The sequence below is a fragment of the Phodopus roborovskii genome, unplaced genomic scaffold (assembly GCF_943737965.1).
Source record: "Phodopus roborovskii unplaced genomic scaffold, PHOROB, whole genome shotgun sequence".
Lineage (NCBI taxonomy): Eukaryota > Metazoa > Chordata > Mammalia > Rodentia > Cricetidae > Phodopus > Phodopus roborovskii.
Window position 1 is genome coordinate 7,574,544 of NW_026126646.1, and position 67,833 is coordinate 7,642,376.

Consider the following 67,833-nt stretch of genomic DNA (forward strand, 5'->3'; position numbering starts at 1 on the left):
GAAAATGTCCTTCATATTGTTGGAGGTCCCTCAAATGCCATCTATTTGTGGCTTGGCTCTGAGACTGGCACGAGTCATGAGTGATCCCAGGGACAGGATTATTTTTGGCAGGAGGGGTGGAGCTTGCATTAAGAAGCCTAGCACCATGCTGCCCAGGGACAGACCTCTAGATGTATACCTCCACTGTCCAGCTGGCTGCTGAGAACCAGGTAGGATACACTTAGCCCCTTGCTTCTGTCTAGGGATCCTAATGGCAGGAAATCTTTGCCATGGCCTCTCCAGGGGCTAGAGGGGGGAGAAGGACTTGTAGTTAGGAAGCCCCCAGTGGCTTTTCTTGCTCAGGATTGTTTCAGTCATAGTGACCTCCTACTCTTCCTCATTCTAGACATAGCAGGCCAGAGTCTCAAGAGTAGCCCTTTTAGGGGACAGTGGCTGGCAGCCTTAGCTAGCTGGCTCTGGTTATCTTGGTTCGTTGAGGTAGGGCAAAATGGGGCCTTGGATATTTGGGTAGGACTAAATGGGCATACAGACCTTGGGAACAGCCAGAACAGATTGCTGGGGCTCAGAGGGGCTCATCTAAGTTCTGTGACCTTTGGCCTAGGCTCCTCTTACAAAGTTTTGAACAGTCTCTGCCCAGTACCAACATGACCTTGGTAAGCTCAGAAAACCTGTTCCAGCCAAGGCTGGTGGAAGGTCATCATCCAGAAGACTAGTCACCTATGTATACTATAGATCCTCTACTATGGTTAGCTGCCAGTAGTAATAGCTGGATAGGCCAGGGATGACTGTCAGAGGGAATTGATCTCTGATGGGTGGTCTTTGATTCAGACCACTGTATATAGAGGCTAAGAAGGGAAGTCAGTCTCATTGAAAGATCTCAGAGATGTGAGGGAACACTATTCAAATAGACTAACACTAGTCTTTAGTTTACTTCACTAATATGTAGTATATATAATTATAATATATAATAAAATCATATTTCATTTTAGGACTGACAGTGTGTCATGGTAAAGTTATTTGGAGTTCAATTGAAAGTAAGGGAAACTGAAGTAGATTTCAAATCAGAAGAATGAATTAGAAGAATCTGGAAAAAGCAGAGTCTGTCCTGTGGTTCCTCCAGATGGAAATGGACTACCAGGGAGAGGGCAGGTACTATGAGGTCAGGCAGGGTGATAGCAATGTGTACTGCTTAGTGCATGGAGCCTGGATTTGTGAAGACCCTGCTGGGCCCAAAGTCTTGCTGTCACTCCTGCACCTCTTCTGATGTGCAATGGACAACTTCCAGTATAGTGTCCAGCTCAGTGATCGAGAGTGGGCTGAGTTCTCAGCCACTGCTGATGAGTGTGGCCTCTTGCAGGCTGGCCTGGCCTCTGGTGACGAGCTCTTGTCCAGTGACCTTGGAAGTGACCTTGGAAGTGACAGTGGAAGCAGCCCCCCTAGGCCCCCACCCCTCTTCACGGGGCAGCTGGCTCTCCAGGGGAGGGGACAACAGGGCTGTGAGTTGGAGGACGTGGTTACTCAGCAGCTGGTCAGCAGGTCTCAGTGTGAGCCTGTCCTGGCTCTGGAAGCCAGTCATCAGGTAGCCAGCACGTCTACACAGTCAGAAGCTCTACCCTTCCTCGGCTCAGACAGTGTCTGTCCTGGCCAGGCCTTGTCCTTCCCAGGGTCAGCAACTCTCAGGGACAAGATGCAGAGGCTTTTGCAGGGCCCTGCTCCTAGCTCTCCTGGTGAGCCCTCTCATAACCCTGAACCTGGCCACAGTGCCATGCCTCAGAGTGCCCCTGACAACCTTGAAACTCCACCTCGGAACCCTGGTCGTAAGAAGAAGCGTGCTGTGGGCACCAAGGGGGGCAAGTGCTCTGGCTCTCTGGGATCTGCTGCTGTTCAGATGAGCTCCCCACAGCTTATGGAGACCAGGCCCAAGGAGGTTCTTGTGTCTGGGACATTAATGGTGGAAGACCAGCAGGATAAGACACAGTCAGACTCTGCAGGTGCTTCTGAACATGGCTCTAGTATCCCTGGACAGATGGCCAGACAAGAGTCAGGCTTGGATCTGTCTATACCTGTTATAATAACTGAAGAAGATACAGACAAGATCAGAAAGACACGCAGAGCTGTGCCACACATGATATCCAAACCTGTCCAGGAAGCTCATCCAGATTTCTCCATGGCCACACCAAATGTGTCTCTTTCTATGCATGCATCCAAGCCTCAACCCTACATGGCTTTGTCTAAGCCTGCCTCCAAGCCTCAGTCTGACACAGATTTGTCTACACATGTCTCCACATCTGACATGACTTTGTCCACACTTGCCTTCAAATGCCAACCCAATACAAATCAGCCTACACCTGCCTCCATGTCTCAATGGGACAAAGCTGATTGCACACCTGGACTGCAAGAGGATCTATCTTCGGCAGGCTCAGAGATCAAGCCAGAAGTTTATCCCTCTATGCCTGCCCCAGTGGTTATGCTTTGTACAGATCTGCCTCATTCTGTTTCAAAGACTGATTCTGAAGAGAGGGTGTCTATACCTGCTATGCCTTCCTTATCCCCTACTTCCCAGGCTGAAGCTGCCATGGTGGATACAGATGTGACTGTGCCTTCTAGGGGGTATTTTGAGAAGCCAGTAGGACAGCTCTCAACAGGGTCCTCAGGCTACTCCTCAGGGGAGCCTTGCCCAGGTCCTGTCCAAACCCCCAAGAAGAAGAAAGTACGATTCTCCATGGCTGTACCTAGCCATGAAGAATCAGGATCAGGTGAACCTACAGGCCAACCCTTCCTAACCCCAGACTGGCCTCCAGCTCCCAAGACAGCATCAGTGAGCCGCGGGGGGTCTGCAGCCTGGGATGCTATAGCTGTTGGGCACCGACTCCCCCAGCCTCGGATCCTCAAGCACCTGCCTCCTCCTACATCCTCTGTCTCAGCAGAGCCTGAGCCTGGAAGCTGCTATGCAGTGACTCTCCCTGAGGCCTATGAGTTCTTCTTCTGTGACACCATTGAGGAAGAAGATGAAGATGTAGAGGATGAGGCAGCAGCTAGCCAAGCCCTGGATGAAGTTCAGTGGCCTGACACATGCGAGTTCTTTTTTCGAGACAGCAGAGTCCAAAGGTCAAGTAGTCAGAGGGGACACTCCCTAGTCCTACACTCAAGAGCAGAGGCTGTGGCACCTGATTCCCCTGGAGATTTAGTGCCTATCTCAATCCCTGAGGTCTATGAACACTTTTTTACCGAAGAAGGATTTGGGAATAGACAGCCACCAGCCACCCATATTCAACTACAGACCTCAGAGCTCTTCAGGGAAGTAGGGTCTGAGGCATACTCTAAGCCTGTTCCAGCTACAGCAGAACATCTTAGCTTGGCAATCAGAGAGACAGGTAGGTATTGATCAGGTCCCAGCCCCATCCAGGTCCTGGGCATATACTGTCCATGGAGTTAGGCCAAGAGGATATGGGGGAGGATCAGAAATCATCCTGATCATCTGCCTGTATATTATGTGTTATTGCATGCTCTGGGATCTACATGAGGAAAGGGTAAATTCTTAAGATACCCCAGGACACAGTCAAGATGGGGACAGCTGAGGCCAGACACCAGGGTTTTGACTTTGACACTGACTACTGACCTAAATCTAGCCCTAGATGCCATCAGGAACTTTTCTCCAGCTTCTAGGAGGGCATGTACTAGGGGCACATTCCCACTCAGGCCATGCTGATTGAGGCATTGTGGAAAAATCTCTTCTCTCCCCTCTGGAAACTATTTCACAGACCAGAGAACAGAAGACCCTAAAGTCTAATCACCCAAATCGTTCTGACTCAACTATGACACATGTTATCCAGTGTCTTAAGGAAGAGAAGTCATATGGAAGATCTGACTCAACATATTTGTCTAGGACAGATGGTATTTTATGTTAGGCACATCTCAGAGAGGAGCATTTAATGTACTTTTCTTTCCTAGGAGAGCTACGAAGTCCCCTTACTTCATTTACATTCAGCCAGAATGACATGTGCCTGGTGTTTGTTGCCTTTGCCACTTGGGCTGTGAGAACCTCTGACCTACATGCCCCAGATGCTTGGAAAACAGGTTTGGAGGTCCTGGGGATAGAGGGTGTTATACTTAGAAGACCTAGGGTCTATAGTTGTTTACCATATCTGCTGGGCCAGCAGGGATGAAGGGTACACTGGAGGTTCAGACTCTCTTTGACCTTGCTTTTATCATTGCTAACCTACTTCCAACGTACTGTTATTTGAAGGCTGGGTTACGTAGGCAGAAGGTAGTGCACTCAGAATACCTTGTGTCTCTCTTACAGTCTTGCTGGCCAACATTGGCACAATCTCTGCTATCCGCTACTTCCGCCGTCAGATTGGGAGAGGGCATAATGGCAGACCAAGACCCAGTTCCGACTCAAGCCCAAGCTGCTAAGAGCCAGGCTGGCCTGGTGAAGCACAGGACATGGGGATTAACCCAGGTGACAAGGACAAGATGTTGCTCTTCTCTCCATCTTTTGATCCCTGTCTTCTGAGGCATCTAGGAAGGAGCCAGGTCCTTGGTGCTGACTTACTTGAACTCAACCTAAGAGTCCAGCCAGTGGCTAAAGCCAAGTCCATTTTCTATACCTGAGAGGGTTGAGATTCATGCTGTGGGTGAGTGTGCCCTGAGCCAGGATCTGGGTAATAGGGTATCAGATTTGCAAGTAAAAAATAGCTGTATTTGAATTTACATGAAGTTCTTGAGATGTACTTGTATGAAGAAAGTCTTTGTTGTTATCTGAAATCCAACTTAATTGGGCACCCTGCATTTTGTCCAATCATAAATAAAGGATGAGCAACAGAAGAGGACTCTACAACAAGTCTAGGCCAAGAGGCTACTAAGTGCCTTCGTAGCTAGAGGGGGACAGTTCAAGAATTTTGCCCTATTGAAAGGCAGGCTTGGCTGACAGGGGTCTCCAAGGCCCTGACCCCTGAGGCACTATAGCCACAGCTTCCCTAGGCCTGGCCTGAGTCAATGAATAGGTTCTAGAATAGTGGTTCTCAACCTTCCTAATGTTGCAACCCTTTAATACAGTTCCTCATGTTGTAGTGACCCCCAACCATAAAGTTATTTTTATTGACTTCATAACTGTAATTTTGCTACTATTATGAATCATAATGGAAATTTTTTTTGGAGCTAGAGGTTTGCCTAGGGGGTAGCACCCCACAGCTTGAGAACCACTGTTATAGGGGATACCTCTGGGGGTGGTTTCTGAGGCCCTTGCAGTATGGGATCTGTGGGGCAGGGTTGGATCTTCTCCAAGAGCTCTGGACAGGATATACATAGAATTTGATAGCATCCTATGGAAGGATTGTCTCCTGATACTATAGGGGGCTTGAATGAAGCCAAGGCTGAGAGAAGTTGTAGAGTGGTAAGGTAGGTGAGGGGACTGAGGTGGCATGGTGAAGACAGTACACAAAGGTCCTTAGGATGGTGGGGTACTCTGGCTGCTCAGAGGGGAACACAGGGACACGGCAGCAATAAAAGCTCTTTCTTGTTTATGGTGTTGGTCTTTCTGGTCAGCCTTATTCTATGCACCCAACAATACTGGATCTTCCTGTACTTCTCTCTTCTTGTGACAGCTCTCATCCTGTTGGCCTCTGACCCTCATGTCTTCTATTTCACATACTGAGTTTGACAACCTGACTTTTTCAGTACTCTGCTTTTCACTCTCATGCTGTTCCCCACTTCTAATTAAAGGCCTGCTCTAGTACTTCCATTCTTTCTTCCCTAGATGTATAACTCCTGGGGATATCCAGGATCTCACAGATTTCCCTCACTGGTTTGTTCCTAGGAAGAGTTAACTCCTCTTAGTTGTGCTAGCTGCTAAAGCTAAGGAGCTAGAGCCTGGTGAGAGGTACTTCTATTCTCAGAGTTCTAGAGATACCCTTAACCTGCTGGAGTTAGGCCCTTGTGGATTTAATGTAGGTTAAAGGACTGGTATGGCTACATAGTCTTATCCAGGTTGGTGCTAGCTGGTTGTGTTTCTGAGAAGCAGCCGCCCACCTGGGGCTCATTAGATCCACTGGATGAGTCCCATCTCCACTGGAGTTTTCCTGAGCTGTGGCCACTTCTGGTGGGAGGGAGAGGAAGTCTTGTTCCAGACAGGAGCCTCCTCATCTAGTAGGGATGTCAGAAACAAGTCAGGCATCAGCCTTTAGGAAGTAGCACCCCTTCCCCGAAGGAGAGAAGACCGTCACTCACCTGGGAGAGGTGGCAGGGAACTGGGTGTACTTTCTCTGGCAGAGGTGACCTGGGAGTCCCAAAACACAAGTCTTAAAGCCAGCACAGATCAGCCCCCAGCTTTCTGTCTGACTGCACTGTCTCTGTCCCTGATTTCTCCCTGCCCCATATTCTGCTTTTCTCCTTGGAGTCCTAGAACCCTTTACTCAGCATCCCCTGATCCTGAGGCCTCCACACCAGAGTGGAGGATGTGACTTACAGGCTGAGGGAGGTCTGAAGGCTGTGGCTCCCTGTTCTTGATGGAACCTCTGTGTCTCTGGGAAGCTCTGGACTGCAGGGCACCTTTCTTGGAGAGCAAGTGGGAGCCCAGAGGCCTAGGGGAGCTGGAGATTCCAGAGCTGGAGTCAGAGACAGGCACAGACACGGAGACTGAGGGGAACGGGCTTGATAGCTCAGGTCCAGGTGATGTCTGCATCGCACAGAGGAACTGCTGGGAAAATGTGGGTTACCTGAAGCCCTGGTCTGGGACCACTGTGAAGCCTAAGGATCCCTTGCCCAGAAACACTCTCCCTTCATAGTTGTCAGGCTTCTGACATCTCTTGATCTCACTGTGGCATATCCACCTAGTAGGGCACTGACCTCATCTAGGCCTTGGAGGTCTGTAATCTTGCGGTGGGATGTAGCTGGTGGTGTGTAAGGGTCAGCATAGAGCGGGGAGTGTGGAACATCCAAAGAGTGGTCCTGAGCCTCTGGGCCACTGTCTAGGTCCAGTACACTCATCTACAAGAAGGAGATTCATAGGTTCCCTCAGTTAGATGCAGCAAGGACCTCCTGACCTCAGAATATATGGTCTCTGTGTGTTCCAACTAGACAAACAAGAAAGTAGAAGCAGAAGGGATAGTGGCCTGGGGTCATGGTATATGGTGGGCTCACCTTGGTTAGGTCCAGGTGCAGGGGCAGTGGGACAGCTGAGCCAGATACTTCCCTTCGAGCTTTGCCCCTGGGAGACTGGCTACTGCCACTCTGCCTCAGCTCTATCTTCTTCCGGCCAGTGCTGGCACAGTTAGAGTTGGTCTGTTTCTGTGGACACCAAGAACCACCCAGAAAGATCTCTAGGGCTTCTTCCCACACACTCTTCTACGAGGCTGTATGAAGGCTCCTTCAGTTCAACTGCCCTTCCTGGCAAACTACGGTCCAGGGTCACTGTGGGACAGTGAGACCTAGGCTCCACAGCAGACAGAAGTCCTGTGTTTTCTTAACCCATCCCATGTCATTCCTTTAGGTACTTACAGGTACAGGTTGGGCAGAGAAGCCTATGGTGGTTGGCACTGAGGATTCAGGGAGGGATTGGCTGGTGGGGAGCACAGGACACTCTAATTTCCAGCTGGTTCGTCCATTGGAAGAGAGTGAACCTCGGCCTCTAACCACAACCTAAGCAATAGAGGTAAAGTGAGTGGCTGGATCTGTCTCCTTATCTATCCCTGCTTGAACCTACCCTTCTGCTACCTAGTCTGTACCACCTGAGTTATAGGGGCCTCATTGACCCCCTCACCTGTGTGGGTCCATGTAGTCCTGGGACATTCTCTGGGCCAGGCAGCAGGTGGGCCCCATCCCTATGACAGACAGTCCGGAGGCACAGCAGCCATTGACTGTAATCCTCATAACTGGCACATACCACACGGATGGTGTTGATGAGGCGTCCTAGCACACAGACATGTGAGCTAAGGTCTGGCAGGACAGGTACATCCCCTGCCCCACAGATACCCCAGCAAAGAGTTGGAGCATCTATCATACTTAACCCTACTAGAAGTCCAGTCAAAGAGTAGGTAGATTCTGGGTAGGACCCTACCTTCAATGAGAAAGGAGCGGATCTCCTTTTCCTTCTCTTCTAGGTTGATATGGATGGCACTTAGTGGAAGTTCTCCCTGTAGAGTGGGTACGAGGTATTTATCTGTCTCCTCTCAGCTTCTTCCTGGACCTATCCTCCTATCCTGCCCCTCAGAGCTGGGCTGGACACTCAGGCCACCTCGCACTAAGGATGACACTCTGAGAAAGGCTAGGGAGCTTTGTTCTGGGACAACTCCACATTACCTCCTGTTGGTTCTTCACCAGCTGATGCCAGTTGGGATGCTTAGAGGGATCAGTCCCTGTCAGGGAAGCCCCCTTGGTGTGTTTTTAAGTGACTGTGAATACACACCAGTATCATGCTTTGGGTACACACACACACACACACACACACACACACACACACACACACACACACACAGTATGCATGGGAGGTGCTCAGAGACAAGGGAAAGAATGCATTGGGGATTACAAGAAGTAGCCTGTTCCATCCCACCCACTCCAGGATTAGTGGCCTCCATCTAGGATGAGAGGGTACAGAGGGTGGTGACTCCTCTGTGCCAGAGCAGAGACCAGATTGACCAGGGCAGTGGGGCCAGATGGGTGGAGCCCTGTGCTCTGTCCCAACAAGCCCTGAAATACAGGTTTCTGAGTCTTTACTCCCACCCCACAAAGGGCACCTTTAAGGGCAGGTATATGTGAAGAGGGCCAACCTTAAAGCTAAGCCCATCTGACTCCTCAGAGAAGATGGCTAGGGATGCTGGGTATAGTACCAGAATCCGGTCCCACTGCTCCTGTAAGGGGTCAAAGGATAGAGTCAGACTGGGCACCTAGAGTACAGCCTTACCTGCTAGTCCTTCCCTACCGTATTGCACCTCACGTCTTTTCCCACCTACCTGAGAGGGCAGATGCTGCAGCTTGACCCGTGAGGCACAGATTGCACTGCCCATGGAATCACATCCGGATGCTCTCCATAGTCGTGTCCAGGGGAGTTCATCCCCCAGAGGACCCTGGGGAGAAGGAAGGAGTAGGTCAAAGGCAGGCCAGAGAGTCTGGATTGGGGAAGGGCTTACAGGTTCCTGCTACTGACCTGAGGGGGTGCTGAGTGGCAGCGTTGCAGACCCCCCAAGAGAGCCATTTGCTTCTCCAGGTGATAAAGCCAGTGGCTGAGCTCAGCTTCACTATGGCAGAGAACAAGGAGCGGGGCAGGCAGTGGGCCTGGGGGCATAAGAGTCAAGTGGGCTAGGAGCAAAGCTTAGAGCTCCCAGAAGCCCACAGGAAAGTTTCCTCTCCAAGGGTTCCAAGTAGACCTCCAAGGCCAGGTCCAGGGGCCCTGGTCCAGTGGTGGCCAGGCCAGCTCTCTCCACACACCTGTAATCTGGAAGGCATGCTCTCTGGACCCATCAATCGTGCAGATGCTCAATTCTGTCAGTGGTAGCAGCCCCTGCCACAGGACAGTATAGGAGGGGCTGCAGGGATTCCTAAAGAACATAGCTACTCCCTCCCTCTGTCTATACTACTCACCTGGAATGTAAGTCCTTCAGAACCATGGGCTTGGAAGTACAGGTGGGAGGGGAATAGCTCTAGGTAGCAGTCACTGATGTCCTAGGGAAGAGTGGAGCCACTAGTCTCAGAGGCTGAGGAGGACAGTCCCAGGGTAGCATAGATGTTGGTCTTCAAGCTTCCCCAAACTGTTTTGGCTCCTACCTGGCTGTGCTTGAATCGCAGCTGGACCTTGGAATAATGCACAACCTTGCCTAGGTTCCTCACAGGTGTCCTCCGCCACCCCTTTTTGAATACACTCAGGAATGGCTGTTCCAGATTTTCTGGCTGATTTTCCATTCCCGGGATATCCTGGAGGAGCAGGGCTCAAGAGAGGGACCAGATGGGGCCAGATCCCCAGGCATATACACACAGCTGCTGCATACAGTTCTGATCTGTCCATGCATGGTCACAGAACACATTCATACCTCACACACACCTAAGCCTCTTCATATGAAAAGTGGAATAAGTATACACCATACAAATACATGAGCCTCCCCACAGTCAGAGCTGTCTACTCTGTGGTACAGACTAAGGTTGATACATAGTAGGTTCAATGCTTATCTTCATTATTTCCATGACTTTGATCATTCAACATTCCAAGATTGTCTAAGAATTCTGGGTATATTATGAGGATGAGATAATGCTTGTGTGCAGTGGCATCTGGCAATGTTCTTTTTACCTGGTTCTATGAAAAATAAACAGTCCTAGTTTGTAATATTTGCTAATTTCTTTGGTGTAAATATTCCCAACACTGCCCAAATTGAGTCACCAACATGATGTCTGTGACCTTGAGACTGAAAAGAGATACAAGTCAGCTTTGTGAGTCTATGTTAGTGTCCCAGCTTACCATGTACATAGGGGCCTATCTTAAAGTAGAAGGTAAAGTACTGACAATGGCCTGAGGAGTTCTTATGACTGAACTTGGGGCCATGTGTAATTCTCTGTTGTAAACACTCAGCCTTAACTCCTCATTTTGCCCCCTTCCTTTCAAGGCTTTACTCAGATTTTACCTTCTTTCTGGATGTCCTAAAATTTTAGTCTTTGATTTTCATTTGGTACTGAGTTAGTCTGACTTATTCTATCTCCCCTTGTTTGTCTTGACTTTGGCATAGGGATGGGAGGTGAAATTTTATTTACTGCTGATTCCACATAGCCTAGGGCATGACCTGGGATGTGCTGAGAGACAGGGAGAGAGGTAGACTGAACATCTACACCAACTCTCAGCCAGTCTTGGAAGATTCCTCTATACCATAATAGAGATCAGGTAGGTATGGACAATGATAGCCTGGAGTAAGCTCTGAGCCACAAGCTTAGGAGAGGGGTTATGTTGCCTTTGGGAGCTTCCCAGGACCACCTGCATGGGCTATTGTGCACTGGCCAAGTTGAGCTACCTCTAGTGCAGGCCTAGGAATGTGAACAGACAAAAACATCTTCCATCCTCACTGGCTCTGGGTGGGGCCTCCTGCACCCACACCCACTGTAGAAACTGATTTGGATGACACTGAAAAATAGGCCATGAATGGGAAGGGCTATGAAGCTAATCCTGGTGCCTAAACAGCCTTGAAGTTCTGTCCCCATGAGGGCTTAGCTTGGAGCCATGGCAAGGCCAGTTCCAGCTCAGGTGCAGAATCTACCTAGAGTCCATAGCTCTAGGTACAGTGCATAGGAGGACTGGTTCCAGGCCTGGCTAGGGCCTCTCCCTCTTACCCTACTTCCCAAGAGTCATGTCTTGCCCTTTCCAGTTATTGTATTTCATCAACTACCCAAGAGCTTTGGGACTCCCTCACTCACAGAGTTATGCCCTGGGCCTGACTAGAGGGAGTCAGGGTCTGAGATGTGGCCATAGGGGGGGATGACACCCTTGGTCACCTCAGGCCCCATCTTCCTCTCTATCTCTTTGAGGCAGCAAGGTTTCTGAAGGTTAACACCTGCTTGCCGAGAGCTCTGGGACCTCAGAGACCAGGAAGGGCTGTGATACAATTTTCCTAGCTTCCTAGGAGCTGGTAAGAAAGGTGTAATTTGGGAGTTTATATCAGCTGCAGCACCCAAGAATACAGGATGGGAGCCTTGCCCCAACCCTGGTAGAGGCTGCACATATAACAGAGCCCGGCCCACTGGGGTGGGTGTGGTTCTCCAAGAGCAGCACAGTAGGAGGTGTTCCAGTCAGACCTGCAGCCCAGGCTCCTCCCAAGTATTTCCAGAGAGTTGGGAAAAAGGGAGGGTAAAGGTGTCTTTTCTCTCAGCTAGCCATTAGGCCCACAGAATGGTTAGCCCTCCGATATCTCATGACAGTTCTATAGATAACTCTGAGCTGGCTCCTTGCTGTATGGGAATGGGTGCCGGCCTATATGGCAGCATGGTAGCTATGCGCTGCAGATAACTAGAAAGAGCCAAGGGTGGGTACGCTTGGGTACTGAGGCCTGCAGTATGCTATTTACCAGGTGCTCCCCCACACTGTTGTTGGGCCCACCAAGACTTCAGTCGGGGTAGTGGAGGTTGAGGGTGGCCACTGTCCCCGTGGATGTGCAACGCACCAAGCAGGCTCTACCTGCTCACCACTGACTCAGAGCTGGTCTTGGTTTCACTCTCAGCCTAGACTTCAGGGTGAGCTCCCCAGGGAGGGGCAGTGTCAACTTCCTCATCTTGTCTTGTATTTGAAACCCTTCATGCTGCCCAGGAATGACCCTGAGTTGCTGGAAGATGCGATGCCCACTTTATCACTCACACTTTGGCACACGCAATCATACAGGAAAAGCACAAAATTATTCTCAGACTCCAGGCCCAGTGCCATACCGTTCCAGACAGACACGCCCCTCCGCTCACCGTCCCGGGGATGTAGTGGAAGATCTTGTTAGCCGTGGTGTCCCCATCAGGCCTAGCCTCGGTGCCGAACAGGCCAGCCAGCTTCCTGGCGCTGTCCTCTCTGGGAACAAGGGAAACCGGAGGCTCAAGGCCTGGCACAGGTAGCAGGTCCAGGGAGATCCTGTTCCCTTGGGGCCAGGTCACACCTCCTCACCTGTTTCCCTTAAGCGAGGGCTTTCTGGAAAAGGAGGCCCTTAGCCTCCTGGGGGTCTGAGGGACGCAGTGGCTGTTCCCCATGGATGGCAGCTGCTAGCTTGGGCTGGGCAGGTCGACAGGTCTGGGTCCTCAGGGCTGTCTGCTAACACCTCCTGCCAGTGGGCGTGACCATAATACGTCCTGCCCCTACCCTGGGGCTGGAGGAGTTCTCTCTGGGCCAGGATTGGCCCCTTTCTGAGGGAAACCTTCCAGTGCAGGGGCCCAGGTGTTCTAGGCCCCAGGCTGGCAGATTGGGGTAAAGCAGACATTTCTTGATTGGACCAGAATCCTAACCTCAGCAGTCTGTATAGGCCTGGCCAGGAGACTCTGGTTTATATACAAGCTATCTGTCTACTTGTGTTCAGACTGGAAGTGCCTGGATGATGAAATTTTATGAGCACAGAGATTCTTCCTCCCAGTTGCCCCTCCCCTGTCAGGGCACACACATCCTGTTTCCACATGAATCCCAGCTGGTCTGAGTCATTGGTGACTATAGGGCTAGTGTGATCATTCTCAGCTGCTCAAGAAGCGCAACACTATAAAGGGAGGCCAGAACTCTCCCCCAGATTTTCTCCTGCCTGGACCAACCCCCACCCAGATGCAAGTCAGGGTTCCCAAGGCTTAACCAAATGCAGGAAGGAGTCCATATGCCTCCCAGGTTTCTAAGACAGTAATGATAAAGTATGTGGGGGGGGGGTGCTATCTTTCTCATGTACCCTATAGCCCCCGGGCATAGGATCCTCAGGACCAGGGTAACACCCAGTCCATGTTGGTCAACAGATACACCAGTCTCTGCTCCATCTGGATGCAAAAGTGCTGTTATGCAGCCCCAGACATTAATGTGGCTTCTGAGTCTGGCTGCACACTTGCCTAAAGACCTTTGCCTTGTTGTCCAAACAGGAGCCAAAGTATGCCATAGGCCCGCAAGCAGAGGGGGCCAGAGATGGACATTTAGCTTCAGGCCCATGGAGCCCAAGAAACACATTTATTGTTCAAGTTGGCTCATATTGCTGTGTAGGATCTAAGTGCATGTTGTGTGCCCAGCTCCACAGAAGATCCAGAAAAGACATTACACTGTATACATAAGACATAGGAAAGAAGTCTGCTTCAGGGACAGTGCCTGGTAGAGACAGATAAGTGCTATGTGCAAAGCGCTGGCTAGGGGCTACATCTTCTTAGAAAGCTTTTGCCTCTTCTCCTGCTGTTGCTCTGCCCTCTGTTTACAGAGCCCAGCTGTGTTGTTCATCCTCCTTCAGTGAGTATCCACCCCCAGCATTCCCTGATGCTCCATGAAGGGAGCCAGGGAAGAGGACACTCTGAAGGGCTCCTTGGTCCCCTACATGCAGGAGAGATGACACTTGACAGCAAATGTGTGAACTGGTAGCTGCAGCACTTCTCATCCATCAATAAATAGGTAGTTGATAAATAAGTGAGTAAACAAATAGTACACAAATAAACGAACAAGGATGAATGAATACGGAGATCAAGACAGAAGAAACAGGAAATCCCTGGTGGGGTATGTGATCTGCCCTAGCATGTGGTAAAGGAGACAGAGGTGGGAGGGGCCACCCCATAAGGTTTAAGGCATGTGGGAGGCTGAAGGGCCTCTGTGCAGTCTGACTTGTGTCAGAGGCTGGTAGAGGACACGGAGAGCGTGGGTGAGGAAGGTGGTGGGAAGTTGAGTAGCTCCAGCACTGCCACACCCACACTGCTACGTCTTGTGAACATACAGGATGCTGCCACCCACTTGTTGGTCCTTGGGTTGTACTTCTCTATGGAGTTGAGGCTGGAGCTGCCATCATTGCCCCCCACAGCGTAGAGCCAGCCGTCCATGGCCACCAGGTCATGTGTGCTCCTGGGGGTTGGGTAGGCAAGAGTAAGCCCAAGGTTCAAGTCAAGAGACAAGCCAAATGAGTGGGGCATAGAAGGAGAAACCGTAGGGACAGGACTAGGAAAGGAGCCCCGGGTGCCTGGGAGGAACCCAAGGACCTGCTGCACTGCTGAGGTGCTGTGTACACAACCCTCGGAGCAAGGATCCTGGGGTAAACCAGATGTAGTGGCAGAACCACTCACCACCCACCCCTGGCCTTATACACCTGCGGATATTCATGGGTGCCACAGTCTCCCAGGCACCAGCCTTGGTGCTATATCTCTCCACTGAGTTGAGGCAGCTTGTGCCATCGTTGCCCCCTGCCACATACAGGGCACCCTCCAGCACTGCTACTCCTGCTGAGCTGCGCCTGCTCAGCATGGAGGCCACAGGCGTCCATGAATTCACCTGTTGAGACAAGGGAACAGGCTGGGGGAAGACCCAACAAAGTACCCACTCCTGCCACAACATAGACTCTACCCTTAGCTGAGTATCTAAGGGTCAGGGTTGGGATACAGAAAGCAGACCCCTTGGGTGGCAGGTGGCCAGAAGATGGGATCATGCCCCACCCAGCAATTGAGAGGAGAAAATTGTGATAGGGGTGCATTATGCACCTGGGGCTCATACTTCTCCACGGTGGCCAGGTGTGATGAGCTGTCATAACCACCCACGGCGTACAGGTTCCCATCTGTGGGAAGGCAATATACCCACGGAGCTCCTGCAGGGTGTAGGGGTTTTGGGGGTGGGTGGGAAGGGGTTAGGCAGGAAAGCAGGTATCACAGAAGCAGGTCCTGTCACCCACCAAGTGTGGCCACACGCACATATCGTCTCCGGGTGCTCATGGCAGCAATGGATGTCCACGTTCCTGTCAGTGGGTCATATCGTTCAGCACTGTGGGCACCAGAATGATGCTGATGTTCAACTACAATAGTCAAGAGACCCTTTCCCAGGACTTGTGTCCCCATTCTCCCCCCTCTCCGCCCCAAGGCTGTGGTTGAAATCCCGTGCTGGTCATCACAGACTATGAATAGACAGAAAGGTGTGGTGGGTGGGCACATGCTACTAGCTGCTTGGACTGGAGGGAGGGTCCCAGAGAAAAGGAGCAGAATGATGCCAAGGCCCCATCGACGTTGTGGCCTGAGATGAAGAGGCCTTGGAGACCCGGTAGTCTGGATTAGGCAGGACCTCATACTCTTGGCCAGATGTGACTTCACAGTGAAGTCAGCCTCATCTGCTGCTGCTGAGGCAACCTTGCAAGGCCACTGAGGCCCTAACCCAAACTACTACCTGTTGAGGCAGGAAGCCCCATCATAGCCGCCAGCTGCATACAGAAGCCCATGCAGGGCAGCTACACCCAGGCAGCTTCGCCTTGTGCCCATGGACACCTCGGGCTGCCATGTATTTGTCACAGGGTCATATGACTCCACCGTTGCCAGGTCTGAGGTTCCATCATAGCTAGGAGAAGAGTCCACTACTGACCAAGGATGGCCTGGTAGGTATGTGACAAATCCTTGACCCATGTCCAGCTTCTACACTTACCCGCCCACAGCATACAGTCGGTTCCCAATAGCAGCAACTCCTACACGGGCCCGGCGTGTGGACATGGAGGCCACTACATGCCAGCGGTCAGTTCGAGTGTCATACGCTTCACAGTCTCCATGGATGGCAAATAGGCTCCCACCACCTGGAAGGTGGGTGACAAAGTAAGTAAAGAGGCTCTGAAAGGCAGGGTAGGGGGCTCTAGTGCAACCCAAGCATAAAGACATGAAGGCTTCAGGGGTGTGAAGAGACAGGGGCTGGGTCACACTGGTGTGCCCCATAAAATAAGGTCATACGTATAGTACTTTGTATTCTGAGTTGGGGTAGACGGTCTAGGGCAAGAATGGGAAGGAGAAAGAGTTCAGCATACCAACAGCAAAGAGCACAGGACCAGCACCCTCACAGCGACGGGGTCTTGTGCGGCTGGTACCCAGAACACCCCTCTGTTCAGGCAGCAGGTGGAACTTAAGAGCCTCAATGAGCAGATCCTTGCAGTCAGGATGATGCCTCACAAGGCTTTCAGCATCGACATGGCCCAGTAGGAAGTCTCGGCTCAGCAGAGGCAGCCGTACACACTTCATCAGCTATGGCAGGAGGTGCCAGGTAAGGTAAGACCCTATGGCATACTTGTCCCAGGGCTAAGATCCACTCAGGTGCCTATAGCACTTGAATGATTAGTTCTTGAGATGGGTGCCTATATCACCCAAAAGGAGTCCCTGAATAGAAGATGCTAAGGACTCCAAGAAGTATGATTACATCTTACCCACCTACATTCCCTCCTAGACACCATGGGAGCTCCAGGGCCTGGCCTCACCCTTGGTACATGCTGCCTCCGAGTGTCTACATCATGTTTGACCCAGCTCAGCACTGCACGATAGACATCTTCCTCTGAGGGCACGTTCAGGCTATCACTAGAGACCAATTCCAGTACCTGCGGGTGAGAGGTCCTCAGACCTAACATCTGGTTAGGGGAGGGCCCAGAAAACCATGAAGGTGTGAGAGGATCAGACAGAGAGCATGTGCATGTGCACGCACAAACACACACTAAAGTTTTTAGAGCAAAGGACAAAGCACAGTCAAGATTCACAGATTTTTGGTTCTAGTGGTGGTAGCGATGGGTAGGAGGGGTGTCCTAGGCCCTGAGTAGTTTTACATACATAGAATCAGAGACTGGGGAATCACAGTCCTGGAATATGGTAAAGACAGGAATCTAAGGCAAATGATTGGGTGGAGTCAGAAGATGGGATGGGGTTGGCGGCAGATGGGCAGGGAATGGATCACAGGGTGAAACTTGCACCAGGAACTTGAGAATGAAGATTGCAGAACACTGGCACTTAGGGGCTAGGCTGGGCAATGTAGGGCATGGGCTGGGCCCAAACTGGCATGTTACCTGCTTCAGTGGTTACCTGCTTCAGTGGCAACAGCATGAACTCCTCAGTCTTGGCCACATCCACGAAGTGCTGCAGCACGTACCTGTGTGCTGCCTTGAGCAGGTCACTGCATGAGTGTGTGTCTGCAAATCCTCGGATGCCCAGGCAGTTGGAAGGGTCAAGCTGGCTCAGGAGAAACTTGCAGCAGGCGTCTCGGACACCATTCAACTGTAGAAGGCTGGCAGCTGGGAGTAGAGTCTGGGGCACCAAGATGGGTGAGGCAGGAGGGGCCCAGAGGAGCACAGAGTAACTGGCAATCGAGGAGAGGCATGGGGAGACCAGGCTACACAGATCTAGGGCTGGAGACCACAGAGATATATGGGTGTGGGAATGGCATGCCTCACCTGTACATTGCCCTCGCCCACCACGATCTCAGCCGTGTATGCAAACTGCACCAGTTGGTCTAAGGCCTGCGGGTCAATGTCATGCAGCGTCACATGTGTCTGGCGGCTCTCACTCATCTCATCTGTGAGGACAGTGGGTCAGGCAGCCTGCCCTGAGAGATGTGCAGAGAGCCCCCTAGGGCTGCCCAGACTGAGGTATGTGGTACTTGCTTGTGAACATAGCGTGGAAGTAGGGACTGCAGGAGGCCAACACCACCTTATGAGCACGGATCTCCTTGGCTGCCACATGCAGGACGATGTCACACAGGAGGCCACGCTGCCGCATGCGGCTCATAGCCACAAAAGCGTCATGGTAGTGCCGCTTCGAGTTGTGTGCCACACTGTGGCCCTCTCGGCTCAGCAACTGCATCGCACCTTCCATGGGGGCTGCAGGCCGGGCCTGCCTTGGCCGAGCTCGCTCTGCCTCAGGGCTGCAGGCCGCAGGGCTAGGTCAGTGTTTATACACTGTAGGGAGACACTCACCCACCCTTGAGAACTCTGGGCACAGCCATGGCAGCTGCAGTCTATCCCCAGCAGTTCAGTCACCAGGGACCAACCTGTCACTCACTGCCACTTTCCAGAGCTCAAGTTTTCTCTCCTGTCAAGGAACCTCCTTAGAGCCAGAGCAGATTCTTTCCTAAACCTAAGCCCGATCCCAACTGGTGCTTGCCCCTCTTCCTCTGCTCACTCTCTTCTCTCCTAGGACTCCATGCTCCTTCTAGTACCCCAGGAGAAGCAGGCATTTCTCAGGGAGCTGTGTCCTCAGCACTCATGAGTGCAGTAGGTGCTGGAGAGTAGTTGGCCAACGTTGTCCCTCTGAAGTGAATCCCCGGATCCCACTCACCAGGTTGACCTCACCCGGCCCTGGAAGCAGCCCCTTTCTGCCCCATTCTGTAGATCTGTTCAGTAGCAAAGGGGTGAGACCCTGCACCACCGCTTGCTATCCCTCCCTCCATCCCTCCACCCCACTCACGCCTGCGGCTGGGGCGGCGGGGGCGCCTCAGGCCCGGGCCCCGGGCTGCTGTGCTCTGGACTCTGCGTCCTGCCAGCAGGCCGCTCCCCACGGGGCTGCATAACTTCAGCAGCCAAACCCGCTGCGGACCGTGGAACGCAGTGTGGCTGATTTGGACCGCAGGAAGACTGCTTGGCCGCAGCGTCCACTCTGGCGCCGGCCCGTCTCCGCAGGCCCTGTTTCTCGGCGCCGCCCGCCCTGCTTCAAGCAAGGTTGCAGGACCTGCCACCCCCCCCCCATCCACCCTCCACCCCCCCTGCGCTGCGAGCGTAGTTGTCAGCTTTGCACAGCCAACCTCCCTCTACTAGGGATTCCCAAGGAGCTCCAGCCTGGGTTAGCTTCAAGTTCCGGTATCCCAGAGCTCACCTGCTAGATATTGCTGTGACTGACAACGTTCCATCGCCCTGGGGTCGCGCTGTGTGCAAGCCCTTGAGTCTTATCCTCAGGCTTCCCTTTCACAAGCGAATGGAAAGGTAACCTCCCTCCTGGTTTAGCGTTCCAACACGGACATGTTTGAGCACTAGATGGATGGGGCTGTTAGGGTCTGCCAGGTGTTGTTATCCATCAAGATGGAGACAACATTGTTTCTTGTCAGGCTCGCCAAGAAATTAGGTGTCCTCTGACTTTAAAATATTAAAAATTAATTTATTTTATTTTATGTGTATGGGTGTTTGTATATTACATAAACTATGTACATGCAGTGCCTGTGGAGACCAGAAGAGAGCATCAGATCTGGGACTTCAGACAGTTGTGAACCACCCTGTGGATGCAGGTCCTCTGAAAGGGCTGAGTCACTTCTCCAGCCCCTAGGTTTCTTGCTTGCTTGCTTATTTATTTATGTATTCAATTGAGACAAAGTCTCTCTGTGTAGCCCCACCTGACCTAGAACTCGCTCTGTAGACCAGGTCTGCCTCTGTTTCCCAAGTGCTTAGATTAAAGGCATGAGGCACCATTGCCCAGCAAGCCCCTGGTTCAAAACAAAACAAAACAAAATATAACAAACAAACAAAAAAAAAAAAAACAGAGAAAACCTGTTTAGAAAGCAAAACACACACACACACACACACACACACACACACAGAGATTGTGACTTTTTTTGTTTTTCCAAGACAGGGTTTCTCTGTGTAGCTTTGGAGCCTATCCTGGCACTCACTCTGTAGCCCAGGCTGGCCTCAAACTCACAAAGATCTGCCTGCCTCTGCCTCCCTGAGTGCTATGATCAAAGGCCTGCACCACCATGGCCTGGCTGATTGTGACTTTTAAGCGCATCATTCCTATGCAGTACTCATGGAGGCCAGAAGAGGACATTAGATCTCCTTAAACTGGAGTTACAGGTGGTTGTGAGCCACCATAGGGGTGCTGGAATTGAACCTGGTTCTCTGCGAAAGTAGCAAGTGCTCTTAACTGCTTGGCCATCTCTCCAGCCCCTTCTGATTTTTGCTGAACTGTCTGTGTCTGTGTTGCTTTTTATGCCCTCCTTTATTTTCCCCCCTCACGAGTCACTTCTAGTGAGAAGTGGTATTAATGTATTGATTTGTAAGCACTGTTTGTATAGTAGGCCCTGCTGTCACGGGCACACACTGCACTGCACACACAGTATAGATGAACTGAAGGCAGGGCTGTCCGGGTTTCCAGTCTTGTGTTCCCGGGTGGGAACCGTTGTCATTGCATTTTATGGAAGACATTGAGCTGTGAGCGCCATACAGCTTGCACTCTGAATTCGTGCAGAAGTCGCTGTTTAGCACACTTGCTCCGCCAAGAGGACGAAGGCACCCTCCCGCCTGTGAACTCCAGCAGTACCGCACGAGAACCCTGAAGACACCAGCATGGTAGGAGGGGCGGGGCTCGCGAGAGGAAGTGTGACGGCGCGCGGCATTCTGGGCCCGGAAGTGGAGCGCACGCTGCTTTGAACACCATGGCTGTGTCTCGCGCTTCCAGGAGGTGGGTTGAGTAGGTGGGCTGCCTGAGGCCCGGCAGGCGCTCGCTCCCAGGGTTCTAAGTGAGGGTAGGGGGCTGGCAGAAGTCCTGACCTGGTGTAACCCGCAGGCGACTTGCAGAGCTGACAGTAGACGAGTTCTTGGCCTCCGGCTTTGAGTCCGAGTCCGAGTCGGAGCTGGAGGACGTCATGGAGGCTGCGGCGCGGGAGAAAAAAAGGCGAAGAGCCTTCCCTAGCCGGGAGCAGCGGGATACGACCCCCTCACCCAGGTGAGAGCCTGTCCCCAACCCCCGGCCTCCCCGCGCGGCTTTGGTTCCCGCGCTGATACACAGATCCGTGGGTCCGCTGTCTTTGCGCCGACGTCAGCGTAGGAGACTTTTGACAGTTTTCTCTGTGCAAGTCTTGGTTGTTCTGGAACTAGCTCTGTAGACCAGGCCTTGAACTCTCAGAGATCCGCCTGCCTCTGCCTCCCAAGTGCTGGGGTTAAAGGCTTGTGCCACCACCGCCCGGCGACTTTTTTTAAATCAAGAAAAGCACTTGGTTCTGGATAACCAATGGTTAGCACGTGTTGGAGGAAACGTGCAATGGGCGGAAAGGAAAACCGAATATCAGAGGACGTGTTTGCAGTAGATAATATCTCTTGGTGGGATGCACAGGTGGGGGCGGGGTCTGATATTAAATGATGACAGCTTGAGCCGGGACTGCAAAGGACTTAAAGTGGATAGACTTTTAGGAATTAGAGTGTGGATGTAGCAGAACAGACCCAGCAAAGTAGCAAGCGATGAGTTCAGAGTGACATCAAGGGGGTCTGATTCTGTAAGATCTCTTGGTAAAATGGGAAGATATCTCAGGGTTGAGCAGTGAAATGACACATACAATGGGGGGGGGTCTCAAATTGTTTTGATTGGAAGAGTTGTGAGTTTCAAGGTTGGAACTGGAGAGTTTTTAGGGAAACCTCACATTTGGAGGGGTTACTATAGGAGAGCTAATGACAATTGACAACAATGGATTGAGCATGGTGGGTGCACACCTGGTCAGGGAAAGCCCTGATTTTATGCTAAATTTAAAATGATTGTGTTGAAACAACATCAGAGGTGTTGTAGGTGTTGTGTGTGTTAGTATGGAAGACAGATGAGCCTGATGATTTATCTTTGAAAAACCCCTGTTTGGTCATTGATACCTACTGTGAAGGGGACATACTAATATCATGGCCTCGTTGAGGCAACAAGCAAGCTGGCTCCTTCCCTTTTGGTTTTTCACTGGCCTTAGTGACACCACTTTCTCAGCCCACATAAGGGGTGTGCTTCTGAGCACAAAGACCAGCTGTCTCGGCTGAAGGACAGAGACCCCGAGTTCTACAAATTCCTCCAGGAGAATGACCAGAGCCTACTGGACTTCAATGAATCAGACAGCTCTGAAGAGGAAGAAGAGCAATTCCATTCCCTGCCAGACATGCTGGAGGTGAAACCTGGCAGACTTGGGCAGTGGGGTACCTATGACTTTTATACCCTGCCTCAAATTTGTACTCTTGTATCTGGTATAGGAAGCAAGTGAGACTGAGGAGGATGGAGGAGAAGATGGTGATACAGTCCCGAGAGGATCGCAAAGGAAGAAGAATGAGCCTGTACCGGTGACCCTTGCCATGATGGAGAGATGGAAGCAGGGGGCCATGGTGAGAGGCAAGATAAGCTGGGTGGCTGGATCTCCTCAGACGGGAGTCTCTGTCCTCGCCTCATGTGAGGTGTCACTGTGTGGGTGAAAAGAGCCTGTTTCTGGGAAGTATATAATAAGGGTCTCTCTGAGTGCCAGGGTTCTCTGGATGCATTTCCTTAGTTACAGTGCATAGTTCTTCTTCTCAGTTTCTCTCTTAGGGTCCTGTATTGTGGGATGAGTATAGAGGTTGTTTGTTTGTTTGTCTTGTTTTTTGGTTTTTCAAGACAGGGTTTCTCTGTGACTTTGGAAGCTGTCCTGGAACTCGCTCTTGTAGACCAGGCTGGCCTTGAACTCACAGAGATCTGCCTGCCTCTCCCTCCCAAGTGCTGGGATCAAAGGCGTGCGCCACCACCACCCAGCAAGGGATGGGTATAGAATTTGTTTTATTTAATTTTCTGTTGCTGTAATGGGATACTACATACTGGGCAATTTTTGTTGTTGTTTTAATTTTTATTTACTTATGTGTATTTCATTTGCATATGTGTTGATGTATCACAAACATAGTTAACAGATGGTTGAGTACTACCATGTGGGTGCTGGAAATTGAACCTGGGTCATCTGGAAGAATAGTCAGTACTCTTAACTGCCAAGCCATCTCTCCAGTTAAGGAAACTTAATTGGCTCACATTGTTGGAGGTTGACAGGTTTAAGAATATGGTGATGGTCTTTCATAAGGGCCTTGTGTTGTGATTCTTGTTCAGTTCTCTCTTTTGGGTTGTTAGATACCAGGTCTAGGAAGTTGTACATTCTAGGCAAGTGCACTATCCTGAGCCATATGTCTGGTTGGTTGGTTGTTTGTTTTTGTTTTTAGAGACAAGGTTTCTCTGTAATAGCCCTGGCTGTCCTGGAACTCACTTTGTAGATGAGGCTAGCCTTGAACTCCCAAGAGATCCACCTGCCTCTGCTTCCCAAGTGCTGGGATTAAAAGTGTGAGCCACCACTCCAGGCTCCTATCTTTTTTGTGTTGTTTTGGTTTTTGAGACAGAGTCCCTTTATGTATGTAGTTCTGGCTGTCCTGGAGCTCTATGTGCCTGTCTCTGCCTCTTGAGTGCTGGGATTAAAGGTGTGCACCACTACACTTGTCCCTTATGTCTGTCTTAAAAGTCTACTAATGCCATCATGGGGTTCTGAACCTTATTATTTAAAATAATCTTGATTACCTTCTCAAGATTATATTTCTAAATACCACCATATAAATTTGTATATTAAATTTCTACTATGTGAGCTTTTGTGGACATACTCAGACTTTTAGCATTATTTGTTCACTGAGGAGTAGGAAATAAAGTCAGTGTCTTTTCAATAATTTCACATTTAATTTAGAGCTTTGGGGGAATTTTTGCAACAGGATATTACCATGTAACTCTATTGGCTGACCTTGAGCTCTATGTAGAGCAGTTTGGCCTTAGACTTGCAGCAGTCTTCTTGCCTTTACTTTTCCAATGCTGGTATAGACATTAGCTATCATGCTTAGCCTCTCACATTGGTTTCTCTGGGGGAGTGAAAAGGGAGAATGCTCATATACTTTCTGGAGCAGATCTGTAATACCTAATTCTCACACCTTCCTCCTGGGACGCCTGAGACAGACTGCCTATTCAAGTGAGTTTAGGCTCAATTCATTTTGTTGTTGGCTTGTGATCCAGTGATCTTAGCCCCACTATTGCTTTGAGCCTGAGATTGTGGGTTAGGGACATCTTTTCAACTTGGAGCAGGCTTCTGAAGCCAGGTACTGTGTTCTGCTCTCCCCGTGATCTGGATCTCTTTCTCTTTTAGCACCACCTCACTCCCAAGCTGTTCCATGAAATTGTGCAGGCATTTCGAGCAGCTGTAACCACCACCCAAGGAGACCAGGAAGCTGCTGAGGCTTGCAGGTTCCAGGTCACAGATAGTAATGGTGAGCTGGGGCCAGGGTACCTGTGTTGGGCTCCATTGTGACACCTATATTCATTAGATGGGTGAATGACACTTTTGTTCCTTACAGTGTTCAATGCTGTGATTACTTTCTGCATTAGAGACCTCTTTGGTTGCCTTCAGAAGCTGCTGTTTGGAAAGGCACCAAAGGATAGCAATAGGTGAGTGGTTGAACTCTGGGCAAGCTGTTGGCCTATGCAAGGGGGTGGGTGTTGCTTGCAGGTATCTGCCTGGGGCATGCTCAAGAAGATCCCAGTAAGTCTCTGCACCTACCTGCTGTAAAGAGTTCCTTAGCTTTTGTGTATGGGGCCAGTTTATATGCTCTTGTGCTTGGGCAGACTTGTATCTGAATTGCAGGAATGGGGTGGGTGTGGTCCCTACAGGATGCTGCTGCCATCTAGTAGCCCACTCTGGGCGAAGCTCCGTGTGGATGTCAAAACATACCTGAGTGCAGTTGTACAGGTACTGTCATGGTGGGTAAAGAATCCCAGGAGGAGCTGGGTGGTGGTGGTGCATTCTTTTAATCCCAGTTCTTGGGAGGCAGAGGCAGTTAGATCTCTGTGAGTTCAAGACCAGTCTGGTCTACAAAGTTCTAGGACAGCTAAGGCTACACAAAGAAACCCTACATAGAAAAGAAAAGAAAGGAAAAGAAAAAAATCCTAGGAGGTTTGGGCTGTCTGGTAGTCTGATGCTCCTGTACTTCAGACTTGAATGAGTTTGGGTCTCACTTTTCTCTCCTTTTTCAGCTGGTAGCCTGTCTGGCTGAAGCCACGGTGTCTGCAGCTGTCCTGAAGCATGTCAGCAGCTTGGTTCCTTACTACCTGACTTTCCCTAAGCAGTGCCGAATGTTACTCAAGGTGTGTTAGCCCATTTTGCTGTGTTGTTGTAGCTAGGGGTGCATATAGCTGCCTTTCTTGTCCTACTCTTGGGTAGGACAGAGGCAGCATTTATGCCTATACTTGCTCCTGTTTTCTCTGTTCCCCACCAAGGGTCCCAGTCTCAGGTACCCTCTGTCCTTTCAGAGTAGCATATCTTAGTAATATGAGACCAGGCTCCATTGAGGCATGCTAGCTAGCCACAAAGGGCCCTAGGCCAGGAAAGGCAATGATGTATCTCGTTCTCAGAGGATGGTGGTTCTGTGGAGCACGGGTGAAGAATCTCTGCGGGTCCTGGCCTTCCTGGTACTCATTAGAGTCTGCCGGCACAAGAAGGAATCCTTCCTTGGTCCCATCCTAAAGGTAGTGTGTGTCTTCTATCTGTTCATTAAGATCTGGGTTGGGAATCAGACAGTGTTGTAGGCCCTATACCAAACTCTGGACTGATAGGCCCATAGATACTTACTAAGAAAATAGAGAGGTGATGGGAACTGGAATTCATGGTTTTCTGGGTTCCACCTGGACTCTGATAAACTAATTGGGGGTGTGGTAGGGGGTACTTGGGGGCTCTTTTTCCCTAGAGATGAGAATGTTTTATCTAGAAAATAGGATTAGGTCTGAGGCCACAGCCAGGATCAGACCCTGCTGTCCAGCACCAAGTCCAGGGTGGCCCTCCTGCACATGGAGATGCCCACATAGCATTTTGTAAAACGTATCATCTACTTTGTAGGTCTTTAGCCTGTCCTTGATGATTCTTCAGATTACCTCTCTTTTATCATACACCTTCCCTCATCTGCATATCTTAGATTGTATGTATGAGGCTGGTGGGTACCAATGTGTAGGCTGAAAAACATCAGAGTTCTGGAGTGCTAGGAACCATACAGGAAAGTAGTCTACAGCTGAGTGGCCAGGCTGTTAGGGATAGCAATTCTGTTGGAAAGTCCTAGGTGTTGGCAGGTGGCTTGAAATGGAGCAGTGGTTGCTCGGATGGTTATTAACTTTGGTTTGTTTGACAGCAAATGTATATCATGTATGTGAGAAATTGCAAGTTCACCTCTCCCAGTACCCTACCCCTCATAAGCTTCATGCAGCGGACACTGACTGAATTGCTTGCCCTGGATCCCAGCATCTCCTATCAGCATGCCTTCCTCTACATTCGCCAACTTGCAGTTCACCTGCGTAATGCCATGACCACTGGCAAGAAGGTAAACAGTCAGATCCTTCCAAACCAGTAATCCCATCCAGTAGGGGCTGATGCTACCTCCTATGGGGAAAGTAGCTTAGTACTCAGGGGAGAGGCTTTCGCAGGGAAGAATGGGCCTTTTTTTTTTTTTTTCCCACCAGGAGACATACCAGTCTGTGTACAACTGGCAGTATGTACACTGCCTCTACTTATGGTGCCGAGTCCTGAGTACCCTTGGTTCCATCGAGGTTCTACAGCCCCTACTCTACCCTCTCTCACAGATCATCATTGGCTGCATCAAGTGAGTTCAAAGGCAGGTCTATGTTAGATTAGATTGTTCTGGGGGGGGCACTAAGTTCTTTAGGTTATTGGCAGTGGTATAGGGAAGAGGTTTCTTATCTGTCAGCTTTTGTGGGCCACATTGTACAAAGAATTTTTTGAGGTGGGCATACCTTAGATTTTAGAACTTCTGTGTCTGGATTTTGGTGGTTTTTGTGGGAAGGGTCTGAGAAGATGAACTGGTTGTAGATTTTAGGTAGATGGGCTTTGCAGTCAGCCTCCACTTAGGTAAATAGGCTAGCTGCCCACAACACTTATATGTCCTGAGACCTGCTTGGGCTCTTGTGCAGTTGAGGGGCATTCAGATCTAGTTCTTAGAGCTTTTGGTAGGCTGTGAATGTGCTGTATACTTCTCTGGCCAGGAGGGGTCCTCTGTGTCCTCTTGAGCTTTCTTCTGACACCAAAGACTAGGCTAGGAAGGGAAAGGGGCAGGTGGTACAAGAAAAGAAGCCCAGAAGCAGAGGGTGGGAAGAAAGGGAAGCAGAAGTGAATGGAACGAAGTTAAAGCTGGGATCGTGTCTCTCAGTCCCTCAGCTGAGCAGTGGGGTAGTACCCAAGTACTATTCCCCATGGGTGCTGCCCTGAGTTACTTACCCTGTAGGAATGATTAGGACCCTCTTGTAGTTGGAGCTTGTGAATAGGGAAGGGTCAGAGACAGTGGGCAGCTGATGCTGGCATTTGTGGCTGGCTACCTGACTAGGCTTTGTTCCTTCCTGCTTCAGGTTGTTGCCCACTGCCCGCTTTTATCCATTGCGCATGCATTGCGTGCGTGCCCTGACGCTGCTGTCCCAGACCGTCGGCACCTTCATCCCTGTTCTGCCCTTCATTCTCGAGGTGACTGTGCTAGGCACAACTTGGGTTGGACTCACAAATGTCTTTTGGAAAGCTACATCTCCTGTGTCTGCCAGTGGTGGCAGTACAGGTTTTGACTGTAAAACCCGTGGCCCCTTTGTCTTGGCAGTCATTGCAGATCTTCTGCATTTAGTCTCTTAGAGTCTTACATTTGCTTTGATACCTTTTTTTTCTTGTTTTTTTCTGGATAACCCTCACTGTGACCTCTACTTTTGTACCTGGCTTTGGTCTCTTCACACCAAGTGCAGATTTCCTGAGAAAGTGAACCACAAAGGTTGAAATCAAGCTCTCTACTGATAGGGTGTACTGCCCCTTCTTTAACTTATGGGTAGGATAAAAGAGGATATTTAGGTCAACCCTATCTGCTAGTTGGCACCTTTTGCTCAGACTAGAGAAAGAACATTTCGCCACCCTCAGTTTGCCATTAATCATAGCTGGTTCAGCTGCCAGCAGCATTCTTCTACGTGAGTTCTCTTGTCAGGGCCTTCCCTATAGAACCTTCCCTCTCTCTGCTTCTTCATGTATCTTGTGCCTCCTTGATTTACCTGCTCTGTGTACGGAGTCTCCTAGGACCAAGAGGCCAGGCTAGACTCCAGCTATTATCTTTTCTTGGGAAGGCCAAAGTGTATAGCCTGCAAAGACTAGTGAGGTATTGGAAACAGTCCCTCCCCTGATAACCTGTCTCTCTCTTCTCTGTATTCTTTTGTTGCTGGTTGTCTCCACATTGCCTGGGATACAGCTGTTTGAGGCCCAGACCCATATACCCACTATCTCCAAAGGTGGTTTGGTGTACACACGGCTCTGGGAGGTGGGCAAAGTCTGGAGGCATCTGTGGGCTTTGAGGATGTCTTTAGTTGTACAGTCTGGTCTTGGGGGATCTCATTGTGTTGGGCTGACACCCTGTGGGTAGATTTTCCAGCAGGTGGACTTCAATAGGCGTCCAGGCCGCATGAGCTCCAGGCCCATCAACTTCTCTGTGATCTTGAAACTGTCCAGTACCAACCTTCAGGAGAAGGCATACCGGGTGAGGCTGGCTTAAGGCCTGGGGCTATGTTTTAGTTTGCTTACAAGGACTTGAGAGGCTACTGAAGTACATGGGAGGGATTGCCATTATGCATCATTTGTGGTTTCTTTTGAGACAGGACCTCTCTCCTGGCTGTCCTGGAACTTGCTATGTAGATCAGGCTGGCCATGAGCTCACAGAGATCCACTTCCCAAGTGCTGGGATCAAGGGGTATTTGTAGTCATAAACCAATGGCTCTGTAGTCCTGGGCCTTGTGAATCTGACTGGTTTGGGGAGTTCTATAGCCCCTATCTTGGAGGGGTGAAATAAAAGATCATGAGCTCCTGGGCTTCATCATCTGATAAGGTTGGGCCTGCCCCCTCAGGATGGCCTTCTGGAGCAGCTGTATGACCTTATCCTGGAGTACCTGCATACTCAGGCCCATTGCATTGCCTTCCCAGAGTTGGTGCTGCCTACTGTCCTACAGGTATGTGCTCAACACCTGGCTTCCCTTCCCTGGCCATTCTCTTTGTGACTAAGTTTGACAGTCTTTTAGTAGGTTTTCTTCCCCTTATTGGAGAAACAAAGGGTAAGTTTCCTTGTTCTAGTTCTACAAGACCAGTAGCAAAGCCATGCTTATCCAGTTGTCTGGCAGCCAGATCCATTGGGTCCATTACAGGGGAAGAATGGTCATTTGGCTTGGTAACTTGAAGAACTTCACTCTGGGGACTGTGGCGTTAACTTGTGAAGGATTATCAGCCACTGACAAAGTTGGGCCAGGTTTGGGTAACTTAAGCAAGATCTTGAGAATTTATAGGCCCTTCCATAGGCTGGCTGGAGACTACAGTGGTCCAGGGCTACCTATGGAAGTCTAAAGCCTGGGTTGGTCTGCTTCCCATTCTGCTTTCCTAGGTGGCCCTGGGGAAGAAATGTATTTCTCCCTCTTTTCAGCTCTTTCTGTGCCCCTCATGAGAGTCTGTGTGCTCTCAGTTTGGCTATTTCCCATCATAGGCACTTCTTATAGCAGGGGGCTATTGCTGTCTGAGTCTGGTACTGGTGGGGGATTAATACTATTACTCATGGGATTGTTGGGGTGGGGGTGCTACTCAAACCTGAGCTATACCTGGCTCTGGCTCATATAGACACAGGTATATGTGTGAAGGCAGAAGTTACATATACAGCTATGCACACCTGCATGGTCATTGTTGGTTGTATAATGTGGCAGTGGCATCCTCCTATGTTCTCTTGGCTGATGATGTCAGGAAGTGAAGACACCTTTACTTTTATGCTAACGGTCCTAGGTATATGTATGTAGATCTAGAGTAGGGGTCAGCAGATGTTTTTCAGTTAGTATCCAAATAGCAAAAGTTTATGGTTTTGTGGCTTCTCACAGCTCTTCAGCTGCTTACTCAGAGAAGAATATGAGGAAAGGAGTAAGGCTTTATGTCTGTGAGACCTAATTAACAGATTGACAGTAAGCCCTTGAGTCTCTTTGTAGTTGCCACATGGCTTTTTATTACCTGGACCCCCTATGGGGTGGGGAGTAGTCCTGTCACTGGAGCTATACTGTGTCCTTCCTTTCTGCAGCTGAAATCTTTTCTCCGGGAGTGCAAAGTAGCTAACTACTGTCGGCAGGTGCGCCAGCTGCTGGAGAAGGTGCAAGAGAATGCAGAACATATCCGAAGCCTTCGCCAGAGAGTGACCTTCAGTGTTTCTGACCAGCTGGCAGTGGTGGGTTGGGACTTGGCATCTGGACTGGAATGGTGCTACCTCAGGTCACCAATTAGGGTGTGGTAGATGTTTCAGCGTTTTCCAGGGCCAGCATGATCTTGATTTTACCCAATTCTTAGGATACTTGGGAGAAGCAGACACGTGAAGAGGGGACCCCTCTCACCAGGTACTACAGCCACTGGAGAAAGCTGAGGGACCGTGAAATCCAGCTGGAGATCAGTGGCAAAGAACGGGTATGGCTGGTATCTGGGACTGTGGCCTAGTAGAAATTAGCCAAGCAGGTTGCTTGTAAAGGGGTCTGGGCTGAAGCGGTGAAGTTGGGAAAGGAAACAACAGGAGGGAAAAAGGAATGGGACAGTGAATTTCAGTGAAGCCGTAAAATTTCTGTATCTGTCTTCCTGTTTCTGGTCCTTGAAGCTAGAAGACCTGAACTTCCCAGAGATCAAAAGGCGGAAAGTGGAAGACAGGAAGGATGAAGACAGGAAGGAATTAAAAGACCTATTTGAGTTGGACAGTTCTGAGGGAGAGGATAGCACAGACTTCTCCCAGAGAGGTGAGGCCTGACAGGTGGGAGTGGTTAAGAGGTTTGTGTGTGTGTGTGTGTGTGTGTGTGTGTGTGTGTGTTGGGAGGAGGGGCTCATATGGCTAGTGGGCAGACCTATGTTTTGTGTGTTTTGCCTACATGGATGTCTGTGTATCACATGTGTGCCTGTTATCCACAGAGGTAAGAAGAGAGTGTTGAATCCTCTGGGACTGGAGTTAGAGACAGTTGCTAGCCACCTTATGGGTACTGGGAGTCAAACCCAGGTTAAACCAGTGAACCATCTCTCTAGCCCCTCCAAACCTACCTATCTACCTTCCATCCTTCCCTTTCTTTCTTTTTCTTTCTTTCTTTTTTTTTTTTTTTTTTTTTGAGAGACAGGATTTCTCTGTGTAGCTCTGATTGTCCTGGAATTCAGTTTGTAGACCCGGCTGGCCTCAAACTCATAGAGATCCACCTGCCTCTGCCTCCTAAGTACTGGGATTAAAGACATGCATTACCACTGACTAGCTATCCAGACCTGTTTCTTATACTACTCGTTGGTGCCTGCTTTTTGTTTGAATTGGGGACTCAGTATTGGTAATTGTCACCATGCTGGGGCCTCCATATAAGTGGCAGAAAGGGCTAGTAGTTCCTTTGCTGCTGCTGAGACCTGAGGCCCTGGTGGATGTCCAGACAGGGATACAGGGCTAGCCAACCCTCCTGTGTAGCTGTTGCCTTGCTGCAGGACCTGGGATATGTATGTGTCTGTGATGCACATGGTTCTTCATCTGTAGGAATACCTGGGCTCCTGGGAGCTCACCAAGAAGTGAAAGAAGACTATCAGGATGAAGATGATGAAGAAGAGGATACCAGCAATTCAGAGGGTAAGTTGCTTCTGTTGTGAAATAGACTGGCCCTAGAGTCTTATTTGGAGGTGAGGCCATGAGAAGACAGCTCTAAGCCAGGTCTATGCCCCTATCTGGGGTATCAGCTGCTCTATACTCAAAGTCTCTGGTAACCAGCTATAGCACACTGATAAATTTAATTAATGCTGTGATTAATTGGTGATGAATAAGTAACTGTTAAGGCTGGCTTCTTCATTATGTAGCAGAATTTACATAGCTTCTTCTTTCTCTGTAGATGGAGACCCAGACACAGGGGTGGACCCAAGTGAACTGTGGCAGCTGGCTCAGGGACCACAGGATGAGCTGGAGGATCTTCAGCTCTCAGAAGAGGACTGAGGGCCTCCTGACAGGTTTCGGAGGCTTGAGGCCAACAACTGTGCAGCAAGAGGGCAGTAGACAGGGCTTTATTGTTATAGCACAACAGAACTGAGTGTACTAAGAGCCGTTTTGACCCTGATCTGCATTGCCTTCTGTTGCCCCAGCAGGAGGCTGACCCTGACCTGCAGAGTAGTCCCAGTTCACAGTTGGGAGGGTGGCTCCATGGCCTCTCTACTTTGTCTGTCTTTGGTTTGTCTGCAGACCTTGGCAGTTACCCCTACAATGTCTTTGTAAATTAATTACTTTCCTCTTAAGCCACACGTTTTCCTTTTAAAATATTCTTGGTGTTTTTTTTTATCTAAAACCAAAAGAATGGGATGGGGAAATTTCATGGGTTTCAGGGAATATGATGGTTGCCTGCTAGACTATTAGAGAAGCTGGGAAGGATCTGGGGCCCCTGGGAGCAGAGCTATGGTCCCTGACCCATTCTCCTGCTTGGGTGAGGCTCGGCCTGGAGGCAGGTGGGCTCCTTCATATGGGGAGGTGGTGGTTGCTGGGGACAGGAGTTGCTGTCCTGGGCTGAGCTCAGGGGCTTGCAAGCTTGGTGGCTGTAGTGGCAGGGCCACAGGGAAGCTGGCCATGTAGAAGATACGGCCCAGACGCTTGGCCACCTACAAAGAGATGAAGCTGGGTGAATACCTGCCAGATAAAGACCATCTCCAGTCACAACCCTTATGCTCTCTCCAGATTGAAAGCACTGGCCGTACTTACTTGTGCTCTGATCTTGAGGGCAGGCCCTAGCTTCAGTCCCATTGTGTTCAGAAGGTGCTCTTCTGTCAGTAGAGGCAAAGTTTCTCCATCTATTCCTTGTTCTCTGAATATCTGGGGACAAAATATGCCCAAAGAATAGAGTTGTATGTCTTGTATGAAAAATGACAGGGCAAAAGAAATGGGCCTTTATGTTGGGTGTGGAGACTGTTGCATTGCTCAGGGCAGGGCCTCCCAGCCTAGCCCCAGGGACCTGCCTCTCCCCTCACCCTGGCATACTCGCCACAGCCAGACAGGCCCCCCACGAAGTTGCAGACATCATCTACAGTCCATTTGTTGACATCCTCAGGGGCTGTGGTTTCATCAGTGAAGAGTCCCCCCATGGTGCCTGGAGATGGAAAGGGTGTCACTGGAATCTCCGGCTTTTCTCATGCATCCTTCCCAACAGGCTGACCTTTCTCTTAGTTGTTTAAAGGTCATGGCTCATTGACAAAGGATTTTTTTCTCCCCATGGAACCCCGATCAGTGGGTGGCTAGAGTTGCCCACCTGTGTGGAAGTAGGGGCTGACTGCTCCACAGGGGAATCCCAGGGGCAGTGGAGGGGGCACTGTTGATCCTGAGAGAGGCCCCTTTCCTTCCTCTCTGGTCCCTCCTGCTGGGGCTTGGCTGGGTGTAGAGGCCCCGCCCCTGGCAGCTGCTATCTCTGGGTCCTCTGCATCTGAGTCCTTGGATGGCTCCTCAGAGACATCTTGAGCCCAGAGGCCAGCCCTTGTTGTCTCCTTAGGTTCGTTGGGCCGGGCTGAGGTAGCACCAAGAGTCCCCTTTTGGGGCAGGCTTTGGGCAGACTCCTTAGGTGGGGTAGGAGGTCCTGGGCCTGGGGGTCCCTGGGGTGGCAGGGCCAGTAGTGGTGCTGAGTTGTGTTTCAAAAGCAGCATGGAGCCACGTCGCTGGAGCTCATCTGGGCCCTCGGGGATACGCAAGGTCACCTCTGGCGCCAGTAGCTGTGGGCGGTGTGTGCTGCCCAGTTCTTTCTGCCTAAGCAACTCAGACATCTCCAGCCTGGACCAAAAGGGCAGACAGCAGGAGTCAGCCTGGGCATGCGTAAAAGGACTCCTCTCACTGGTCTCCAAGGTGCTTACCTAGCTAAGCTCTGCTTCCGTAGAAGCTCCTGCTGCCGAACTAACATCTCAGCCTGGGCAGGGGGCAGGAAACTGTAACCTGGGAGAAAAGAACAGGCCATTCAAGTTGGACCCTCTGCACTTCCTTTATCTATCTGCCTTCTGCACCTAAAGAGGGCCCTACAAGGACACAAAAGGCTTACCCGCCTGTTTCTCACCTGGGGTCTGATACAGAGCTGTGGGCACCCCAAAAAATGGAGGTCGGAGCTGGGAGCCCAGGGCCATGTGGGGGGCATTCTGGGGTGACAGCAAAGGGGGTGGCTGTGACAGCTCCCTGTGGACAGCAGAATAGTGAACACATGCCCAGTTCCATCTGTGTACCCCCCTTTTCCTGTAACCGCCTCCGGGTACACCCCCTGCCGCCGCCTCTAATTGCCGACCCCACAGGCGGTCGTTGAGTCGCTGGTTATGGCTCCAGGTCGTGCACTGCCCCGGTCCAAAGCTGGCGGCGCCAATTAATCTCCCCGGCGGCGCAGAGGCGCTGACCCTGCCGGCGGAGGCGGCTGCAGCGGTAATTACTGGGTGTGTGTGTGGGGGGGGGCACCTCTCATCATGAGCCATCCTGCGCAGGCGGGGAGGGGCACACGATGGATAATGAGCCACAGTCCGGAGATGGTGGTAGGCAGCCGAAGTTGCTGCTGTCTGTGGCCAGTGGGGTGGAATGGGGAGTGTTTAGGAAACCTGGGGCCCCTGCCCAGAGCTTTCCTTGGTTCCACTAGTCGGCTGTGGAGACAGTCTGTACTTCAAACAGCCCTAATGTCTCTAGAATTGTAGCCCCGGCCCCCTCTGCACTCAACTCTTCAAATTCCTCAACACACCACTATTGCTATCTCAGGACACCTCTGGTGCCCATTGCTCAATAAAGAACCTGGAATGGTCCTTGGCATTCCTGCCCAGGGTGGGTGTTCCTGCATATTCTTCCCCAGAATTTTTTTTTTTGCTTAGAACAGCTGGTGTTAGGAACCTCTGCAGCGGACCTTGAACATGCAGTACCCACACATATGTGATAGGGGACTGAAGGGGAAGGTCCAGGATTTGGCCTTGACTTTCTCAAGTAACAAGCACAGAGAATGAGTCCTTGCTGAAACTTCACCACCTTAGTACCTCTCAGAGAAGGATGGGGTAGTAGCTGAAACTGTTCCCTCCCGGTTCTGAAATAGGCCTTGCTTCCGTCGATGACCTGTAGATGAGGGCAGGTGTACTTCCATGCTGCTGGGACTCCTCAAAGTTGCAGCTGCCACTTCTTGACGGACCCTTAGCAGATCTGGGAACGGAAGCAACAGAAGTGACCCAGATGCTAAGCTCTGTTTTGTATCACTGGTGCTGGAGGGGGTTCAGCAGGGGAGACAGTTTGCAACAGGACTTACAGGGTGCCGCTGGGCAAGTGAATTTGGAAAAGAGTAAGAGTGGATGAGTAACCAAAATGCGCTGGAAGAGTAGGGCTCCAAGCTTGATAACTTAAATGTTTTGAGTATTGGTGTTGATGTGATAGGTGCTTGAACTTTCACAAAGATGGACTGTGCAAAGGTCGGAGTATAAGGGCACGGGCCTATTCCAGTAGGTCAGTGGGATAAAAGTTGGGAGGAGACCTCAAACAGAAGGCTGCCTAGGTGACTCCTTTACAGATAGAAGGCAAGAGCAGGTAGGAAGAACTTGTCACTCCCATTAAGCAATACATAGTCTATGATAACAGACACTATTAACCAGCTGTAACACATGGTCACAGTCCAGCATGGTTTGGTATGTGCTCCATTGTACTCAGGATTTGGGGGGGGGCACTTCTAGCTCCTTTATTTCTCCCAGTTCAAGCTCTGCTTCTTTACTGCTTCACTGTTGCCTGTTTATAAATTAATTACCTAAAAAGGGGAGGTTGGTCTGGCCAGGGCTTAAAGCCCCCAGAGCCTAGCAATCCCACCCCCCAACCCCAGCCATACTCTGTGCAATGGCGATTGACAACCAGCTTGCCCGTACACCCTCTTCTGTACACAGCAGAGATGGGAGAGCAATTAAAAAGAAGGATTTTTAAATTATTAACATTTAGTGAATTATTCAGGTTCTTGGAGCCTGAGCTGTCTTGGGGGACAGTGCCTTCTGTAAGAATCGGAAATTCTACTCCCTTCCCTGAGCCCCCAGCCACTTCTGCCAGAAAAGACAAGATTCTCCAGTGTTGCAGCTGCACAGTGTCTTATTATTCCTAGGTAGCATGAGTAGTGCCTGAGGCTTGGCTTCTCTCAGGAAACCTGAGGCACGTGGCCACATCCCACCTGTAGCACAGCTTCCTCTTTCTGGGCTGCCTTCCTGTGATGTCTACCCCCCCCCCCAACAACAAAATCTTGTAAAGGTCTGACAGGATATCAACATGACCACAGATTCATGGAATTGCACTGACTGCTGTGGGAGTGAGGAGAACCTAGCATAGGCCACAAAACCCACATCTCTCCTATGTCCCTCCCTCACCTGGGCTGTCTTCTCACCCTCAGGGATGAACAGCAGAGAACTGAGAACATGCCCTTACTGAGGCAGCTAGCCTATGTCTCTATCTGGAGGCCCTCCTATGTATCCAGTACTGGTCTTGCCCTACAAACATCTAGGTTCTTTTTCTTTCAGTAAGCCTAGTACACAGGATGGAAAGGTAACAGAGGGTTGGCACATTTGAGGTGGGAGTGCTAAGGGTGGTAGTGGCACATACCATGGCTGGGGATACCCAGGTGGTAGAGACGTTGAGTTTCCTCAAAGGGGCCAGCCTCACTCAGGGCTGACATGAGCCGATGATAGTGGTCCTCAGGGGCCATTGTAGACTCCAGCTCTGGAAGCAGCAGAGCCTCTATTGGAAGAACATGATGAGTGCATCTTCAGATAATGCCAAGGGAAAGCCAAGGCCTCCTCTGTTATGGTTTCTACCCAAGGTCTGATGCAGGAACTCATTGCTCCCTCCCCTTCCCCTGCTCTCACCTTGGGGGGACTTGCTTCTGACCTTCTTCTCTGAAGAACAGTCACTGGTAATGTAGGAGGAACAGCTTAGTCTCTTGCCCAGCAGGTCACCTGTAGAGGATGGAGTGCCCAGTGCCTCATGACTTGGAGGGAAAGCCACCTCTGCCTTAGCTCAGTTTGGAACACCAACCACCACCATGTTCTCCCTGGCAGTTAAGACCTTGCCCAACATGGTGTTCAAGGCCAGAGGACAGACACCATGACAGGTGGATGTTGAGCATAGCAAGGACACAAAACAATCCTGATGCTGGCTCTGGGCATGTAAATAGAAGTTCACACCAATGTTTCACCAGGCAGTCTCCTGTAAATTCATGTGTTTCCCTAGCCCACCATGGGGGAACTGGGTGGCTTGCCTTTGTCTCCTAGGATAGGGTTGGCTACTGTGTAGGTGTGGGAGAATGTTTCATATCCCAGCCTACTTCATTCTGGGTCTTCTCAGCTCTGCCACCAGAAGCTCAAGTTCTTCCCCTAGTAACTTCTTTGCTGCATTTGTGACACAGAAAGTAAGCCTTGGTCTCTTTCCTCTGTCTACCTGCTCATCCAGGCTTTAGGCTTTTGAGAGGACTCCTGAATAACTCATCCCTATATGTGCTATGTCTGCATCAGACCAGGGCCAGCCTTGGTTTCCAGTATCCCCTGTAGGACTCAAAGATCATACCCCACATACCAAACTCCAGGCTTTAGTTGACCCAATTCCAGATCATTCTAAACACTGCAGCTCTGCTTCCTCCTAAGCTCCTGCCCTGAGGCTAGGGTATTTGCTAAACAGTCCATGCCATCATGATTCCAGGCCAAATGTTGCTGTCTCTGCTCTCCTTATCCTCACCAGCTAGGGGACTGTGAAGGAGGAACAATTACTTGGGCAATCCAAAATCTCTATGCTACCCAGCAAGTGCTATCTCCATGTGTGCTCACTCTCCCCCAAAGCTCTACCACCAGCACCAGAGCTGAATTCCATTTTTTAAAAATGTCCTTAATCTGCCATTTTTTTTTTTATCAGACTGTGGAAATGTGGCAGCAAAAATGCCAATCAATCTCCACATTATGGCTGACAGAATGGTGCTAATAACTTATTGATATCAACTACCTCACTGCCATTGGTCTAGCTGGCCATCTTAGCCTCTTCCCCAAAGAGAGGGATGGCACCCACTGTTTGGACAAGAGTTTTACTCATAATATCTCAAGACAGATGGATCCAGCAGACAGAATGAAGGGTAGATCTGGCTGCACTTGGGGCCACCAAGAGTGTATCAGAGACCAGTGGGCAGGAGGGGCAGCAGCTGATCTAGGCAGGGAGGAAGGTCCCTTAGGTCTGTGTGGCCTGCACTCTAACTGTAGTTTTTATCCTAACCTACACATCCCCTTAAGGGTTAGGCAAGAGCTCTTTTTGTTAATTAATTAATTAACTAGTTAATTAATTAATTATGTATACAGTGTTCTAGAGGGTGCCAGATCTTATTATAGATGGTTGTGAGCCACCATGTGGTTGCTGGGAATTGAACTCAGGACCTCTGGAAGAGCAGCCAGTGTTCTTAACCTCTGAGGCATCTCTCCAGCCTGGCAAGAGCTCTTTTCATAGCAGCCTGTCTCCACTTTAACAGTAGCTACCTGCAAGTCCAGAGAGTTTCTATTCCTGGAGTTTAGGTAACAACCTGGTGGAGATGATCATGGAGAGGAGGGAGGCTCCTCAAATAAAACCCAGTCCTGTGGCAGTCTTAATGAAGCCATATTCACTCCCAGTACATTAGGGTGCTGCTAACAGCAGGTAGGCAGTGTAACTATAGGAAGATGCACAAAGTCATATAACCTGCTGCAAGCCCTATAGTCCTCTCTGGTCCAGGGAGCAGTGGCATAGTGGAGTAGTAAACCCTTTACAGGGACTGAAAGAAAGCCCCTAGGAAGTAGGGACAAGACCATAAGGGAATGCATATGTGAAACATTCCCATAGTTGTGCACACTATGACCCCCTGCGTGCAGTACAAAGGGAGGAGTGGTCAGACAGATTACTAAACATCGCAGAGACATGTGTATGTTCAGTACATAGATACCACATCAAGCGTTATGAAGGCCTTGTCTGGGAGAAAGTGTGTGTTTGTGTGGTCTCTCTCCATGTGCTGGAACAGGGAAGGGTCTGTAGCTCAGAACATCTTAATCATTATGACTCCCTTGGCTCTACCCGATCAATGGGGCAATTAGATTTTATCAGCTGCTTGCTCAGCTGCTTCCACCCAGCTGGGCCTCCATCAGGTCCATAACTGTTCCAGAAGCAGCCCCCTACTAGCCCACAGAGTCATTCAAGCGCATGGAGCGTTGATAAAGATGTCTATTATGTGGACTACACCCATCCAGCATTTCCAAGCACTGCAGCCACTACCAGAAACATTTCTAGGAGCCCAGGAGAGAGTCAGGGTTCCTCAATGACCCTGAAAGGCAGGTGTGCTTTCACTGTAGCCTTATGGGCTGCTTTCCTACAGAGTGTATGATCTCCAGGCCACCTATCTGAACTCCTGTGACATCCATCAGTCAGCTTCCCTGGTGGTTCTGGGAACCATAGTATACTTGGCTCACCTTGCTCCTGTTCAGGACCCCAGGGAAGCAGAACTCAGGCTGCACATGTTCTGTAGGTAGGAGGAGTGAACATGCTTCTGCTATACAAGCCATTCTGCAGTGGGCAGTTCTGAGCTTTGGAGAAGCTTACATGGTATCTGTCCCTTTGAGGAAGGGTTGGTGGGGCTCAACCACTCTAAACCCATTCCACCAAAAGCCATAATGGAGCAGTCTTTGCTGTAGCCCTGTCTACCCAGCTGTCTGGGATTAACACAATTACCATCACATGTAGCCCCAGGGGAAAGCCAGCCTCAACCCCACCCCCACCCCCCCCTCTGGCCTCTGGCTGCCAGCCAAAGTATTCAGAGCCCAGAGCTGCTGATTAGAGACTTGGGGAGGACAGTCTTCAGTCAGGATAGCTGTGGCCCCAGAACCCCACTATACCCTTGGGATCTCTTGGATTCCTCACCTGCAGATCCAAGGCCAATGTCCACGTTGCCTCTCTGGAAGTCACAGTGACTTGGATGCTCAGGCATAACGAGGTGGTGGCTTCGATGTACACTGGATATAAGGGTGGGGAGGCCGTTGTCCTGCCTGCAGCAAAGCAAGACAGACCAAGCCATGAGCTGCCTCATGGGTCGGAAGTCTGGCACATTGTCAGTATGAGGATGCATGGTTTGTGGACAGCACACACCAAGTACAAAAAGCCAGCTGCACACCTCTGTGTGAAACCACTGACAGAACACATGTGTATGCTCTCTAAACAGATCAAAGGGAACCCAGGACCTGGCATTTAGACCCAACAGCTATCCTTTGCAGAGAAAAGTGTGCCCTGACCTGCCTTGGAGGGCAGCCTGAAGAGAGGGTAAGCTGTCATACATACTCCCAGCTTTGGCAGCAAGAACATGGCATGTACTCCCTAGTTCTTAATTCTTTTAAATAAGGAGACTGAAGTTCTGACAGAGCTCTATAGCTGACAAGACTCATGCTCATTAGCAGAGTGCACAGGTGACACACCAATCATGGGTGGGTCCTTTTGGCTTGGTTTAACAGCGTTTAATTCTGTTTTCTGTTCCTCCTTCCTGCTGAGTCAGCTGAATCCTCATCCACAAAGCCCCATAGAGGAGAGGATGTGTAAGTGGGAATACCTTACCCTGGAGTTCTGTAAGCACCCCCACACCAGTAGAGAAGGAAGAAGCAGGAAGCCAAAGCCAGGGCAGGAGCAGTGGTGCCCAGCACTCAGCACATGCCCTCTGTGGCCCACCTGTGACAGAGAAGCCTCAGATTCTGGCAGAGCCTGTACAAAATGACCTGGGAATCAACTCTGAACCTCATTAAATAGCTCCCAGCCCCTGACCAGGGTGACTGGAGCTGGGCTAATCCAGGGCTGGCACCTAAGCAGATCAGTTTCATCAGCAGACACCCCCGAGGGCCTCAGCCTAGAGGCCCAGATGTGTTCTTCCCATCCCAGCACTACAGCCCCAGAGGGCAGGTGGGGGTATAAGTACATTATAGGATTAATTGGCATGAGGCTCATCCCTTGCATCCTCATCAGTGTGGAGTGTCAGGAGAAATTGCTATCTCAGCATGAGAAGGGGGTTGTGGGCTGACTAGGCACAGGCTAGAACAGCTATAGAGTGGCTCTCATGGTAATTTCCTTCTTGCTAGGAGGCTAACCAGTTTCTAGAAACTCCAGGGAGTAGGCAGAAAGTCTGTTCTCTGTGAATACAGCCTGGCCCACAGAAGGAAAGTGAGGTCGTCTGCCTGGACCTGTATCTGGAAAAGCCCGGTGACAACATCATTTACTAGGCACTGGATAGCATGATTCCATGTAGCAATATCTGGTCAGAACAGGACTTGAATTTAGCATCCACCTCCCATCTTGCCTTGGTAGTGACCCAGTTATGAAAACTTTTTCCTATAGTTTTGGTCATTCACTGAACAAATTATGCTGATTTTATACAGCTCTGAAAAAAATTCACACATACATAGCTGAAATGCATTAATTATTCCCTTAGCATCATGGCATGGAGTTCTTGAAGCCACAACTCACCCTCTGCTTCCCACTGCATCCTATTACATGTTATAGACAAAGCCCTGGAGTATCTCAGGAGGTTGGGGTGTGGATGAAGAGACGGATGGTCATGGAAGAATCAGAATGCTGCAGGGGGAGGATCATGGGGGAGGCCAGAAAGATTGAGAAAAAGAAAAAAAAAGAAAGATTGGCCTAGCACACCTTCCTGGAGTCCCCACATTATGCCTTTGGTGTGACCATGAAATCCAGACTTGTTCCCCTCCCTGTCAGTTTAGGGAACCTGAGGGGCCAGAGACTATGCTGCCCAATGCTTGACAGGCATAACAGGGAGTTAAGAGTCTTGCTTAATCCAAACAGGCAGGTGGTTCACTGCAGGGTTTTTCAGAGGACCAGAGATAGAAGGACAGATGAATCAGTGGAAACAAGTGAACAGACAAGTGGAGAGTGTCACACAGACAGTGATGGATTCAAAGACAGGAAACTAGAGACAGAAGAATGAATAGGCAGGACAACAAGGTGGAAGAAAAAAAAAAAAAAAGAACCTGGTGGGAGTAACACAGGCAGAAGGCAGCTGGTCTTGGCCACCCACAGCCCATCCTTTCTAAACACTGGATTCATTGGTAGGTAAGTGGAAGGCTGTCACTACTCCTGGCCTGCTGTCTTCTTCCCCTTTTCAGTAGACCAAGGGGCTTCTCGAGGTGTACCAGGCTGAAGTTGTTGACACAGTGACAAAACTTGTATGGGCACTTCATCACTAAAGCCTTGTGAATTCGAGGAGAGCCACAGGAAATAAGAACTGCTCCTAGAGGAGAGGCATAGCCACCAGCTTCCCTACTTGTCTTGCTGATAAATTTATCCTGCAGCATGTAAAGTAAAAGGCTCATAAAATATCATCAGTGTACATGATGGTTTATAAAAATGATCAGGCCACAACCCACTGTTGGACTTTTCCTGATGTATTCCCCTTAGGCCCTGGGGTAAGACTGGACCCCACTATCCAGAAGCCACAGCTAGGCATGCTCTCATACTGACTATTTTTTACCCCTCGGGAACTGGGAGACTGGGTCTTCATAACACTCCAGCCTTGTTTTCTGGTGACTTCATTTCCTTGCTACATCCTGCATTTGCAGCCCCCACCCATGCTTCTGTATCATGAATCCATGTGTTCCTAAGAAAACCCTGGCCTAACTGGGTGTTGGTGATGCACACCAATCCCAGTACTTAGGAGGCAGACACAGGTGGATCTCTGTGAGTTTTGGCCAGCATGATCCACACAGCGAGTTCCAGGATAGGCTCCAAAACAATACAGAGAAACCCTGGCTCAAAAAACCAAAAAGAAAAAGAAGAGAAAACTCTGTCTAATATGCAAGGTTTCTCCCAAAGGATCCTTTCAAACTACACTTCCTTGGTGAAAGCTTTCTGTGCCTTCTTTCTTGAAGATAAAACCCAACATGTCCAGTATTCAAGGCCCAGATCTTATCCTACACCTAGCCAAAACTGCCTCTCACATTTTCTTCCTTCATTCTAATACAACTTTGCAGACCTCCTTTGCCCCAGTGAATTCTTATACATCCTTCAAGACATCACTTGTATATCACCATCTTGGTTCATTTCTGGGAGGATAAGCAGTGAATATTATAGCCTCTTCTTTGAGCAGATGGACACAAATGTACAGTCCTATCAGTGACAATATATACTCAGACTGTAGAGGTGCTTTGCTCAGAGCCTCTCCCTATGCTACTTTGGCACGTGGGATGTGCTTGGCTAAGGTGGAATCCTGCCACCCATCCCCCAGGTTCTGCAAAAAAACATAGAAAACCTGGTGATACTCAGCTTACATTGGTTCATATCGAAAGAGTAATGAATAAGATGGGTACATAGGCAAAGGATGGAGAAAAGGCAGGGAGCATAGAACTTATAAGCAGGTCAATGGGAAGCTTAGCAATAAAACTCCCTGCTACCTGTGATGTGTGTGTAGAAGCCTCACAAGCTTGGATTCTTACCTGCAGGATGTTTCTCTGAAAGAGATATTCACATCCCAGTGGGTGTGGACTCTGAAAAGGGGAAAACATAGGGTCAGCAGGACTCCAGATATACACCTGGACAGAAGGGCATACATGAATCTGATTCTAGCATCCTCCTGGACCAGTAGTTAGGGTAGTGGCTAAGAGGTAGTGTTCCATGCCAAGTTAAATGTGCTTCAGCTCCCACTGGCCAGGCCAGAATCAGCTTCTGGATTTACCAGAAATGAATGAGGACAACAGTCCTGACCTTACTTCATTTTGGGCACCTAAAGTAGCCTGGCTGCATAGTTGGGAAGGGAAAATACTGAGGCTTCCTCTACATGGCGCTTATTCTACTGAAATCAAATTCCTAGTTGCTGGAGTTGTTTCAACCAGTGTAAGATCACACCAAGGAGAAACCTTACAGCAGTCACCTGAAGGGAAACTTGGAGCATCAGCCCAGGTTGGTACAGGCTTCTGGGCCCCACTGCCACCAGCCCATTCCCTAACAGTGACCCCTGCATAGAAAGTAAAGTGCCTGAATAAGATGTCAAGAAAGGTTCCTGTCTGTGCCTGACCCTCACAGTGTTTGCAGACCCTTGACTTTGATACCCCCACCCCACAGTAGCATCCTGGCCTGGCCATGGAACAAGTACCTTCTCTTCATGATATGGACAAGTGAATCATTCTCCTGCTTCAGGCCTGGCTGCTGCCTACAGACTGGGCTACTTCCATCACTGTCACCATCACTGGCTGAGAAACTGGCCGTTCTTTCTTTCTTTAGGGCGTGTGTAGGGGGCAAAGTGACTGTTCTCTTGTCGGCCAGCCGTCCCCGGTTCTGAGAAGGTGGGAAGAGGAGGGTTAAGTTAGGCTAGGCCTTCAGCCTCCAGGGCATGGGCCAAGGTAAGAAGCTCCATTGCTGTAGATCAGCACACAAGGATGACTGTGGGATCCACAGGCTCCAGTCCAATTCTTCTCTGTAGGCTCAGCCTCAGTGATTGTAAATCCCACCTTCCACATCCCAGAGAATGCCTCTCAACCCTGTGGCTTTTCATGGGTATGGAATCTGCTGGGATCCATACAGTACCTGGGGCAGGGTTCTAGTCACATTCTGTCTATCTGTTGTCAAACAGAAACATCAATGAACTGTCATTTTTCTTTTATTTCTCTCTCTCTACCCCACCCCCCATTCCCGAGATAATGGGATGCTAGGCAAGTGCTCTGCTATTTGAATAGTGTTCCATTCTGGACACTGGGAGCCACAGTCTCTGCTACATCTGCCCTCAGGAGTCTTTAGGGACCTCCATTTGATTACTTCCCAGAGTAGGTGATATGGACCCTGTAGTACCAAGTCTGTGGGGGTGTAAATCACTATGGCCTGAGTCCTGGCCTCAGGACAATAGGGTCATTTCTATGGCCCCTTTAAGATCTACTTGACTTTTGTGCTTCACTGTTCTAGGAACAGTAGAGTGAAGGTAAGGCTGCAGAGTGGAAGCCATTCATTATGCCTGGGATTTATCCTATAGACACTGCACTTACTAGGCTTGAGTCCCAGGCCTCTGTCATCCCACAGACTTGGGGGAATCATTTCTGTGAGCTCTTGCTTGTCTCTCGATAAGAGAAATACCTTTTTTTCCCCTTTCATACAATAGAAGAAAGAACGGGACACAAGGTCCGTGAGACTGTCACTTGGAAAGGAGCCAGAGCCAGTTGGCTGTTGTCAGCCTCAACCTCATGGCACACACAGCTGGGCACAGGGACCTACTTCACACTTTGAGCTTACCAGGGGTTGGATCTTGGGTAGTACCTGGGGGATGACCCATAAAAAATGGTACCAAGGATCCAGATGGACTATCCTGATCATACTCAAGGACCAAGGATATAGCTTCCTTAATGTACTGGGAATGTCAGCCAGTCCTACTGCTTAACATATCTGAAAAATTGAAAACATATCTGAAAACCTAACCAAGAGCTAGCCTCCTTCATACAGTGGGAGGAGTGCCATTGTTCAGTTCCTCTGATTTATGTATTCAACTATTGGAATATCTGTGATACTGATACATACTTGTGGTCCTGATTGTGGGGTACAAGAGGCAGCTGAAATGTGGGAAAGTTGGGGAGGTCTTTCTAAGAAGGAACCAGGCTTAGGAAAGTTGGCCTCAGATCTGAGATGTCTCCCACTCATGGTAGGGATTGGGAGGCCCAGAAAAACAGCAGGCCCATCCCTCTCTGAGGGGCAGATTTCACACTTGAAGTGAGGGGGGAACATGGCTACTTGTCCCCCAGTCTTGTGGGGGGTGCCCAAGAGACACTGGTTTGTAAGCAACAAGACTCTTCCCATCCAAATAAAAAATAGAACCCTGTAAGTCTAGTGAGGACCCATCTCACACCAGCTACCTGCTGGATGCACAGTGGACAGATGTTGGCCTCTGGCTCCAGCAGCAACTGCTGTCTGTATTCACCTACATGTTTTGTGAACCTAGTATGTGTGCTAGTCTGAGGCTGATGGCCTGATTAGATCTTGTGGGCCCATATAAATGAGTTAGTGGTTTCCCACCATGCCCTTCAGAGCCCATAAAGAACCCATATGGATATCCCACCACTATCCCAAATGAAACAAACCTAAGGTGGTCAATTGGGTCCAATCATGGCATTTCTGCCTCACTCTGCCCCTACAGAGGGGATACTGGGTGAAGCCAGGTACAGCTCTAATTCAACATCAAGACCTTTATTGCCCTCCCCCAGGGGCTCTAACTCAGGTCCTCTCCTGAGGTAATCTCTTTTTCAAAAAATGAATCCCTCAAATGCTTCTTGCATACATGCATGATCTCTAATCTTTCTTGTTCTTCATGTACATTGTCTGTCTTTGGTGGGATTCTCTAACCACACCTCAACTTCAGCTCACTAGATACAGCCTGCCCTGTCCAAGCTATACCATCAGGGCACTCAGACATTTAGGCACATGCTGGGCAGGATTCCAACTAGTCACCCCAGAGGCACAGGTTGCTCACCTTCAAGCCTGGGACTATCCCAGATCACAGCCAAAGCAAGTCAGTGTGGTCATGCCTCAGAATGAGCCTAATCCTACCATCAGCATCACTCACAGGCATGCCAGATGATTTAGTGACCTCCAGATCTGGGCCAAGAAGAGTCCTAAAGCCCAAGCTGACTGACATGATCCAGGGACAAGGCTGTGAACCATTTCCATGATTTGAATAGAAATAGTTCCAAGAGTGGAAGAACTGGAAAGAGGTAACTCAGTGTTTAAGAACACTTGCTGTAAGATCATGGCCAGCCTGATCTACAGAGTGAGTTCTAGGACACAGCCAAGGCAGTTACGCAGAGGAAGCCTGTCTCAAAAAACAAAACCGAGCAGGGCCGTAGTGCCACACTCTGGGAGGCAGAGGCAGGTGGATCTCTGTGAGTTCAAGACCAGCCAAAGCTACAAAAAGAAAGCCTGTCTCAAAAACAAAAAACAACAACGACAAAAGCCAAACAAACAAAAAATAAATGGCAATGACAACAACACTTGCTGCTCTTGCAGAGGGCCTGGGTTTGGTTCTAACTATCCACATGGGAGCTTAATACCATTCTTAATTCTAGTTCCAGAGCCTCTGACTCCCTCTCTAACTTCATAGGCACCAGGCATGCATGAAACAAACACATATAAAACAAAAATAATTCTCAACAACAGCTCACCCTGTATCCAAACTGGAAATGGCTTCTGCACCCAGGATTCCTTCTTTTTCCCAGGTACAGTCTGGGAGAGTGACAAGTAACCCACTGGCCTATTTACTTTCTTCAGGTCCCTCTAACACATAAGTAGGGTTGAGGTTAAGAGTTTCATTCCCAGGCGCATGCCTTTAATCCCAACACTCGGGAGGCAGAGGCAGGCGGATCTCTGTGAGTTCCAGGCCAGCTTGGTCAACAGAGACAGTTCCAGGACAGCTTCCAAAACTACACAAAGAAACCCTGTCTCGAAAAAACAAAACAAAACAAACAACAACAACAACAACAACAAAAACCAACCAATCCAACAAACAAACAAACAAACAAACAAAAAAAGATTTTCATTCCCAGACAACATAGTCACCAGTTTTGAAGCAGAAACCCAGCCCTTCTGCCCAACAAGCTCCAGCTTATCTCATATCTCACCACGGGCGAGGATATTCTACAGCCTGGACAATCGCAGATCGGGGGGTGCACTTGCAGGATCCCCTTGGACATAAGCGTCTTCAGGCTTTTCCCTGCCAGGAGACCAAGCAGAACATGTGAGGGAGAAGCCAGGTGTAAATAGCATTAGCATGCTTTTCAGGGACATTACTGCAAGGCCAAATCTCCCTCCTCTCCACAAAAATTCATGAAATCATGCACGAAATTCACAATGATCTCTCAAATCCACCGTGTCCAACTTCTCTTCTGGAATTCTGTCCCACCCTTGCGACAGCTGCTTGGGAAATGTGGGGGCTCTGAAACTTAAATAACGAGGGGGGATTGCACTCCCCCCTACCCCGCCCCAGTCCTCATCTAGCTATCCACCCTCTCCAAACCAAAGGAACTCATAGCAGAGGCTAGGTAGGTTGAGACCCCTGATGAACTGAGAGGTGCAAAGGGGATCTGGCTTTCTTCTGCATTCCCTTCCCAATAAGAAGAGGTAGGCCTCACGGTGGGCATGACCCCCTAAATCGACCGCGTTCAGGTTGCTAACTTTGTAACTCCCACTGTGTTCCACTGCTCCGACCTGCACACAGCCTCCACTAGCGCGCACTCTAAGAAGAGGCGTCCCTCTCATTAGCCTCTCAGGAGCTCCCGTAAACTTCCCCTGCCTTCAGGCCTCGCAGATCTAGAACCCCAGCGAGCTTTGGCCTTGGCTGAAGGGATCAGGGAGGCTGAGAAACCTCCGCTGTGTCCACTAAGTCGCCCCGTGCATGGGTAGGTGGACAGGCGGGGCTGGGATGGGGTTGAAGGGTATCCCTAGCACTAGCCCTGGAGCGGCAGCGCCCCCTCTGGGTTAGCGCGCTAGGTGTCCCAGGTGGCAGAATGAGGAACCCCGGGAACCGAAGAAGAGGGACAGCGGCCGCTCGAGCCCCCACCGCGGGCGCACCTTTGTGGCGGATGCTTCGCTTCCAGTCCTTGGCTGTCTCGCGGCCGCTGACGAACTGGAACTCGTTGGGTGTGAGCCACTCGCCCCGGTGGCGGATGGACGGGCCCTTGCTGCCCTGGCAGAGTTTACGTACGTAGAGCAATGCACGGTTGGCGCCGCACTCCACCTCGATACACGGCTCACCGTTGTCTAGCAGCGGCTGGAAATCCGGTGCCGCGGCTGCAGTAGCTGAGAAGCGCTCCAAAGCCAGCGGGTCTCGGGGCAAGTAGAGATGAGGCGCGGTCTCGTGCAGGTTAAGGTAAGCGCGCGAGGGGCGGAGTGAAGGAGTCAGCAGTGCTTCGTAGCCCGGAGCTGAGGCGGTCAGCGAGGCGGCCGGGGGCAGGGCTGCTGCAGCGGGCAGTGGCGCCAAGTAGGCGGGCAATGGTGGCAGCGGCAGTGCGGCCAGGGTCGGGTGGAAGGTAGCTAGAGCCAGAGCCAGGTCCTCGCGGCCCGGGAGCTCCTTTTTCACTGCTGGCATGGCACTCGGAGGCTTTCTGTTGCCTGCTCAATTTATTTTGGTTGGAGTTGGGTCTTGGGCCGGGATAGAGCCCGAATACGCACTCACTAGGCGGGCTACTGTGCCTCAGAGCTCGAAGCTGATGCAGCCGCCTTGCTGGCCGCCGGGCTTCCCTGGATAGTTAGTTGCTGGATAGTTGTCTGGTCCTCAATCGCCTGAGGCATTGTGCTCCTACTGCCTAAGATCTTGGGCCAGAACTTCTGGGTCCTAGGTCTCTGCAGAGCGTCGGAAGTCCAACTGCATTCGCGCCCAGGGCCAGTCCTTGACTAGCCAGAGCTTGGCTGAACCAGGCAGTGAGAAGTTGCAGAATCGCCAGTCCTGCTAGTAGTCCATCCAGGGGTTGTTAGCTTCAGCCCCGCCTTTCCCCGCCCCCTCCCCCCAGCTGCCCCGCCAACACCCGCGTTCACTGGAGGACTTGGAAGACTCGCCGCCGCCACCGCCGCCGCCGCCGCCGCCGCCACCGCCACCGCCGCCGCCGACGCCGCCACAACTTGGCCCATTTAAACCGCCCTGGCGCGGCGGGCGGGCGCGGGCTCCGGCTGGGGGTGCGTGAAGGCCGACTGACTCTGATGACATGGAGGTCGCCGGACAGGGCTGCAGCCCCTGGCTTCTCCCCAGTGGGGAAGATGAAAGGAGACCCTGGGTTGTGGGTGCTGGGCGCAAGACCCTAACTGTGGCCTAAGGGAAAGTAGGGTAACCTGCAGATAGGTGAGTGGGCTTCAGCTGAAATGGGGCTGGTATGGTCCCATTTCCCCTTGAGTATGTGCCTTCTCCTTTTCCACTCAGACTGCCTCTATGTATCTGCAGGGGCTGGGTTGTGCATTGTGGAGTGTTTGAGTTCTGTTCATAAGTAAGAACAGCAGTTCTCTGCTAGTTTTCTCTCACTACACTACCCATTTCTCACCGAGTTAGTACACTGGATCCCATATTGCATGTTCTCATTTTGCTGATGAGAACCTGAGACAGGTTAAGTAGCCTTTGAACGACACACAGATGTTTAAACTATGATGCCTACCTCCAGGGCAAACAGAGCCACAGAAAGGGACAAGAAGACATTAATAGAATCAGGGTGGGAGTATGGGGGATGGTGGCAGTGGGCTCAGTTAATCTGCACACCAACACATTTTCATTTCCAAGAGCCGCAAATCTGGGAAAGAGGGACCTGCCACATCTATGTTCACCTTGATACTTTGGAAGAAGCAGATTGATTAGCTGGGTGACTGATCATGTTTGTATGGAACCAAGATAAAAATGAAGAGAAACTAAAATATCATATGACTCTGGCATTAGCTTGTGAGAGGGCATGTCTGTTGGTGTGTCATGTTGGGCACACTAAAAAGTGGCCCATTTCCCCCACTGTCTTCTGAAATGCACCTGGCATCCTCTGACTTTGTCCTGGGGGCTGAGCTGGGTCACAAGATTTCTTTACAATTAACCTTCAAGGTAGGACCTGGAAGTGAGGAAACTGCCTCCTGCCACCTCTGCTTGTGACCCAGCGCCAGCTGGTATGTAGCTTGTAACCGGGGCAGTTCTTTCCCCACCAATCAGGGGCCTACTCCATCCACCATCCATGTGAGATTGCCACGTGCACTGCTCACATGGGGGATGTGCTAGGAGCCTGGACAGCCCTTGCAGTATATATCTATCTTTCTTTTTCTTTTGTTTTTTTAAAGATAGGGTTTCTCTGTGTGTAGCCCTGGGCGTCCTGGAACATGCTATGTAGACCATGCTAGCCTCAAACTCACAGAGCTCTGCCTGACTCTGCCTCCCAAGTGCTGGGATTAAAGGCATGTGCTACCTCTTGCACTCTTTCTAAGACTATTCTTCATATAATGGTCTGTTGGTGCCTCAGGGGATGGATGGAAGTGAATGACCATTTCTTTCTTTACCAACTTTGGCTGGATCCTGGACACTAGTATGTCCCTGGCAAACAATAAGCCTTCCTCTTCTCTCTATGGCCTATGTCTTGTCTAAGGTATGATGCATCCATGTCTAATGCATATAGGTGCTGCCTGTGATTCTTTGCCTTGGTGAGGCCATCATGCTAATGAGTAGTTGTGGCACACATGGAGAGACCATCATGGCTTCTGATTAAGGCCGAGGCTTGGACTTCATGTGTTCACTGCCTGAACATAACCTCCAATCTTGCTTCCAAAGACATCCCCTCAACTAGAGTTTCTCTTGTTAATGTGCTCCTGTGTGCAGAAGTTTTGGCTTCATGACCTTCTGTGGAATTGGAAACCACTGGCTTAGATCTGAGAAGGCCACTACGTGTGTGTGTGTGTGTGTGTGTGTGTGTGTGTGTTCACCCCTGCTTCTCTTCTAGCCCTGATTACCATCTCTCATCATGCTTATACACACAAACCATTCAGAAGAGGTCAAGGGCCACCGATCAGGATAAGTAGTGGACTACTCAAAATACCCAACCTAACCTCATGCCAGTATTGTCACCCCTGGAGTACTAGTATCCTCTGTACTCCTTAGAATGGAACAGAGGCTAGAGGGAAATAATTTTTGCACTAGAATAATCCAGGCTGCCTATACCTACACTACAGCCCCTCCTCCACTCAGGAGGCCCCACCCTCTGGCTTTGGAATGGCCTGGTCGCTGCTCCTGGGCCCCCTGTTTGGGGGCCCTCTGCTTCAGGCTGAGGCTGGAGTGCCACTGCAGGAGGGGGAGGAGAGTCATAAATAACCCTAGTGGCTGTGACCTGAGATATATAGGATAGGCTTGGTCTGGTCACAGACCCCTCTGTCCCAAGCAGGCTTGCCTGTCAACTTAAGGTTGCTTCCCTCTTAGAGCCCCTTCATTCATATGTCCCATCAATTATCTGTTTACTTAGCCCAGATGTGGTATACTCAGCTATAAGAAGAGAAATGTGTGAGACCACAAATGTGATCAGAGGAGGTACTGTGAAGGAAGAAGTCTTAGTCCATCCCTCAGGCTGTCTGCCTGCTTATGGTAATGGGCTGCATGCCATGCAGGTCTCTTCCCTCCCAATTATAGAGACAGAAAATTTCAGAGCCTACATCTGTAAACATGTAGGCTCAATCCTCAGTGGACACAGAGCTGTGATGAAGCACTCCTGTTTAACCACCAGCAAATGTATACATATTCAAAGCAAAAGGTAAACATAGGTGGGTCCCAACTTGCATCTACATTAGCTTCTAAAGTTCCTGAACTTGAATGTGCAGGATGGTGCACAATGCATAGGCACACGCTCCAATGTCCACACAAAGCAGGCAGTTTCACTACAACAGCAGAGACAAATCAGAGGTATACTAAAACCTGTACATACAATACCAGACCTTCAGTCACTAGTACCAGATAGATTCATTCCACATGTTCTTCTGCCAGGACAGTGTATTTGGTCCAAGTTGGCAGTGCTGTTGAACTTCCTAGGTAGAGTTAACTTTTGATGTCAGAGGTTAGTGGTAAATTACCTAGGGCTTCTGCAGACATTTTTGTAGAGGATCAGACTCTCCAGAAATGTGTCTACTTCCCGTCCTGGTAAGAAACAGAGGAATTGCCCTGCTGGGATGTGCCTGGCTTGGGGCTTGCTATGACCTGGCTGTAAGCCCTATTATGTCTCTCAGGAGAAGGGGAGATATTTCTGAGACTAGGATGTCTACTGACTTTAACCCTTTTCACTGAAGAAATGAAGATGAGCCTGAGTTCAGACTGGTACCACTCCTTTGGCTGTGTGGGCAGCATTGCCTTGCTAGAAGCACTCTAACAGGTGCCTCTAGGGGCATGCAGTCCCAAACTACACATTGACATTCACTGATCATGTTGATGTATGCTTACATATGCAGTGAGCCCAACACAACTCCTAGACTTTGATCTGTCATCTTTGGCAGGGATCTTCTGTCACCATTTGGCCTGCATGCTCAGCCCCTCCCCTTGAGCAGGGCAGAGTTATCTGGCCACTGTAGGGATGGGTTAGTCCCTGCCTTATGGCAGCTTTCCCAGTGTTGTGGTAGCCCCACTGCCTACCTGTTCCCTTCTGCTACTTGTCCTGGTGGTATTTCACACACCTTCTTGTCTTCAGAATATTAAGAGTTTGGTTACAGGTACCTTCTTCATCAAAAAGACATACCTTGGAGAGAATTCTGGTATAGTCGGGGGTGACATTATTGCCATTGGCAGATACTACCTAAAAAGTCCAGGCATGTATGGGATATGTGTGGTGCTCTTATCTGAGGGCATTGACAAGGTGGTACATAGGCATGCAAGAATATGGCTAGGGGCAAATCAGGTTGGCCTAAGATTCTGCATCCCAAGTTCTAGGTCTCTTGATGCTGACAAAGTTTCATCTACTATAGGCTTTCTGTGAGCAGTAAGTTTGTGCAGCAATTTTGCTTTTTGGGTCTCTTCAGAGCAGAACTTGGGGCAAGGGAAAGCCAATGGAACCTTAAGATAGATAAAACCAGCTAGAGTTGCCTGGTAACAGCATTGGTTGTCCACTGAGCAGGAAGAAACCGATGGCCATCTGCAGGAAGGCAGTACCAGCTCAAGAGAGCCTGATATAATGATCAAGGTGCAATATCCCAGGGGCAGATTCCAGAACAAACAAGGTCACCCTGTGTGGCACATGTCCTTGCCCCAGCGTGACATATGCCATGGGCAAAATTCAGTCATATTATATAGAACAACAATGTGTGGGAAAAGCATGTTACAGAATAATAATGGAGTCAGGGCATTTTACATGGTATGATACAGAGTACAGTGCCTTACATATAATATTTGACATGATGATGGGAGCATGTAGGGCTACTAGTGGGCTCCCATTGTCAATAGGCCCAATTCCATGGTGGGTGCTTTTGGAGTATACTGAGGTCTTGGTATTCTGTGAGGAATACCTGGGTGTCAGAACCAAGTCACCAGGGTTCATCTCTTTTCCTGAGCTGTCACAATAGGGGTCACAATAGGCTATCCTTGATACTATTGGATAATAATGGGGGGAAAAAATCTGTGCTGTGTATCTCTGGAGTCATGCACTGCAACTTTTGTTGTAGTACCAGAAATGAGTGTGTGGAGGCCCTGCACAAAATGTTCACAGAAGTCTGTGGTCTGTTTTCTACCAGTTTACTATGGGCAAAAAGGCATACATATTCACAGCACATACTCAGATGTCTACATGTACATGGGTTTTAAATTAAGACTATTGTCCATGGGCTTCCCTTGGGTTCTCAGCCTGGGGCCTGGCATGGCTGCTTTCTTTGGGAGCAAGTTTTCTCTCATGCTGAGGGTTAGGTGTAGCCATAACCCTGAGTCCAGTATCCCTGCCTGGAGTTACCTATGCCCTTTTTAGTCTGAACAGCATTTAGCCCCTTACAATGTAGGAGGACTCTAGAGCAGAGATTCCACTCCCCATCTAAGCAGCAGTGAGGTTAAGATGAATAAAACACCCACCTCAAAGGAGACAGCTTAATCCTGTTGATCGGAAGCCTGCTAGCCCAGTTTATGATGGAACATAAGATCTCCAAATCTAAATTTACACACCATAGTATAACAAGAGATCAAAGAGACTGAAGGTCGATTTGTAAGAGGACCATTGAAGGTTCTCTCTGTAATGCTACACAGAAGCCCTCTCATCCTGACTCCTGCTCCAAGAGAGCTATTGCTCAGCAGGAAGACAGTGGGAAGGACAAGTGAGATTCTGTTGGAGAGGTATAAGGATAAACAGGAAGACAGCTGGCCTAGACCATCCCTGCTTAGGATGATAACCATTCATGTTGAAGATGAAGACGGCAGTGGTGCTGAGGGCATCTATCACTCTGGGACAGGAGGCCATCCTTGTTGTCTCATACTTTCCCATTACAGGTAGCTCTAGCTTAGAGGTAAGGTTAAACATGGTTCAGGTCTCAGGGTTCATTTTCAAACAAGGTTGCTGTGGATTCAGGTTAGCTCCTTAGCCTTTTTATGTCCTCCACCAATAGGGGAAGGTTGTAGAGAGAAGGCCCTGTCATGGGTGCCTAGTCATTAGAAGGCTGGGTCTTTGAGCTTAGGGCAGATCCCGACGTCAGGATTTATACAAATAAATGAAATAAAGAGTGCTGGCAGCCCTGATCTGATTACAGTCATTCATTTTCTGGTTGTTAATAATTCGTGCAATAAAGGATTGAGGCTGCTCCAACGTGGGGGAGGCGGTGGCTCAGCCATCTCTTGGCGCCAGCAGTGGGAGCTGGAAACATAAATTATTAGTTTCTTATCGCTTGGGCTGCCATAGCTCATGCTGCCATGGTCTGACGGGGGTTGGGAGAGGTCCTACTCAGAATCTGCTTTGAGCAACTGCTAGTTCTGGAATCTCTGGATGATGCCCTTTGTCACTGTAACCAAAAAGAGTTAGTGGCTGTGTAACCAAAAAGACTATGGGGTGGGGCTTTGCTTCTTGTTCCTTGATCCTTCAACCCTTACTAAGAGAAACCCCCCCCCCCATTTGTAAGCCCAAAGCCCAGGCGAACACCTGCTCAGTAAAAGACAGAGTTTCTTGTCACCATGTTCTCATTACAGAAACTCACAGACCTCCTGCCCTCTTGCCAAGTGGTCCAGCTATGTGGCTTCACGTTGCGGAGGGGGGTGTGCTGGGGAGGGTTGGTGGTGGCTCAGAAGCACCTGTACTTGAATTTCCATATTTACAGGGAATGTCTGTCTATCTTCCTGGACCAGCTCCTGGTCTGGGAGCACTGAGCAGAGTGCCCACCTTGGGATTTGTGCTTTTTGGAGGCCTCAATCACCCATTAATACCAGGTTCAAGTAGGGCAACAGGAGCCTTCTATGGCTCTGGTACCTTTCAGGAATTCTGTTCCTAGGCTTTTTGTTTGCATCTGAGATGCAGTGGCTGAGGTAGGTGAGGTCTGTGGTTGAACTCAAAGGCTACAGATCAGAGAGCTCTAGACTTAGGGCATGACAAAAAAATGTGGCTGGGAAGGATCCCAGCCTGCCTGGGGTAAATCTTTGTTTCTACTTTCAAACTGTGGAAGGATGGGCTCAAACAAGTTTGGAAAGCCAGAAGTGGGTATGGAGGGAAGGAAGGGTGATGATAGCTTCTGTTTCCTGCCAGAGAAGATTGTTAGACCTAAACTCCTCTCTGTCTCAGCCTTTTATTCTTGGTGCTGGGAGTCACCCAAGCACTGCCTTGCATTTGTAAGGATGGTATTATCTGGTGGCCAATGCTATGTGGCATAGAGACCTGGAGGTAACCTGTCCAGGGCTGTTTGTTCACTACTTTCTTGCTATGTGGCTTTGGAAAGGCTTTCAATCCTAACCCTGAAAAGCCAGGACTGATTACTAAAGGAGGCAAAACTGTTCTTTGGTGAGATATACAGGTCCCAGATATGCCAGGGTGTGTAAACAGCCCAGCACTTACTCTCTGGGCCACATGATTTCCACTTTCTCACAGCACAGCTCCAGAATGTTCCTACTTGCCCCATCCCATCAAGTTCTCATCAAGTGTCTAACCATCTGAATGCAGTGGCATCAAGTACTGTTACTTGTGTGTCTACAATCCTATCATTTTTATTGTTTCTGGTTCACCTCCCATTGGCTGATTTTCCTTCTTTCAAATTGTGTTTGCTCTTGCCTCATCTGCCTGGTGAATTTTGATTGGGAATTAGGAACTGAATTTTGTTTAGTGTGTACTATTTTTTTTTTTTGAAATAAATTTTCACTTTGCTCTGGATATTAAGAAGTCACTTGGAAACCATTTGGTCCTGTTGTGTTTTGCTTTGAAGCCTTGCTGGGATACCAGAAGAGCATTTCAGCTAAGTTGAACTCTGTCCCTCATCACTGTGTTAAGGCCTTGGTTTGTCATTTTTTGTGGGCTAAAGTTTTACAGATTGTCTATGGAAGCTGCATAGTCCTTAACAAGACTCTTTTATTCTAATGACTCATTGTCTCTGGGCCTTTCAGTATTGCCATCTCTGATCTTGGCTTGCTGACAGTGGTAGGGCTCTCAGTTCTGTTTCTTTCCCCTTGTGAGACCTTCCAAACTCTTCTGGCTCTTTCTTTTGGAACTATAACCTGGAGACTCTTGAGTCAGGGCTCAACATTTGTATTACTCCTTGGGCTCCTTGTTCTTGTAACTGGTATTTCTAGTATCAATGTACATCAGGAGTACATTCTGTCTTCTGAATGTGCCTGGGTTGTTCTATATGGATAGTCCCTCTGTTTCCTGCAATGTGTGGTGAAGCTCATCAGTTGTCTAGTTGTCTATTGGTTAGGCAAATCTTACACAAGTCTCACCCAAGGAGTGGGTAAGAGGGACTCCTCTGTCAGCTACAGTACCTGCAGTGCCTCAGCTTAGCACTGTTCCCTATCTACAGGACCTCAGGCTGACCGTGATGTACATAGAGGGTTAGGATTTACTGCAGAACCAGGAGGAGCATTTTTCCTGAAGCATACTAACTGTGATTGGGGGAGGCTGCTTCATAATTAAAGCAGCAGACTCCTGTTGGCCCTGGACCATTACTGTTAAGTTTCCAGCTGGGACCGATGTCTGGTGTCTACTTAACATATGAAAGTGGATGCTGGCTGCCAGTTTATCCCTTCATCCTTCAGTCTCTACCAGTTACAGACCCTCCTGGCTGGCATACCTCACCCCTTACCCCAAACTTCTCAAGCCTAGGGGCTTGAGTTGCTCTTCCCTATATAATTCAACCATTTTGGTTATCTGGTTCCATTTGTCTCTTCTTTTTGGGCCTCTGGCCAAACTAGCCAACCTGGCTGCCAAACCTGGTTCTCCTCTCTCCCCTACCCCTTCTCCTCATATGGCACAGCTCAGTCTGGCCACGTTCACTCTGGACTCTCCCAGATGTCCCTGACTCTGGCTATGTTCTCGCACATATCTATAAAAAAAACAAAAACAAAAACAAAAAACGTTCTCCTCCACCATACGTAGGAGCAGTCATGTCCTTTCCTTTTTAAAATTTCTTTCTTTCTTTTTTTTTTTTTTTTCATGCAATTATCAGGGTCCCATTGTGAGAAGATAATCTTATAAATGTCCCCATAGGACATGAAGCCTGCCGATGCTATATCTCTTTTCCTCCTGGAAGTGGGGTCTCTGTAAGCTATAGGGAAGTTTTTGAGTCTGAACATGCATGTGTGCTATGAAAGGGCACACAGCTAGCTGCACATGAGCTCTGGTGAGTGGTTGGTTCCTGAAAATTGTTTGAAACATTGACTGTGGTGACAATGAAGGTTACTGCTGGCATTCATTGGATGACTTGGGATTTCTATGGTGTCCCTTTGGTAAAGTACTTAGGTGTGCAAGCTGGAATGAGGTGGGACTTTCAGGTGGTTTCTTTTGCTCCAGTTGTGTAGATCAGCAAGCAGAAGGTCAGGAATGGGGCATCCAAGAGTAGGATGTTAAGGACAGAGGCTGGAAGAATGCAGAAATGTTACATGCTCCTGGGTCTTGAGCTCCTACATTGTTTCTTCAGTTTGATAGGCAGCTTGCAACCAAAGCCATCAGTGGACAGGCATCTTTGGAGTGACTCTCTCTCTCTTTTGTGTGTGTGTGTATGTACTCACATGCATGCATTTGCACTGGGAGTTAGACCTAGTTCTTTGTACATATTAAGCAAATGCTCTGTATTTCTAACTCTGGTAAGACTATTTCTAATATATTTTTTGTGGGAAATGGCCTTGTTAAAATTGTCACCTATTTGGATTGGGATGCAGTAGCTCAAGTGTAAAGTACTTGCCTAGCCTGTATGAAGTCATTGACTTCATCCCAAGCATAAAGAGAGAGCGGGGGGGGGGATGAAATGAAAGTCACATCCTTAATCCATCCATGAGCAGATCCCTGGAAATCCCTAGATGATGGCCTACCTCTACCCATCTCTAATGTAACTTGGAGTCCTTGTTGACTCCTTGGATTCCTTGTCTTCTAGTCATTGTCTAGCACAGACCTGTTTATTTGCATACAGGAGTCCCCTCTGAGATGTTACTGCTTGTCAAAGAAAGTTCCTGTGCTTGGGAGGGCTCCCGTCTTCCCTACTTTCTTGTTGATCAGCTCTTCTTGGTCCCTTCTGTTTCTCACTAGCCTAACTAACACAGTCTTATTTTTATTTTAGGCTGGTTGTCACTAAAATGGACTCTGTCTGATTCCTTGACTGAAAGCAGAAATAGATCTGTGACACTCAAGTCTATTGGGCACCAAGGATGCCTGATCTCTTAACTCCTTCTGTCCAGAGGCTCCAGATGGAATGCAAGCATTCTGTTAACTTTTGAATGTGTTAATGGTTCCTCTGTCTGCTTGTTTACCCAAAGACATGGGTCTTTGCCACCCATCTACGTGCCTGAGTGTTGCCTTCTTTTCTTCCTGGGTACCATCTGGGGCTCTCCAAGGGTCAGTCTTGCTTTGTGGTTTGGCCCCCTTCTCTGGATGATTCAACCTCCTCACTGTGGATTCAGCCTTTTCATCTTCCACCCTGTCTATCCCCTAAATGACTACCATATCCGTAAATATTACATAGCTTTTCTTCCAAGGTTGAACCCCCCCAGCCCCTACAAATAAACACACATCCCAGCAAGGTCATAAAGGACACATAGCCGATGTGTACAGATCCATTAATGTTGCCCAGGGTGTACATAAACATAAAAACAATTCACCTGGATTTCCCTCATCTATCCTGGAGGTCGTGAATGGGGAGCTTTCACTCAAACTGTGGTAGCCTTGAGACTGATTTCATTTATCATTGACTGAGTATGAGTAATGTTATTATGGAACACAGTTCAGGGTGATAGATGAAGCAGCCAGAGCAGATGATTGCCTGGCTACCTCTCGCTTTAAGAGGGATGCTTAAAGGGGTCCTACTGCCTTGTATAGAGAGGGAAGAGGATGGAACCAGAGAGGATGAGGAAAAAATAGCTTCAGTGGTTGGAAAAGCTTTGTTAGTGGGAGAATCAGGGAGTCAGAAAACCTAGAACTGGCTTCCCTGCTAGGGTCCTGATTTGGTAGGAGATGTGACTGTCTCACAAATATGCCCATGGCAAAGGTCCATAGGCAGAAGATGAGGCACAAACAGGTGTGTGTGTGTGTGTGTGTGTGTGTGTGTGTGTATGTGTTTAAAGATTTATTTATTATTATGCATACAGTGTTCTGCCTGCATGCATGTCTGCAGTCCAGATGAGAGCACCAGATCATAGGTGGTTATACTCCACCATGTGGTTGCTGGGAACTGAACTCAGGTCCTTCGGAAGAGCAGCCAGTGCTCTTCACCTCTGAGCCATCTAGCTCTCCAGCCCAAACAGGTGTGTTTTAATGCCTAGAAAAAAATATGAGGATGTTTTCACATGTGTCTCCTTTTCTTCAGCTTCTTCACAAATTGATGTGATATTGATTTCACTATCTCATCAATACTAGCCAAAGTCATATCTACCTTAACCTTTGGATGTAGCTGCATTTGGTTCCTGGGTCCTCTTCCATTTATTCGATTAGGGAACATGCCTATAGCCAGTGGCCATGGGTGCTAGCCTGTCTGTTTTTCCCTAAGACCCAAACAATAGTGAACAGCAAGGGACTCAGGAGGCTGGAAGTCATATAGCAAACAAGTCTAAGTTTCTCTGGTGTTGTCAGCCAGCCCGTATGGTGATATCTTGCTTGTGCAAATAAAGCCTGTCTGGAGGTCAGAGAATGGAGCTGTCTGATAGCTAACCATAGAGGTCTGGAGCTCTGTACAGACAGACAGGAAGTGAGATAGCTGGGCAGAAACAGGATACAAGCAGGGAGAAACAAGGACTTGGTCTGGTGTCTGCTGAGTTGCTAAGGTGGTGTGCTGTGCCTGTGACTTCTTCCTTCTTTCTGATCTCTCAGCATTTTCCTCTACATCTGACTCTGTGTTTTTATTACTTAGACCAACTAAAAACTCCATTTACAAGCCCCAGTCCCATTTCTACCAAAGAAAAGCCTCTTAATGCCAGCTCCATGCAGGTAGGAAGTTGATCCCTGGACTAGTCAGGGATCTGACGGGGTCAGACAGATTCAGTGCTGCAGGAGTGATTCTGCTGCTCCTTGTGTGTCTGGTGAGTGCCCTGTGGAGTTGATAGCCAACAATGCTGTCATCTTGGTTGATGAACCTCAGAAAGAAGGCTGGGAGTAGTGCAAGAGGATCCTTGCGCAGGAGTGGAGTTGTCCCTAGGCAGCTGGGCAGCTTCCCCTGAGGCTGCTGCTGGTTCAGCGGAGGCGCCAGGCGCATCCGTATCCAGGAAGTCCGGGCCACTGCCTGTCCACAGCTACCCCTATGCTTGCCTCAGTAAGTTACTCTCCATCGCTCCCTTTTTGCCACAGCTGATTAACTCGTTCATCTCTGGTTGCCGGGAGGTTATGAGTGGGTCTCCGGCAGATTTCCTATGTACAGTTGCAGCTAGAGACATCTGTAGAACTGCAGGGACATGGGGCCTTTACTTTGAGGTCACTGCCACTCCTCCCCTTTTCCCATATAGCCAGTCTTTCCCCTTTCTTATTGTGGAGAAGAATCCAATGATTAATTGGTAACTCCTGGTTTCTGTTCGAATTGTTAATGAGCTAGGCACCCCACTGGTGTCTTCACATAAATACTGAAGCCAGTGTCCACTGCCATCTCAGGATACTGAGGCTTCAGAGGGCATAACTTGGGTATAGCCTTTGCAGAGAGACTAGTTAGATTTTTGCCTCCTGCTTACAGGGTGAATGCCCCTTCTGTAAAGACTCAGGCATTATGCTGGCCTGCCCCCCCCCCCCCCGTCACCTAGCAGAATGTACAAAGGCAGTACGCTGGTCAGCCCAGGGTTCCATGATTTCATAGTCTGCAGGCAGGTGCAAAGGGCCCGTTTAAAGGAAAGACCCCTGCCCACTTACGCTCTCGTCTCTCTGTCCACTGTCCTCTCTTTCCCGCTGTTCCCCTGGGGCAGACGGGACTCTTCCTGTCTCCCTCTTCTGTCTTCTCTGCCTCTGTGCCTCTTTACCTCTCTTCTCTTTCCTTCCACTCCCTCCCCTTTCTATAAAACTTCCCACTTGAGCTCTGTCTGCCCGGCACGTTTGTCCCTCCGCCTAGGTCAACATCACCTGCCATGGAATAGACCCTTATGACATTTTCATAATTAGTCTGGTTTCCTATTCTCCTCCTCCCACACCCACTCATCTCTCCCATCTCCCCGCCCTCACGCTCCACTTATAAACTCTGGCTCCAGTATTTCCCTTTCTACTTTATGTCACATGTTCTATTACCCTCCCTACTCTCTTTTCTAAAAGTATTTCCCTTCTCATGAGCCCCTTTTATGTTCATAACCTATACTCACATTCACTCCTCTGGAAGTATACATATATAAAAATCAGAAACTAGGACCCATGTATGAGAAAGCATGTGTGTAGTTGGTATTTTTTTACTCTTTTACTTTTTGCTTTTTGAGGGTCTATCAGTCAGATCCCAAATAAATCACATGGAGTCTTTCTGTTCTTTTTAATCACATTGAGTCTTAACTCTTTATTATTAATGCCCAGCCTTAGCTTGACTTATTTCTAACCAGCTTTTCTTAAATTATCTTGTCTACCTTTTGCCTCTGGGATTTTTTTTTTTTTTTTTTTTTTTTTTTTTTTTTACCTTTCTCTATTTCTGTGTATCTTTCTTGACTTCTTACTCCTGAATTGCTGTGTAGCTGAGTGGCTGGCTCCTGATGTTCTCCTTTATTTGCACCTCTATCTTTTCTTCCCAGATTTCTCCTCCTATTTATTCTCTCTGCTTGCCGACCCTGCCTATCTTTTCTTCTGCCTTGCTATTGGACCAATAAGGTGTTTTAGACAGGCAAAGTAACAAAGCTTCACAGAGTTAAGCAAATGCAGCATAAAAGAATGAAACACATGTTTAAGTAATATTTCATAACATATGTGTGGCATTTGTCTTTCTGAGCTCAAGTCATGTGATGTTGGGGACCAACCTCAGATATCTGAGATAAAAAATTACTGCCTCCTAAGAAATAAACAGGATGTTCAGCAGAACATTCCAAGGTATAGGCTTGAGATTTCACAGCCAGTCAAAGAATATAGCTCAGGGCTATCTCTCCTGCTGCAATTAACAGCCAATTACAGGTTAGCTAAACAACTTAGGGTATTCCTTCTACTGACCTTCTCACTCTGCCTACTTGCCAGTGCCCATGCCCTGGTTATGTACAACCCCCACTCACATCCTGCCCACGGTCCTATATAAGCATCCCTGAGAAAATAAAATTTGTCAGCTTGATCAGAATACTGTCTTGCTGTCCATTCTTTGTATCCCTTGTCCCCATTTTCTTCTAGGTGTTCCCCGGTTCTTCATTGACTGCCCCGCAGGTTGGGGCAGAATTAACGCCCAACGTTGGATGGCAGAGGACATCTAGGAGAAAACGCCACTCATGGAAAGAGAAGGATCCTTCCAGAGTGTTCCCCGGGGGATGGCCTCACTTTCTTTTTGGTGACCCGTTGACAAAGAAAGATTGACCAACCATGGAGGTGGAGGTGAGCAGCAGCACAGATCTTACGGTGAGGTAAGTGATGGGACAAGCATTTCTCGAAAGTCTCTGTTACTTTCTGGACTCGAGGAAGCCCTACGGATACAAGGAATTTGGGTTAAGAAAAGAACTTTGCTAGTGCCTCCAGATAGTGGAACCTGATCCATGTTGTCTTTAAGACAACCTCCCAAAGGCTGGACCTCTAGAAATTGGTCTCTGAGAGAGAATGATCCTTTAAGGACCCTTGGTTGCTGAAATGAAGCCTTCCCTCCAAGAGGGGCCTCTTCAGTCCAACCTTGATCAGAAGAAAAAAAAAAAAAAAAAAAAAGAAAGAAAGAAAGAAAGAAAAGAAAAATGAGAGACCCAGGTGACCTCTCTGTGGGGGAAGAGGCTAACCTTGAGGAAGAGGAGGCCAAATATGAGTGGGACTGTTATCATGGCTCCCCCCAACATTGCTCCTGCCTCTGCTCCCCAAATGCTGTGCAGGCCATCCTTCCTGAGCAGCTGCTCCTCAAGGAGAATTCCCATCCTTACAAGTACCCTGCCCTACTGCTCATCCCCAGGGCTTGGGGGAAGCAAAGATTCAGCCCTGCATATGCACTAAGTCAGCAAGACCTGTGGGTGCCAAGAACTCAGAGTTGCTGCAATGGTGGTTATTTACTTTTCAAGCAGCTACAGTCACAGATGAGCTGCAGGGGGCCAGCCCAGGCCCAGGGACCTAGATGCCTGCAGCCTTAGGAGCTGCTGCTATGGCTAACACCAGCCAAATATATATATATATATATATATATATATATATATATGTATATGTATATGTATATGTATATGTATATGTATATGTATATATATATGTATATGTATACATATATATATATGAAAAAATTAATATATCCTGTGAGAAACTGTTTTAAGACACTCTCTCTCTCTCTATCTATCTATCTATCTATCTATATATATATATGTGACATAGATGAATTTATTGGAATTTGTTCAGATTTTGGATGCTCATAATTCAAGGGTTATCTATAGCAGCTGATTACAAGAGATTTCCATTAAGGATGTTTTATTTCAACAAACTAATCTTGGCTTAGAGGAAAAAAAGATGTACGTATGTATATATGTATGTACGTATGTATATATGTTCTGTATGTATGGTGTGGCCACACACATGTGCATGATGTGTGATTATGAATGTATGAATCCTAACAAAAGGTACTATTTAAATTGCTTGGAATATGGTAAAAAAAGACATCAGGTCAGTGTCTTGATTGAAAGGGTTGGTGATCTGCGCCTCCCAAGGCTGGCCCCCCCATTGCGGGTTGACAGGAAATGGCCAAAGCCAACATGGCCTGAGAACCATAGGAATGTCAATGGATGGTCAATAGAGTTTAACAGAGGAGAAGAATACAGAAATTCTCATATTTTTATGGTTAAAAAAGAAATTAAAAAATAGAGGTTAATGTAAGATATGAGAAAAGCTATTGAGAAAAAGCTTCAGAGAATTGCAGCCTATTAGGCCCCACCTAGAAAGGTGTCTGTGTGGATGCAAATGAGACCACATCAGCTAGGAAGGCTTTACAGGTCAGATTAGAAAAGGAATTTTCAAAAGTATTAGGGACATATGTTACATCTTAAAGAAATTAGGCCTCAAAAATTGAAAATTAAAAAAGATAGCTTGCGATCATTACATGATTTTTAGAAATTATTGGGAAATATTCAATGGTTATGTCCTTTTTTAAAAAAAGCACCTACTGGTGATTTAAAACCTTTAAACCTAAAAGGAGATAGCAATCCCAATTCACCTAGACAGCTAACTAAAGAGAGTAAACAAGTTTTTCTACAATTATTAAATGCAATCCAGCATCAGCAGATATGCTATATTGAGTATGCAAAACCATGGGAGGCTTATGTTCTTCCTACACAACATAGTTCAACTTCTTTCTTATGGCAAAGGGAACCATTGTTATGGTTGCATTTACCTGTTTCCCCAGACAAAATGTTAAATCCTTATTTTAAAGCAGTAGCTTGTATGGTACAAAAATGCTGTATGGAGTCTAGGAGATATTTTGGCAGGGAACCAACCGTAAAATATGTTCCCTATACCAAACAGCAAGTTGATTGGTTATTTCAAAACCTTTACAACCAGCAATTAGCAGGCAAAGGAATGTTAACTTAGGTGGTGGTGAGTTACCTCCCCTTCTTTGAGAATGGGCTCAGGTGCCAGCCACGGCACTCCTGACTTAAGGAGTTAATTTTCTTTTACCATTAGATGTTCCTTTTCTCTGTATAGATTTAGTGCCCAAGTTTGTAAACTTTTATTAATTATAATTTGTGGTCCATTAGCTTTTGCTCAGTTTTTAGAAAAAAATTATAGTTTCCAGCTCATAGACTGTTACAATTTGTGCTAATACATCCTTTTGTATTCCCTAAAACTGTAAGGAATAATCCTGTAAAAAATGCTGTTAGTTTTTACTGATGGTTCTTCTAATGGAAAAGCAGCTTATGTTATTGATGGAAAAGAATATATAGTACAGACAGATCCAGCTTCAGCTCAGATAATTGAGTTACGAGCTGTTAATAGTTTTTCAACTTCTAATGAATGATTCATTTGACTTATATACTGATTGTCACTATGTTTTCAGAGCTCTTCAATTTTTAGAAACAGTCCCGTACATTGGAACTAGTAATAATCAGTTTAAAACACTGTTTGAGCAAATTCAGAATGCCATTCATCATAGAAAGTCACTGTGCTTTGTGGGTCTTATAAGAGCTCATTCAAACTTTCCTGACCCACAGGCTGAAGGTAATGAGTCAGCTGATAGACTGACAAAAATGGTTGCTTTATCTCAGGTAAAATTAGCTCAACAGTCACATAGCTTTCATCATCAAAATACTAATAGTTTAAGAAGCAGTTTGGTCTAACTAGAGACTGCTCGACAAATTATCAAACAATGTGATATGTGCCCACAATATTTACCTGTAACAAATATAGGAGTAAATCCTCAGGCCTGCTTCCTAATCATTTATGGCAAATGGATGTTACTCATATTATAAAATTTGGCAGATTAAAGTATGTACACATGGCAGTGGATACTTCTTAATGGCTACTGCATAAACTGGAGAAGCCACTAAGCATATGATAAGTTGTCGTTTAAAATGTTTTGCTTACATTGGAGTTCCAATAATTATAAAAACAGACAATGGATCTAGATATACTAGTAAAACATTTCAGCAATTTTGTGCCCAATAAAAAATTAAACACTTAACAGACATTCCTTATAATCCTCAAGGGCAAGGAATTGTGAAGCATGCTCATAGCTCCTTAAAAATACAAATTATAGGGAGAAGGGAGTTGTGCCCCCAGTCTCCACATGATTTGTTAAATCATACACTCTTCATTTAAAATTTTTTAAATGTGGATGCTCATGAGCAATCTGTGGCAGACAGATTCTGGCCTGATGGAACTCAAGAAACTTTTACTCAAGTCAAATAAAAAGATCCATATACTAGACTATGAAAAGAGCCTGACCCTGTCCTAATAAGGGGTTGAGGGGGGGTCGAGGGCATGTTTGTGTTTTCTTGCAGGAAGGAAATGAGGACCAGTGTCTGCCAGACCTTTTGGTGAGATGCGAGAAACAGAAGAAAACAGGACCTGAGAGGAGGGGGCGGCACACGACCATAATTATCACCCCCCTCACCTCACTCCCACCCTCTTTGACCTATTGTTTTTACAACAAGGAAGAATGTAGCTTCTATGCAGATCATAGGAGTGACAAGAGACAACATGGCCTAGGTCAGGGCTAGAAGGGCTAGGGAAAAAAAAAAAAAAAAAAAACCAGGCTGGTTCCAAAATTGGCTGTCAGCCTCACCATGGCTTACCACCTACTCCCTTCCATTTTAGGATCCCTTGCTGGCTTCTTAATTCTGCTTGCCTTAGGCCCTTGGGCCATTAAGAGGTTAACTGACTTTATCTGCCAACAGATCGACTCCTAACACTCCCTAAAGGCA

At 48.8% G+C, this 67,833-nt stretch overlaps 5 protein-coding genes across 15 annotated transcripts; 2 read left to right on the top strand and 3 right to left on the bottom strand.

Moving 5' to 3' along the window:
• The first annotated feature begins 830 nt into the window (after positions 1-830).
• Positions 831-5,523, top strand: Perm1 (PPARGC1 and ESRR induced regulator, muscle 1). The gene is made up of 3 exons (XM_051173909.1): positions 831-3,374; positions 3,952-4,077; positions 4,304-5,523. Exons 1-3 carry the CDS (start codon positions 1,271-1,273, stop codon positions 4,414-4,416), a joined length of 2,343 nt encoding a protein of 780 aa, XP_051029866.1. The 5' UTR covers positions 831-1,270; the 3' UTR covers positions 4,417-5,523.
• A 404-nt stretch (positions 5,524-5,927) lies between these two features.
• Positions 5,928-12,828, bottom strand: Plekhn1 (pleckstrin homology domain containing N1). 3 transcript variants are annotated; one of them, XM_051173915.1, is made up of 16 exons: positions 12,614-12,828; positions 12,421-12,520; positions 9,760-9,906; positions 9,577-9,657; positions 9,424-9,496; positions 9,143-9,270; positions 8,949-9,062; positions 8,766-8,846; positions 8,057-8,132; positions 7,760-7,908; positions 7,498-7,638; positions 7,141-7,287; positions 6,847-6,987; positions 6,467-6,697; positions 6,229-6,277; positions 5,928-6,144 (listed from the first exon to the last, which is right to left on the bottom strand). In XM_051173915.1, exons 1-16 carry the CDS (start codon positions 12,694-12,696, stop codon positions 6,041-6,043), a joined length of 1,845 nt encoding a protein of 614 aa, XP_051029872.1. In that variant the 5' UTR covers positions 12,697-12,828; the 3' UTR covers positions 5,928-6,040. The 3 variants fall into 3 exon arrangements, with proteins under 3 accessions (XP_051029872.1, XP_051029873.1, XP_051029874.1); XM_051173916.1 differs by having other exon boundaries at positions 6,467-6,694; positions 12,614-12,814; XM_051173917.1 differs by lacking the exons at positions 12,421-12,520; positions 12,614-12,828 and having other exon boundaries at positions 9,424-9,521; positions 9,760-9,899.
• A 776-nt stretch (positions 12,829-13,604) lies between these two features.
• Positions 13,605-19,093, bottom strand: Klhl17 (kelch like family member 17). 8 transcript variants are annotated; one of them, XM_051173910.1, is made up of 12 exons: positions 18,850-19,090; positions 18,048-18,307; positions 17,838-17,959; positions 17,470-17,691; positions 16,878-16,994; positions 16,434-16,647; positions 16,064-16,208; positions 15,812-15,979; positions 15,327-15,415; positions 15,139-15,212; positions 14,751-14,932; positions 13,605-14,509 (listed from the first exon to the last, which is right to left on the bottom strand). In XM_051173910.1, the coding sequence occupies exons 1-12, from the start codon at positions 18,948-18,950 to the stop codon at positions 14,281-14,283; spliced, it is 1,923 nt and encodes a 640-aa protein (XP_051029867.1). In that variant the 5' UTR covers positions 18,951-19,090; the 3' UTR covers positions 13,605-14,280. The 8 variants fall into 8 exon arrangements, 5 of the variants coding, with proteins under 5 accessions (XP_051029867.1, XP_051029870.1, XP_051029868.1 ...); XM_051173913.1 differs by lacking the exon at positions 18,850-19,090 and adding an exon at positions 18,721-18,817; XM_051173912.1 differs by having other exon boundaries at positions 14,291-14,509; positions 14,728-14,932; positions 18,850-19,092.
• Positions 19,094-20,697: 1,604 nt separating this feature from the next.
• On the top strand, positions 20,698-32,488 carry Noc2l (NOC2 like nucleolar associated transcriptional repressor). The gene is made up of 19 exons (XM_051174008.1): positions 20,698-20,829; positions 20,935-21,093; positions 22,111-22,285; positions 22,368-22,496; positions 24,308-24,428; positions 24,516-24,606; positions 24,829-24,907; positions 25,192-25,302; positions 25,570-25,683; positions 26,337-26,525; positions 26,665-26,804; positions 27,565-27,676; positions 28,605-28,718; positions 29,083-29,184; positions 30,285-30,428; positions 30,548-30,661; positions 30,846-30,981; positions 31,746-31,835; positions 32,092-32,488. The coding sequence occupies exons 1-19, from the start codon at positions 20,804-20,806 to the stop codon at positions 32,190-32,192; spliced, it is 2,247 nt and encodes a 748-aa protein (XP_051029965.1). The 5' UTR covers positions 20,698-20,803; the 3' UTR covers positions 32,193-32,488.
• Samd11 (sterile alpha motif domain containing 11) lies at positions 31,975-49,383 on the bottom strand. Of its 2 annotated transcripts, none has more exons than XM_051174007.1 (14): positions 48,801-49,383; positions 47,852-47,943; positions 44,353-44,534; positions 43,697-43,747; positions 40,128-40,252; positions 37,073-37,162; positions 36,810-36,944; positions 35,225-35,384; positions 34,279-34,394; positions 34,082-34,160; positions 33,490-34,001; positions 33,212-33,330; positions 32,946-33,056; positions 31,975-32,845 (listed from the first exon to the last, which is right to left on the bottom strand). In XM_051174007.1, exons 1-14 carry the CDS (start codon positions 49,315-49,317, stop codon positions 32,603-32,605), a joined length of 2,532 nt encoding a protein of 843 aa, XP_051029964.1. In that variant the 5' UTR covers positions 49,318-49,383; the 3' UTR covers positions 31,975-32,602. The 2 variants fall into 2 exon arrangements, 1 of the variants encoding a protein (XP_051029964.1); XR_007833650.1 differs by having other exon boundaries at positions 32,696-32,845; positions 33,222-33,330.
• Positions 49,384-67,833: the final 18,450 nt, after the last annotated feature.

Coding starts and splice junctions, on each gene's coding strand:
- Samd11 (XM_051174007.1), bottom strand. CDS start 49,317: ATGCCAGCAGTGAAAAAGGAGCTCCCGGGCCGCGAGGACCTGGCTCTG. Junction 43,748..44,352: donor GTCCATATCATGAAGAGAAG/GTACTTGTTCCA, acceptor TCCCCTTTTCAG/AGTCCACACCCACTGGGATG. Junction 34,002..34,081: donor CGGAAGCAGAGCTTAGCTAG/GTAAGCACCTTG, acceptor CTTTTGGTCCAG/GCTGGAGATGTCTGAGTTGC.
- Klhl17 (XM_051173910.1), bottom strand. CDS start 18,950: ATGCAGCCCCGTGGGGAGCGGCCTGCTGGCAGGACGCAGAGTCCAGAG. Junction 17,692..17,837: donor TGGGCGAGGGCAATGTACAG/GTGAGGCATGCC, acceptor TTGGTGCCCCAG/ACTCTACTCCCAGCTGCCAG. Junction 15,980..16,063: donor CGACTGTATGCTGTGGGCGG/GTAAGTGTAGAA, acceptor CTCTTCTCCTAG/CTATGATGGAACCTCAGACC.
- Plekhn1 (XM_051173915.1), bottom strand. CDS start 12,696: ATGGGGAACAGCCACTGCGTCCCTCAGACCCCCAGGAGGCTAAGGGCC. Junction 9,497..9,576: donor CTGAAGGACTTACATTCCAG/GTGAGTAGTATA, acceptor GTCCTGTGGCAG/GGGCTGCTACCACTGACAGA. Junction 9,271..9,423: donor GCATGCCTTCCAGATTACAG/GTGTGTGGAGAG, acceptor TTATGCCCCCAG/GCCCACTGCCTGCCCCGCTC.
- Perm1 (XM_051173909.1), top strand. CDS start 1,271: ATGGACAACTTCCAGTATAGTGTCCAGCTCAGTGATCGAGAGTGGGCT. Junction 3,375..3,951: donor CTTGGCAATCAGAGAGACAG/GTAGGTATTGAT, acceptor TTTCTTTCCTAG/GAGAGCTACGAAGTCCCCTT. Junction 4,078..4,303: donor CCCAGATGCTTGGAAAACAG/GTTTGGAGGTCC, acceptor TCTCTCTTACAG/TCTTGCTGGCCAACATTGGC.
- Noc2l (XM_051174008.1), top strand. CDS start 20,804: ATGGCTGTGTCTCGCGCTTCCAGGAG. Junction 20,830..20,934: donor GTGTCTCGCGCTTCCAGGAG/GTGGGTTGAGTA, acceptor TGTAACCCGCAG/GCGACTTGCAGAGCTGACAG. Junction 25,303..25,569: donor AGTGCCGAATGTTACTCAAG/GTGTGTTAGCCC, acceptor TCTCGTTCTCAG/AGGATGGTGGTTCTGTGGAG.